The sequence below is a fragment of the Oncorhynchus kisutch genome, linkage group LG4 (genome assembly GCF_002021735.2).
Source record: "Oncorhynchus kisutch isolate 150728-3 linkage group LG4, Okis_V2, whole genome shotgun sequence".
NCBI lineage: Eukaryota > Metazoa > Chordata > Actinopteri > Salmoniformes > Salmonidae > Oncorhynchus > Oncorhynchus kisutch.
Genome location: NC_034177.2, coordinates 15,112,089 through 15,184,177, shown reverse-complemented (window position 1 = coordinate 15,184,177; position 72,089 = coordinate 15,112,089). Strand labels below are relative to the sequence as shown.

General features: G+C 44.6%; 1 protein-coding gene across 1 annotated transcript; it reads left to right on the top strand.

The window, feature by feature from the left end:
- The first annotated feature begins 24,006 nt into the window (after positions 1-24,006).
- LOC109889096 (adenomatous polyposis coli protein 2) lies at positions 24,007-71,331 on the top strand. Its single transcript, XM_020480276.2, has 15 exons — positions 24,007-24,110; positions 43,193-43,354; positions 50,717-50,807; positions 50,975-51,266; positions 51,472-51,580; positions 52,492-52,605; positions 52,873-52,959; positions 56,230-56,316; positions 58,321-58,708; positions 58,819-58,917; positions 59,041-59,180; positions 62,518-62,595; positions 62,756-62,872; positions 63,008-63,222; positions 63,343-71,331. The coding sequence occupies exons 2-15, from the start codon at positions 43,214-43,216 to the stop codon at positions 68,891-68,893; spliced, it is 7,509 nt and encodes a 2,502-aa protein (XP_020335865.1). The 5' UTR covers positions 24,007-24,110; positions 43,193-43,213; the 3' UTR covers positions 68,894-71,331.
- Positions 71,332-72,089: the final 758 nt, after the last annotated feature.

The following is a 72,089-nucleotide window of genomic DNA, read 5'->3' as shown; positions in this document are numbered from 1 at the left end:
AGTACCTGGGTTCATTACCTACAGTACCTGGGTTCATTACCTACAGTACCTGGGTTAATTACCTACAGTACGTGGGTTCATTACCTACAGTACCTGGGTTCATTACCTACAGTACCTGGGTTAATTACCTACAGTACCTGGGTTCATTACCTACAGTACCTGGGTTCATTACCTACAGTACCTGGGTTAATTACCTACAGTACCTGGGTTCATTACCTACAGTACCTGGGTTCATTACCTACAGTACCTGGGTTAATTACCTACAGTACGTGGGTTCATTACCTACAGTACCTGGGTTCATTACCTACAGTACCTGGGTTAATTACCTACAGTACCTGGGTTCATTACCTACAGTACCTGGGTTCATTACCTACAGTACCTGGGTTCATTACCTACAGTACCTGGGTTCATTCTTTGAATTAGAACGTCCCTCCTGATGTCCAAGTGGGGGACCCTCCTGTCTGAGGTGTTCAGTGTCCCGTCGTAAAAGACACCTCACCCTCTGCCCTACTAGGTCCTCAGTCTATAGCCCCCTCGCCTGTCGCCGCAGCAGGGGACCAGCTGAGCTCTCCTGCTGCGGCCTAGCATCACAACCCGGGGCCTTTGTCTGGTCACCCTACTTTGCTCTGGTCTCCTGATGCGAGGCCTTCACCTGGTTCCTCAGCCTGGGTCTGGCCTGTCCGGTGGCCACCGCCTGTTGCTGCTCCGTGAGTCCAGCCACCCAAGTATCCAGTCTCAGACTCCTTGTTGAGCTCTGTCGCTGCGACCTTGAGGTCTCCAGTCCGACTGTCCTCAGCTGACCACATGCTGTGGGTCAAGATGACTCCTGTTCCTCCGCTGGGGGCCTCACCTGCCCTCACTGCCGAGGTCCTTCTGTTGCCTGTTTCTTGGCAGAGGTTGGCGCTCCTCTTCCACAACTGCTACACATCCTGCACTGGTATCGGCCTCATCAAACAGCCATGTTCGGTGACCTCAAACACCTACTTGCTGGGGTGGCCAGATGCACCAAAAAAACAATTCCTGCTTGACCAGATGCCTATGCTCTATGATGTTTCTGACGGGGTGGCCAGACACACTCAAGTACTGGACTTTCCCTTGTATGGCTCCTTCACAGCTCTGCCTCCCTGACCAAGTGAATGACCACACACAAGTGACCTTATGATAGAGCTTTTTGTTTAGAGTTCACATTTACACAGTACATGTGGGGGTGGCTGATAAAAAGGACAGTTCTGATTTAGCAGTTTCAGCACCACTTAACTATTAGTTAGTTGTACTTGCCCGACACCCCTTATTTTCTTATTAGTCGTACCTGCAAGTCATCCCACTTGTATTGGCCAATCACATTTCGCCTTTCCCCGTGCACCTCACTCAACCCCACTCCCGCCGTCAGAGTGAGATTCCGGTCAGAAGAGAATGGACTCGTTGGACTGTTTCCTCAAGTGTTTTTGTATTAGCCTGTGTGTTTGATTTTGTCCCTTACGTTAAATATCATGTCATAACAGTATAGAGATTGTATATACTATGTCATGATGTGTATTCTAGATAGCAGCATGTATACTGTCCTTCCACCGGCTACACTATGGGCCTGTATACACTGAGTGTACAAAACATTATGCTCTTTCCATGACATAAACTGACCAGGTGAATCCAGGAGAAAGCTAGGGTCCCTTATTGAGGTCACTTGTTAAATCCATTTCAATCAGTGTAGATGAAGGGGAGGAGACAGGTTAAATGTTTAAGCCTTGAGACAATTGAAACATAGGTTGTGTACACTACCGGTCAAAAGAACACCGACTCATTCAAGGGTTATTCTTTATTTTTACTATTTTCTACATTGTATAATAATAGTGAAGAAATCAAAACTATGAAATAACAAATATGGAAACATGTAGTAACCAAAAAAGTGTTCAACAAATCTAAATATATTTTATATTTGAGATTCTTCAAATAGCCACCCTTTCCCTTGATGACAGCTTCGCACACTCTTGGCATTCTCTCAACCAGCTTCATGAGGCAGTCACCTGGAATGCACTTCAATTAACAGGTGTGCCTTGTTAAAAGTTCATTTGTGGAATGTCTTTCCTTCTTTATGCGTTTGACCGAATCAGTTGTGTTGTGACAAGGTAAGGGGTATATAGAAGATAGCCCTATTTGGTGAAAGACCAAGTCCATATTATGGTAAGAAAAGCTCAAACAGCTCTCCTCTCCTTCCAGACTCACATTAAGCATCTCCAATCTAAAGTTAAATCGCAACAAAGCCTCCTTCACTCATGCTGCCAAACATACCCTCGTAAAACTGACCATCCTACCGATCCTCGACTTCGCCGATGTCATTTACAAAATAGCCTCCAACACTCTACTCAGCAAATTGGATGCAATCTATCACAGTGCATTCCGTTTTGTTACCAAATATACTACCCACCACTGCGACCTGTGTGCTCTTGTTGGCTGGTCCTCGCTACATATTCATCGCCAAACCCACTGGCTCCAGGTCATCTATAAGTCTTTGCTAGGTAAAGCTCCGCCTTATCTCAGCTCACTGGTCACCATAGCAACACCCACCCATAGCACGCACTCCAGCAGGTATTTCTCACTGGCCATCCCCAAAGCCAACACCTTCTTTGGCCGCCTTTCCTTCCAGTTCTCTGCTGCCAATGACTGGAACGAATTGCAAAAATCGCTGAAGTTGGAGACTTATATCTCCCTCACTAACTTAAAGCGTCAGCTGTCAGAGCAGCTTACCGATCTCTGCAGCTGTGCACAGCCCATCTGAAAATAGCCCATTCAACCAACTACCTACCTCATCCCCATATTGTTTTTGTATTTCTACTTGCACATTCTCATCTGCACATATATCACTCCAGTGTAAATTGCTCAATTGTAATTACTTCTATTGTGTTATTGACTGTATGTTTGTTTATCCCATGTGTAACTCTGTGGTGTTGTTTTTGTTGCACTGCTTTGCTTTATCTTGGCCAGGTCGCAGTTGTAAATGAGAACTTGATCTCAACTGGCCTACCTGGTTAAATAAAGGTTAAATAAAATAAAATAAAAAATAAGCAAAGAGAAATGACAGTCCATCATTACTTCAAGCACTTTGAAAGTTTCTTCAAGTGCAGTCGCAAAAACCATCAAGCAGTATAATGAAACTGGCTCTCATGAGGACAGCCTTATAAATTGCAGCCCAAATAAATGCTTCACAGAGTTCATGCAATAGACACATCTGTGTGAATCAGGCTATCATGGTCGAATTGCTGCAAAGAAACCACTCCTAAAGGACACCAATAAGAAGAAGAGACTTGCTTGGGGCAAGAAACACAAGCAGTGGACATTAGATAGGTGGAAATTTGTCCAAATTTGAGATTTTTGGTTCCAACCACGGTGTTTTTTTGAAACGTGGAGTGGGTGAACGGATGATCTCTGCATGTGTATTTCCCACCGTAAAGCATGGAGGAGAAGGTGTTATGGGGTGGGGGTGCTTTGCTGGTGACACTGTCTGTGATTTATTTATAATTCTTCAAGGCACAATTAACCAGTATGACTACCACAGTATTCTGCAGCGATACGCCATCCCATCTGGTTTGGGCTTAGTGGGACTATCATTTGTTTTTCAGCAGGACAATAACCGTAAAAATCAAATCAAACAAGTATTTAAAGAGCAGCAGTAGAAAAACAATAGCGAGACGATATACAGGGGGGTACAGAGTCAATGGGCAGGGGCACCGGTTAGTTGAGGTAATATGTACATGTAGGTAGAGTTATTAAAGTGACTATGCATAGATGGTAACAAAAGAGAGTAGCAGCGGTGTAAAGGGGGGGAGCAAATAGTCTGGGTAGCCATTTGATTAGATGTTCAGGAGTCTTATGGCTTGGGGGGTAGAAGCTGTTTAGAAGCCTCTTGGACCTAAACTATGTGCTCCGGTACCGCTAGCCGTGCAGTAGCAGAGAGAACACTCTATGACTAGAGTGGCTGAAGTTTTTGACAATTTTTAGAGCCTTCCTCTGACACCTCCTGGTATATAGGTCCTGGATGGCAGGAAGCTTGGCACCAGTGATGTACTGGGACGTTCGCACTACCCTCTGTAGTGCCTTGCGGTCGGAGGCTGAGCAGTTGCCATACCAGGCAGTGATGCAACCCGTCAGGATGCTCTCGATGGTGCAGCTATAGAACCTTTTGATGATCTGAGGACTGATGCCAAATCTTTTCAGTCTATTGAGGAGGAATAGGTTTTGTCGTGCCCTCTTCACAACTATCTTGGTGTGCTTGGACCATGTTAGTTTGTTGGTGATGTGGACACCAAGAAACTTGAAGCTCTAAATCTACTCCACTGCAGCCCCGTCAATGAGGGAGAGGTTGTTGTCCTGGAACCACACGGCCAGGTCTCTGACCTCCTCCCTATAGGCAGTCTCGTTGTCTCACTGTTGTGTCATCTGCAAACTTAATGATGGTGTTGGAGTTGTGCCTGGCCGTGCAGTCATGAGTGAACAGGGAGTACAGGAGGGGACTGAGCAGGCACCCCTGAGGGGCCCGTGTTGAGGATCAGTGTGGCAGAAGTGTTGTTACCTACCCTTACCACCTGGGGACGGCCCATCAGGAAGTCCAGGATCCAGTTGCAGAGGGAGGTGTTTGGTCCCAGGGTCCTTAGCTGATTGATGAGCTTTGAGGGCACTATGGTGTTGAACGCTGAGCTGTAGTCAATGAATAGCATTCTCACATAGGTGTTCCTTTTGTCCAGGTGGGAAAGGGCAGTGTGAAGCGCAATATAGGTTGCATTATCTGTGGATCTGTTTGGGTGGTATGCAAATTGGAGTGGGTCTAGTGTTTCTGGAATAATGGTGTTGATGTGAGCCATGACCTCCTTTCAAAGCACTTCATGGCTACAGACGTGAGTTCCAAGGGTCGGTAGTCATTTAGGCTGGTTACCTTAGTGTTCTTGGGCACAAGGACTATGGTGGTCTGCTTAAAACATGTTGGTATTACAGACTTGGACAGGGAGAGGTTGTAAATGTCAGTGAAGACACTTGCCATTTGGTCAGCGCATTCTAGCAGTACACATCCTGATAATCCGTCTGGCCCCACGGCCTTGTGAATGTTGACCTGTTTAAAGGTCTTACGCACATCGGCTGCGGAAAGCGTGATCACACAGTCATTCAGAACAGCTGGTGCTCTCATGAATGTTTCAGAGTTATTTGCCTCTGAGTTTTTCATTCTCAACAATTTCCTGTGTGTATCAAGAGCGGTCCATCACCCAAAGGAAATCCAGCCAACTGGACAGAACTGTGGGAAGCAATGGAGTCAACATCGGCGAGCATCCGTGTCGACACCTTCTAGAGTCCATGCATTGAAAAAAATGAGGCTGTTCTGAGGGCAAAAGGGGGTGCAATATTAGGAAGGTGTTCTTAATGTTTGGTATACTCAGTGTGTATTGAATGTAAGTCAGTACTCATGTTTATCCCTTTCTATTCTTTCTACATGGAACCTCTTCTTATAGACTTTCACGTCGGTGAGCTGTCAAAACAGAGGACTGTGTGGTGTGGTTGAACCCAATATCTAATAAACCTGTTCGGACAGACCTGTGGTGACAGACCTGTGGTGACAGACCTGTTCGGACAGACCTGTGGTGACTGAAATCTATCCATTGGCACCTAATAGCTGTCTACTAGTTAGTGCCCATTCTACAAGCCCCCCCCCCCCCCCCCCCCCCCCCCCCCCAGATTGGACCTTTAGTATCCAAGGGGTGTCAAATTCAATCAGGGCACGGGACAAACAGCTTATTATGTTTGTTTTTCAACAACAGAAAATAAGGGAATAAAACTGGCCCAAACTGGCAATTGTTTTATTAGAAAAGATTGGGACCTTTATAATATCTTATGTACATAGGATGCTGTATTAAAACAAAATAAGATATTTGTCCAGCCTTTGCTGCTATGCTTGCAGATGTGCATAATATGCTGTGACCCTAATCAAAAAAGTATTGAATTACTCCAAATAACAAAAACGTACCTATAGGTTGTTGTGACATTTAAAACATTTTTTTCACTCTCCCTCCACTGAGTGCTGTCGGGACACATGAAAGCAGCGCAATTGAAGTTGAATTCACGAATGCGAGCACATTAGGCTGTAATTTCATAAATTAGAATCCTCAACTGTTGACTCATTTATGCTCGCTTGTTTGTCCTATTGCCCAGGAGTAGTAATTTATACCCGCGTGTGAATCCTTTATCTTGTAACTTTTTGACAACCAAGATGACATTTTATGTAGGCTACAGCAATGACCAGTTGGAACTGCAACTTGGCATGGCCATTTCGTCTACAACTTTAGTTCGGGTAAAAGACTGATGATTTGATACAGAGCGCAGGCTGGCTCGTGTGTTGGTGGGTGTGAGGCAATGCCGTTTGGCTTGCAGCACTTTTTGACAGTGCTTGCTGTGACTTGTAGTGCAGCGCGTTGCGGACTGCATGGAAGTGGGCCAAAATGAATTGACAACCCAAATAATTGCGCAGGCCAGATAGAAATGTATCACTGGCTGGATTCGGCCCGCGGGCCTTGTGTTTGACGCGTGACCTAAACACCATAGAAAATGTATGACATAATTGCAACCACGCGTCTTGGATAATCATCTAGGTATTTGACTTAACGGGCCAAACTACTGATTTAACGACACTAAATCCAAGCATCAATCACTCATTCATGGCATAATGTTTGGCGGCTACCTCCACATTGTGGGTTGAATGTACGATACGTTGATGGCCCTCCATCACACGCTGTTATGCTACACAAACACACACTCCGCATTGTAGCACATTCCATATGCATGTCCATATGATATTATTGCAGCTACGATAGCCCTATAAAACAGTGAATCCTATGGTAAACTATGGGAAGTCAGAAATGAGATATAAATCCAAATCATATTAAGCTTATATTTGCAAAGTTTATTGTGGGGTTAACTTTGATAGAGAAATGTAGGGTTTCGAGCCCTGCATAACACAAACTTATTTGAACACAACGGTGGTTGTCGGTCCGTCAGACGCATCTGATTTCATTCATAAACTTATCTTGAAAACGCCGCGACAGTGTCTCATCCTATGACCAGATATCATTATCACACGGCAAAACAAAGGATTGGCCTCATGATACCGCTGTAACATGTAGCCAAACGCAAATTAAAAATGTCCACCAGATACTGAACAATGGAAATTAGAATGTTGAATGAGTCATTAGGCTAGATTAGTGGGGGAATGGAGAGTGAGTGAATGAATGGATGGACGTACGTGTTGAGTTGAAATTAATCGAACTTACCTTAAGCTAACTTCCCCAGATCCGTTGTGATTTTGCAGATTTACATATGCCTGCATGTAACACTTGTAAAAAAATACATTGATGCTAGAGTCCTTGTATAGTGGGCTAATAGCATTTTACAGTATGCGTGATGTGCTGTTTAGCCAGGTCCTCCTCTTTTTACTGCATCTCTCTCTCGCTCTTTCTGATTTAAACCCACTGATGCCAAAGATAGGAGGTGCTTTACTTTCTATTTCGTCTCTCATCGAATACTGACGCAAGCGAATGGGCAGATCAATTCCAGCAATCTTGCGCTCTTGACACTGCTTCCTGCTTTTGCTGAAGATGTAAGCTCCATCTTTCAGCTCAGCGTCTGAGATCTGTCTCTCATTCCACTCTGTCTTTGTCTTTCTTCTTTTCAATACCTAATATGGTTGCCTGATTCAATCTTTGTAATTATTTTTAGGTTATAGACTATTATTGGTGAATCCTCAATTGGTTTATTGTTTAGAGAAGCTGGAATAGTATCATGTCAATCTGACATCAATATACACTACATGACCAAAAGTATGTGGACACCTGCTCCTCGAACATCTCATTCCAAAATCATGGGCATTAATATGGAGTTGGTCCCCCCTTTGCTGTTATAACAGCCTCCATCCACTCTTCTGGGAAGGCTTTCCATTAGATGCCGGAACATTGCTGCAGGGACTTGCTTCCATTCAGCCACAAGAGCATTAGTGAGGTTGGGCAGTCAGTGTTCATTCATCCCAAAGGTGTTCGATGGGGTTGAGGTCAGGGATCTGTGCAGGCCAGTCAAGTTCTTCCTCGCTGATCTCGACAAACCATTTCTGTATGGACCTTGCTTTGTGCACGGGCCTTCCCCAAACTGCACAGAATCGTCTAGAATGTCATTGTATGCTGAAGTGTTAAGTTTATCCCTTCAAATCAAATGTTATTGGTCACATACACATGGTTAGCAGATGTTAATGTGAGTGTAGCTGTAGTGAAATGCTTGTGCTTCTAGTTCCAACAGTGCAGTAATATCTAACAAGTAACCTAACAATCCCACAACAAATACCTAATACACACAAATCTAAGTGAAGGGATGGAATAAGAATATGTACATATAAATATATGGATGAGTGATGACCGAGCAGCATAGGCAAGATGCAATAGATGGTATAGAACACAATATATACATATGAGATCATGGTGGCGCCGGAGGAGATGGCCACCGTTTTACAGTCTCCTAACCAATTGTGCTATTATGTTTTTTTTTCACGATATTTGTAAATTATTTTGTACATAATGTTTCTGCAACCGTATCTTTCGGCAGAAAAAAGCTTTTGGATATCAGGACAGCGATCATTCACCTCGGATTAGACAAAGAGTTCTTCAACAACAACAACAACAACAACAGCAGCAAGCAGGGGCCTGTTGCACAAAAGTAGAATTAAGACATCCGGGATAAATGACTCAGCTGAGCTCAATGAAGCCAAAACATGTGCGTCCAGGCTTAATTGGTTGCACAAAGACCAAGCCAGGATGAGCAGACACGGATTCATTAAGCCAGGTGAAACCAATCCTGGATAGGTGCGCGCTCACGGCTCACTCAAATAGACCCCGCCACAGATCACAGATGAACTGATTTACCATGGCAACTAGAGCCGCGTACTTTTCCCCGTCGGAAGCACAAATCCTCATGGAGGCATATGAGGAGGTAAAAGATATCATTAAGAAGAAAGGCAACACCGCCACAGTGATAAAGCAAAGAGAAAAAGCGTGGCAAAGTATTGCAGACCGCCTGAATGCGTAAGTAGTGCACAATTACACACTCACCGCTCCGCTGAAACATCACAATTACAATTCAAATATTTAATTCACATCTCCAAAAATGCAGTTGTACTGTAATTATGAAACGGTAATTTTTTTTATTGAAATGCACTGCAGATATGAGTGAAATTGTGTAAAGTAACTCCATCACACTGTATAAAGCTATGATAAATTTTTTGATATTTTTACTGAAAACAAGACAAAAATACCAAGTAATTTTTTGCAGTGTGACTCCATTGTGTGTGTGTGTGTGTGTGTGTGTGTGTGTGTGTGTGTGTGTGTGTAGATTAAACATGAACGGGCCAAAACGGACATGGCAGCAGGTCAAAATCAAATACAAGAACATTCTGCAGAATGGTATGGTCCCTGACTAATATTTAACAAAGCACAAGCATATATTGTACCCAGAAGGTGCCTGCTCACACATTGTCTGTACTGTTTTAGCAGTGAAAAAGAATACCCACAGACAAGGCACGGGTGGTGGGTCACCAAAGGCTGACCTTACCCCAGCAGAGGACATGGCCTTGGAGCTAAATAAAGGCAGGCCCGTCTTAGAGGGGATCCCTGGGGGGAAAGAGACGAGCATAGGTTCCTCCCAAGATGCCACCCGCTTCATTCAAGGTATGTCCTTCCATCTCTACATGGGATACAACCACATTCATATTGAATCAATTTGGACTGTCTGACTTTGGTTTACCTATTGCCTTGCAGTGTCTGGCAGCACTGTGTTCCTGTTAGAGCCACCAGCACAAGCACCAGACGATGCTGATCCAGTGAGTACTCCATCAAAGGCATACTGTAGGCCTGGCATGTCTTGTCTACTAGCTTCAATATGAATCTGATTAAATGTGATAGGGTGAAGGCCCCAGTGCAGCAGCAACAGCACATGATGGAGACGATGATGAGGAGGAGACCATCTCTCTGGATTCCAGAAGGCATGAGGTATCATGTTAAGACTGTGAAAGTACTATTTACTCTACAATGGTGAGGAGTCCTCATCAAAATCAAAAAATCTAATTTCTTTTACAGGACCCAGATGCTATACAGTGGGAAAAACAGCCTGGCAACATAGTGCGTATTAATAAAAGGACACCACATCCTGCCAAATTCCAGCTGCGCTAATTGTATTGTGTTCACAGAGCTCACAAGCTATCAGAAAGTTGTATGGCAACCACCTCCGGCGCCAAATAGAACTGGCAGACATAGACATTCAGTACAAGAAGAAAAAGATGGAAAATCTTGCACTGGAGTTCGAAATAAAAAAGAGGACAATTAGGAAACTGGACCTTGAAATAAAAAAACTTGAGAGGGAGGTGAGATATGCCTTCAATGTACACTGTATGCTAACTGTAACACATGTATTAATCATAATTTTTCTTTCCTCCCCCAGCTCCAAGAAGATGACACAGCTCAAAATAAAAATTAGGTATATTCTCGTAAAGTCAAGTGAGCCATGACATATGAGCTCTTATTGTGAGCACACAGGACGGTGGCATCTTTCTAAGGTTTTTTTTATTTTCCCAGCAATCAGTACAACCAAGTCATCGTTATAAGGCATCGCCCTCTTTTGCCCACCCCCCCAGCACCAGGTGTGGCCACTAGCCTATATGAAGGCCCAAAATTGTGTGTTCCTTTCTGCTCTGACAATGGCATGCCCATTCGTGCGAGATGTGGTGGATGAAGAAGCACTTGTGCTGAGGAGAGCCTTCAGGCGAGAAAGGGTCTTCAGGGACCGGTTGGACCCACTGGCCTTCCCTGATGACCATCTATATGAAAGATACAGGTTTTCTGCAGATGGCATCAGGTATCTATGCAGACTACTGGGTCCCAGGATTAAGCACCGCACTGCACGGAGCCATGCACTGAGTGTGGAGCAAATGGTTTGTGTGGCCTTGCGCTTTTTTGCTAGTGGAGCCTTCCTGTACTCAGTGGGGGATGCAGAACAGCTGAACAAGGCCACAATTTGCCGCACAATAAGGAGTGTGTGTCTGGCTATCAAAGCATTAGCAGATGTCTTCATCTCCTTCCCTGGCCACAGAAGACTCTGTGACATCAAAGAGGAGTTCTATAGGATTGCAGGTAAGAGGATCTACAAATTACAGGACAACTGTTAACACATAGTAGGATACTCATTACTTTGTGTGACAGGTTTCCCCAATGTCATTGGTGCAGTGGACTGCACACACATAAGGATAAAAGCCCCCTCAGGTGCCCATGAGGCCGATTTTTGTGAATAGGAAATCCTTTCACAGCATTAATGTTCAGGTGAACATAACTTTTTGATATTGTCCATTGACGAACACTGCATTGCCAGTGATGTGCATTGATTGGTGTAATATTCCTCATCTTATGATTTCAGATGGTCTGTAATGCTGACTGTGTGATCAGCAATGTTGTGGCAAAATGGCCTGGCTCAGTCCATGACTCCAGAATCTTTCGGGCCTCTGAAATCTATCAGTGCCTATCACAAGGTAAGCCACACAACCCCTATTTATAACCATCATGGCTGTGTCAAGAATATCACTGTGTTTATGAGGTAGTAATGATGAGATTTTGTGTTGACAGGTGAATTCTCTGGTGTGTTGCTGGGAGACAGGGGGTATGGCTGCCAGCCTTTTCTCCTGACACCTTTCACAGACCCCCAGGAAGCACAGCAGGCCTACAACCATGCCCATGCCAGGACCAGGGCCAGAGTTGAAATGACCTTAGGCCTCCTGAAGGCACTTCACAAATTAAGGGTCAGCCCTGTTAGGGCATGTGATATTACTGTGGCTTGTGCTGTCCTCCACAATGTGGCCTGCCTGAGGAAGGAGAGGGCCCCCAGAGTGCCACCAGCCATGGACTGGGACAATCCGGCAATCTTCCCTGATGACGACAGTGGTCGGCTGCTGAGGGACCAATATGTGTTGAATTATTTTAGTTAGTATGTGTGCTTTCAATTTTGGTTAAATATGTCCTGCGGTGGCAGAGGAATTTGATTTTTTTTGGGTTCGTTTTTTGACGAATTTGGCCTCTTATGATGTTTGTGCGGTATACTGTGTGTAATACAAGGCTGCAGGGAGGCTACTGCATCCATTCATTTGTCTGTTCAGTTGATGTGTATGGATTTGTCCTGCATTTATTTTAGTGTGCAGACATGCAGGGTGTGTTATATACAGACCTTTGAATGTGTATGTATCATTTTGTATAATATGCTTGGATTCTGTGCTTTCCATCTTGTAGAGTCACTGTGACTTCAGTTTCGAAAGGAGCTGATGGTTTACCTGCTTTGTTTTGTCCTTATTCAATAAAGGAACATAATGTTACACATTGTTTTTATATTCATATGGAATGTGTATTTGTTTATATGACAGAGTACTAGGGCCACACTGAAGAAAAAGGATAAAGTCATAAATTTATGAGGCTGGTTCTTTCTGCAGTAAAGCTACATATTGTTTTTACAGTTTTGATACTTATGACAATGTGATACTTAATATTCTGGCACATCAGCATGTCTTTGTTTATGAAACCATACTGAAGTACAATTTCACGAAATGCCCCACATCTGTCATTTTAACAACTGTCCTCCTTTAAAACAACTGGTTACAATATTATGACTTGTGTTTTTTTTCCCCTCTGTGGCCCTAATATTTTATATATAGCCTTATAGTCTATGGGAAACTGTAAATTATCTAATGATAGCAACATCATCTAAAAATCATTTTTTATCCAAAATCATTGAAATTAATGATCACAAACGTTTAAATAATAACAGTGGGTCTAGTTATATGTGATAACAATGTATAGTGAGCAGTGAAATAACTATTGGTTTCCATTTGTGGTGACTGCTGACTGACATTAGGGATGAGATTAAATAGATCCTGGAATTTAGCCTGGTCTGGAGCAGGCTAGCTCCACAGAATAAATCTCCATGGTAATTTATACCATAACATATCCTCCTGCCCCCTATCCATCTTTAGTGCAACCGGATTACGGATCAATTGAGCCAGGATCACCAAGATATCCTGGCTTAATCCCTTATCCTAGTTTTGTGCAACAGGCCCCCGGACTCACACAATATTCTCCAAACAACCCACAGGGCAGACATCCCAATTATTCGCAAAAGGAAGCGACGCAGAGGACGAAGAGGCAGATGCCTCATCCGGACCCGCAGAAGACAACTAGGAAAGCTGCCGTTACCGTCAATATTACTCACCAATGTGCAATCATTGGACAATAAACTAGACGAGGTAAGATCACGAACATCCTACCAACGGGACATAAAAAACTGTAATATCCTATGCTTCACGGAATCTTGGCTGAATGACGACATGGATATCCAGCTAGCGGGATATACGCTGCACCGGCAGGATAGAACAGCACACTCCGGTAAGACGAGAGGTGGTCTGTGAATATTTGTAAACAACAGTTGGTGCACGAAATCTAAGGAAGTCTCTAGATTTTGCTCGCCTGAAGTAGGCTGGAGGCTGAAGAAATTCGGCTTGTCACCAAAAGCACTCACAAACTTCTACAGATGCACAATCGAGAGCATCCTGGCGGGCTGTATCACCGCCTGGTATGGCAACTGCACCGCCCTCAACCGTAAGGCTCTCCAGAGGGTAGTGAGGTCTGCACAACGCATCACCGGGGGCAAACTACCTGCCCTCCAGGACACCTACACCACCCGATGCTACAGGAAGGCCATAAAGATCATCAAGGACATCAACCACCCGAGCCACTGCCTGTTCACCCCGCTGTCATCCAGAAGGCGAGGTCAGTACAGGTGCATCAAAGCTGGGACTGAGAGACTGAAAAACAGCTTCTATCTCAAGGCCATCAGACTGTTAAACAGCCACCACTAACATTGAGTGGCTACTGCCAAAACACTGTCAATGCCACTGACTCTACTCCAGCCACTTAATCATGGGAATTGATGGGAAATGATGTAAATATATCACTAGCCACTTTAAACAATGCTACCTTATATAATGTTACTTACCCTACATTATTCATCTCATATGCATACGTAGATACTGTACTCTATATCATCGACTGCATCCTTATGTAATACATGTATCACTAGCCACTTTAACTATGCCACTTGGTTTACATACTCATCTCATATGTATATACTGTACTCGATATCATCTACTGTATCTTGCCTATGCTGCTCTGTACCATCACTCATTCATATATCCTTATGTACATATTCTTTATCCCCTTACATTGTGTATAAGACAGTAGTTTTTTTTGGAATTTTTAGTTAGATTACTTGTTCGTTATTACTGCATTGTCGGAACTAGAAGCACAAGCATTTCGCTACACTCGCATTAACATCTGCTAACCATGTGTATGTGACAAATACATTTGATTTGATTTGATATATTGTGATAAACTGCAGGCCACACTACTTGCCTAGAGAGTTCTCAGCTATACTTTTCGTGGCTGTTTATTTACCACCACAGACAAATGCTGGCACTAAGACCGCACTCAGTCAGCTGTATAAGGAAATAAGCAAACAGGAAACCACTCACCCAGAGTCGGCGCTCCTAGTGGCCAGAGACTTTAATGCAGGGAAACTTAAATCAGTTCTACCAAATCTCTATCAACATGCTAAATGTGCAGCCAGAGGAAAATAATTCTAGATCACCTGTACTCCACACACAGAGACGCGTACAAAGCTCTTCCTCGCCCTCCATTTGGTACATCCGACCACAACTCTATCCTCCTGATTCCTGCGTACAAGCAAAAATTAAAGCAGGAAGCACCAGTGACTCGGTCTATAAAAAAAATGGTCAGATGAAGCAGATGCTAAACTACAGGACTGCTTTGCTATCACAGACTGGAACATGTTCCGGGATTCTTCCGATGAGATTGAGGAATACACCACATCAGTCACTGGCTTTATCAATAAGGTCATTGAGGACGTCCCCCCCACAGTGACTGTACGTACATACCCCAACCAGAAGCCATGGATTACAGGCAACATTTGCACTGAGCTAAAGGGTAGAGCTGCTACTTTCAAGGTGCAGGACCCGGAAGCTTATAAGAAATCCTGCTATGCCCTGCGACGAACCATCAAACAGGCAAAGCGTAAATACAGGGCTAATCATACTACACCAGCTCCGATGCTCGTCGGATGTGGCAGGGCTTGCAAACTATTACAGACTACAAAGGGAAGCACAGCCGCGAGCTGCCCAGTGACAAGAGCCTACCAGACGAGCTAAATCACTTCTATGCTCGCTTCGATGCAAGCAACACTGAGGCATCCATGAGAGCATCAGCTGTTCCGGACGGCTGTGTGATCACACTCTCCGTAGCCGACGTGAGTAAGACCTTTAAACGGGTCAACATACACAAGGCTGCGGGGCCAGACGGATTACCAGGACGTGTGCTCCGGGCATGTGCTGACCAACTGGCAGGTGTCTTCACTGACATTTTCAACATGTCCCTGATTGAGTCTGTAACACCAACATGCTTCAAGCAGACCACCATAGTCCCTGTGCCCAAGAACACAAAGGCAGCCTGCCTAAATGACTACAGATCCATAGCACTCACAACCGTAGCCATGAAGTGCTTTGAAAGGATGGTAATGGCTCACATCAACACCATTATCCCAGAAACCCGAGACACACTACAATTTGCATACCACCCAAACAGATCCACAGATGTTGCAATCTCTATTGCACTCCACACTGCCCTTTCCCACCTGGACAAAAGGAACACCTATGTGAGGACTCTTTTCATTGACTACAGCTCAGCGTTCAACACCATAGTACCCTCAAAGCTCATCACCAAGCTAAGGATCCTGGGACTAAACACCTCCATCTGCAACTGGATCCTGGACTTCCTGACAGGCCGCCCCCAGGTGGTGAGGGTAGGTAGCAACACATCTGCCACGCTGATCCTCAACACTGGAGCTCCCCAGGGGTGCGTGCTCAGTCCCCTCCTGTACTTCCTGTTCATCCACGATGGCATGGCCAGGCACGACTCCAACACCATCATTAAGTTTGCTGACGACACAACAGTGGTAGGCCTGATCACCGATAATGACGAGACAGCCTATAGGGAGGAGGACAGAGACCTGGCCGGGTGGTGCCAGAATAACAACCTATCCCTCAATGTAACCAAGACTAAGGAGATGATTGTGGACTACAGGAAAAGGAGCACCGAGCACGTCCCCATTCTCTTCGAAGGGGATGTAGTGGAGCAGGTTGAGAGCTTCAAATTCCTTGGTGTCCACATCAACAACAAACTAGATTGGTCCAAACACACCAAGACAATCGTGAAGAGGGCACGACAAATCCTATTCCCCTAAAAAGATTTGGCATGGGTCCTGAGATCCTCAAAAGGTTCTACAGCTGCAACATCGAGAGCATCCTGACCGGTTGCATCACTACCTGGTACGTCAATTTCTCGGCCTCCGACCGCAAGGCACTTCAGAGGGTAGTGCATACGGCCCAGTACATCACTGGGGCAAAGCTGCCTGCCATCCAGGACCTCTACACCAGGTGGTGTCAGAGGAAGGCAATAAAAATGGTCAAAGACCCCAGCCACCCCAGTCATATACTGTTCTCTCATGCGGTACCGGAGTGCCAAGTCTAGGACAGAAAGGCTTCTCAACAGTTTTTACCCCCAAGCCATAAGACTCCTGAACAGGTAACCAATCGTTACCCGGACTATTTGCATTGTGTGCCCCCCCCTTTTACGCTGCTGCTACTCTCTGTTTATCTTATATGCTTAGTCACTTTAACTATACATTCATGTACATACTACCTAAATTGGCCTGACCAACCAGTGCTCCCGCACATTGGCTAACCGGGCTTTCTGCATTGTGTCCCACCACCCGCCAACCCCTCTTTTTACGCTTCTGCTACACTCTGTTCATCATATATGCATAGTCACTTTAACGATACCTACATATACATACTACCTCAATAAGCCTGACTAACAGGTGTCTGTATAAAGCCTTGCTACTCTTTTTTCAAATGTCTTTCTACTGTTGTTTTATTTCTTTACTCACCTACACACACACACACACACACACACATACCTTTTTTTGGCACCATTGGTTAGAGCCTGTAAGTAAGCATTTCACTCTAAGGTTTACACCTGTTGTATTCGGCGCATGTGACAAATAAACTTTGATTTGATTTGATTTGATAAACTTTGATTTGATTTGAGATTAGTCATGCAAGATATGTAAACATTATTAAAGTGGCATTATTAAAGTGGCTAATGATCCATTTATTAAAGTGGCCAATGATTTTGAGTCTGTATGTAGGCAGCAGCCTTTCCGTGTCAGTGGTGACTGTTTAACAGTCTGATGGCCTTTCGATAGAAGCTGTTTTTCAGTCTCTCGGTCCCAGCTTTGATGCACCTGTACTGACCTCGCCTTCTGGATGATAGGGGGGTGAACAGGCAGTGGCTCAGGTGGTAGTTGTCCTTGATGATCTTTGTTGGCCTTCCTGTGACATCGGGTGCTGTAGGTTTCCTGGAGGCCAGGTAGAGTGCCCCCGGTGATGTGTTGTGCAGACCGCACCACCCTCTGGAGAGCCTTGCGGTTGTTGGCAGTGCAGTTGCCGTATGATACAGGCGGTGATACAGCCCGACAGGATGCTCTCAATTGTGCATCTGTAAAAGTTTTAGGGTTTTAGGTGACAAGCAAAATTTCTTCAGCATCCTGAGGTTGAAGAGGCGTTATTGCGCCTTCTTCAACACACTGTCTGTGTGGGTGGACGATTTTAGTTTGTCCGTGATGTGTACGTCGAGGAACTTAAAACTTTCCACCTTCTCCACTGCTGTCCCGTCGATGTAGACAGGGGGGTGCTCCCTCTGCTGTTTCCTGAAGTCCACAATCATCTCCTTTTTTTGTTGACGTTGAGTGAGAGGTTGTTAGCCTGACACCACACTCCGAGTGCACTCACCTCCACCCTGTAGGCTGTCTCGTTGTTTTTGGTAATGAAGTCCACTACTGTTGTGTCATCTGCAAACTTGATGATTGAGTTGGAGGCGTGCATGGCCATGCAGTCATGGGTGAACAGGGAGTACAGGAGGGGGCTGAGCACGCACCTTTATGGGGCCCCAGATGTTGTTTCCTACCTTCACCACCTGGGGCGGCCCGTCAGAAAATCCAGGATCCAATTGCACAGGGTGGGATTGAGACCCAGGGCCTCAAGCTTAATGATGAGCTTGGAGGGTACTATGGTGTTGAATGCTGAGCTGTAGTCAATGAACAGAATTCTGACATAGGTATTCCTCTTGTCCAGATGGGATAGGGCAGTGTGGCGATTGCATCGTCTGTGGACCTATTGAGGCGGTATGTAAATTTGAGTGGGTCTAGGGTGGCAGGTAAGGTGAAGGTGAATAGATCCTTGACTAGTCTCTCAAGGCACTTCATGATGACAGAAGTGATTGCTATGGGGCGATAGTAATTTAGTTCAGTTATTTTTGCCTTATTGGGTACAGGAACAATGGTGGCCCTCTTGAAGCATGTGGGAACAGCAGACTGGGATAGGGAGAGATTGAATATGTCCGTAAACACACCAGCCAGCTGGTCTGAGCATGCTCTGAGGACGCGACTAGGGATGCCTTCTAGGCTGGCAGCCTTGCGAGGGTTAACACGTTTAAATGTCTTACTCACATCGGCCACGGAGAAGGAGAGGGGGGGCCCGCAGTCCTTGGCAGCGGGCAGTGTCGGTGGATTATACTCAAAGCAGGCAAATTAGGTGTTTTGTTTGTCTGGAAGCAAGACGTCGGTGTCCGTGACATGGCTGGTTTTCTTTTTGTAGTCCGTAATTGCCTGTAGACCCTGCCACATACACCTCATGTCTGAGCCATTCAATTGGACTCCCCTTTGTCCCTAAACCGACATTTCGCTTGTTTGACTGCCTTGCGAAAGGAATAACTACACTGTTTATATTTGGCCATATTCCCAGTCATCTTCCCATGATTAAATGCAATGGTTTGCGCTTTCAGTTTTGCGCGAATGCTGCCATCCATCCATGGTTTCTGGTTAGGGTAGGTTTTAATAGTCACAGTAGGTACAACATCTCCAATGCACTTCCTTATAAACTCACTCACCGAATCAGCATATAAATCAATGTTATTCTCTGAGGCTGCCCGGAAAATTTCCCAGTCCGCGTGAACAAAACATTCCTGAAGCGTGGATTACGATTGGTCAGACCAGCGTTGAGTAGTTCTAGTCACGGGTACATCTTGTTTGAGGTTCTGCCTATAGGACTGGAACTAAGAGGCCTAGCCCGAACCACGAAAAACAGCCCCAGTGTCACGTTCTGGCCATAGTTATTTTGTGTTTTCTTTGTTTTAGTGTGGTCAGGACGGGAGCTGAGTGGGCATTCTATGTTTGGTGTTTCTATGTTGGGTTTGTTGTTTGGCCTGATATGGTTCTCAATCAGAGGCAGGTGTTTGTCATTGTCTCTGATTGGGAACCATATTTAGGTAGCCTGTTTTGTGTTGGGTTTTGTGGGTGGTTGTCTTCTGTCTTTGTGTCTATGCACCAGATAGGACTGTTTTCGGTTTTCACATTTGTTGTTTTGTATTTTGTAAGTGTTCTCGTTTATCATCTATATTAAACATGTTGAACACTAACCACACTGCATTTTGGTCCTCCTCTCCTTCAACGGAAGAAAACCGTTACAGAACCACCCACCACAATAGGACCAAGTGGCGTGGTAACAGGCAGCAGCAGGAGAGGCAGCAGCAGCAGCAGCAGCAGGAGAGGCAGCACTATTTAGAGAAATGGACATGGGAGGAGATCCTAGACGGGAAAGGACCCTGGGCACAGCCAGGAGATTATCGCCGCCCCAAAGAAGAGCTGGAGGCAGCGAAGGCGGAGAGGCGCGGGTATGAGGAGGCAGCACGGCGGCGCGGATGGAAGCCTGCGAGACAGCCCCAAATATGTATTGTCAGCCAGGATCTGCCACAGCCGCCAGTCAGCCAGGATCTGCCAGAGCCGCCATTCAGCCAGGATCTGCCAGAGCCGCCATTCAGCCAGGATCTGCCAGTGCCGCCATTCAGCCAGGATCTGCCAGAGCCGTCAGTCAGCCAGAAGCTTCCAGAGCTACCCCTCAGTCCTGAGCTACCCCTCGGTCCTGAGCTGCCCCTCAGTCCTGAGCTGCCCCTCAGTCCTGAGCTGCCCTTCAGTCCTGAGCTACCCCTCAGTCCAGAGCTGCCCCTCAGTCCGGAGGAGTTTGTTTTCGTCCAGTGGGGCCCTTTAGTAGGGTTGCCAGTCCAAGGTCGGTGGCGAGGGTCGCCGTTCCTAGGAGGACACTAAAGCGGACAAAGACTAGGGTGGGGGGTACTGTCACGTTCTGACCATAGTTATTTTGTGTTTTCTTTGTTTTAGTGTTGGTCAGGACGTGAGCTGAGTGGGCATTCTATGTTTTGTGTTTTGTGTTTCTATGTTGGGTTTGTTGTTTGGCCTGATATAGTTCAACGGAAGAAAACCGTTACACCCAGATCATCATTCCTCCTCCACCAAACTTTACAGTTGGCACTATGCATTGGGGCACGTAGCGTTCTCCTGGCATCCGCCAAACCCAGAGTCCAATGGCGATGACCTTTACACCACTCCAGCCGACGCTTGGCATTGCGCATGGTGATCTTAGGCTTGTGTGCGGCTGCTCGGTCATGGAAACCCTGTTGTGGAAATTCACCACTACGGACTCAAAGTCAAACTAAATTAAGTAATGTTTATTAACGCACAGAGAGGTTTCACACAAACTCAATACAAGACTGATGAAACTCTGAAAAGGGGCGTTCGTGAAACTGAGACATTTTATAACTCTTCTAGTCCCAAGATAATGTTTTCCAAATACTGCCAAATTGCTTATTAGTGATAGTGTGGTTTACTTCTTTGTGCAGTAAATCTGTCACTCGCATGAACCCAACCAAGACAGGTTATTACAAAACAGCATTGTGCTAAACATATGATCTGATACACACAGAGACAATTTCCATTACAAACCATTCCATGAAGCTCCTGACAAACAGTTCTTGTTCTGACGTTGCTTCCAGAAGCAAGCAGTTTGGAACTCAGTATGTAGCGTTGAAACTGAGGAGAGATTATTTTTAGGCACTACTCGCTTCAGCACTCGGTGGTCCCATTCTGTGAGCTTGTGTTTCCACTTCAAAACAGAACTTACTTTTGAAGCTCTAGCAGGGCAGACATTTGACAAACGGACTTGTTGAAAAGGTGGTATCCTATGACGGTGCCACATTGAAAATCACTGAGCTCTTCAGTAAGGCCATTCTACTGCCAATGTTTGTCTATGGAGAATGCATGGCTGTGTGCTCGATTTTATACACCTGTCAGCAACAGGTGTGGCTGAAATAGCCATATCCACTAATTTGAAGGGTTGTCCACATACATTTGTGTATCTAGTGTATGATTATCTTTGATTCGATGGGGTTCTTTAAGTCAGTCAGTTTAATGTAGTGTAGCCCAACATGCGGTGCTTTAGGCTGCCACATAATTTGTGTCAGTGAGTGGATGCCGTTTGCTGCCTGTTAAATAGCATAGTGGCTCCAGAGTGGCGCAGAATGGTGCAGAAGGAACAGCTCCCAGGTTCTCTCTCTCTCTCGCTGGCTCTCTCTCTCTTTCTCTCTCTATTGGTGGGAGTGGACATGAAGCTAGGCTTCAGGCCTCAATCCTAACAATACAATGAACGATTAATTTGCCCCTCCCCCACTAAATGGCAGAAAGGTAGGCCTCACTGACCTAGAATTCATGTGCTTTTGAGTGACATCGACAGTGTCTCCTGACCCCTCCTGTCTCAGCCTCCAGTATTTATGCTGCAGTAGTTTATGTGTCGGGGGGCTAGGGTCAGTTTGTTATATCTGGAGTACTTCTCCTGTCCTATTCGGTGTCCTGTGTGAATCTAAGTGTGCGTTCTCTAATTCTCTCCTTCTCTCTTTCTTTCTCTCTCTCGGAGGACCTGGGCCCTAGGACCATGCCCCAGGACTACCTGACATGATGACTCCTTGCTGTCCCCAGTCCACCTGGCCGTGCTGCTGCTCCAGTTTCAACTGTTCTGCCTTCTTATTATTCGAACATGCTGGTCATTTATGAACATTTGAACATCTTGGCCATGTTCTGTTATAATCTCCACCCGGCACAGCCAGAAGAGGACTGGCCACCCCACATAGCCTGGTTCCTCTCTAGGTTTCTTCCTAGGTTTTGGCCTTTCTAGGGAGTTTTTCCTAGCCACCGTGCTTCTACACCTGCATTGCTTGCTGTTTGGGGTTTTAGGCTGGGTTTCTGTACAGCACTTTGAGATATCAGCTGATGTACGAAGGGCTATATGAATACATTTGATTTGATTTGATGGGATCACGCATGGGATCGTTCAACAGATGCTTCCAATGAACGCAATCCAGCATCTGACCATGTGAAATGAACTCTTCACAGTGAAAACTTGGTCCCACAGAGAGCGGGAGGAGAGAGGGAGTCATTAGACAGACAGAGGTGTGAAAGAAGAGGGTGAGAGAGTAGGAGAGAGATAGAAGGAGAGAGAATGGAGGGGCGAAAGGGAGAGAGAAAAGGGGAAGAGAGAGGGAGAGGGTGAAGGAGGGATGGGAGAGAGAGGAGAGAGAGATTAGAGAAGGGGAAGGATGGAAAGAAGGAGGGAGAGAGAATGAAGGAGGAGGGAGGGAGGGAGGGAGGGAGGGAGGGAGGGAGGGAGGGAGGGAGGGAGGGAGGGAGGGAGGGAGGGAGGGAGGGGAGAGAGAGTCAGTCAACAGACAGACAGAGGTAGGAGAGAGGAGGGCGAGAGACGATGGAGAGGGAGAGAGAGACGAGAGGAGGGGGAGGCAGGGAAAGAAGGAGGGAGAGAGAATGGAGGGGGAGGAGGGAGAGAGAAAGGGGAGATTGAGGGAAGGGGAGAGGGAGGGAGAGGGTGAAGGAGGGATGGGAGAGAGAGGAAGGAGGAGGGAGAGAGAGAAAATGGGAGAGTGAGGGAGGGGTAGAGAGGGGAGAGAGAGACAGAGAAGGTGGGGGTGGGGTGAAAGAAGGGGGAGGAGAGAGAAGAAAAGGAGTGGAAATAAAAAGGTGGAGAGAGAGAGATGAACAAGAAAAACGTTAACCCTGTGACACTCATATTTTCCCATTGACTGCGATATACTGAGAAAACATCGCTGATGTGAGGGGGATGGCGCCACTGTCTGTACATTTTCCCAGACAGCCTTTCTTGGTGCAGTTGACACTAAAGATTAGCTGTTGTCTCCCTCCAGTGGTAAATTGAGAAATTACAAGAATAAGAGGCAACGCCCACCTCCAAAACAATGACGCATGGTTAACCAATTATCAACGGGGTCATGTGCCTTTCTTCATTATTTATCAACGAGTTGGGTCAGGTGACTGAATAACTAAATAATACCTGGATAGGCAAAGTACTCAGGGGTTCTGTCCGTTCAGCACCCCACTGCCCTGGTCAGGAACCTCTGTCAAGGCAGCGGCACCATTCACCTGTTCAGGCCCATGGACAGCAACCCCTGGCAAGGCAGCGGCGCCATTCACCTGTTCAGCACCATGGACAGCAACCCCTGGCAAGCTTTGAACAGAACATGTCAAAACTAAGCCTTGATACGACCAAAATGTGCACAGTATTATGATTCACAGATGCACACATTATAGGTGGGAACCAAATCTGACATCTGTGTGCTTTCCCGCACTTCCATATACACGTTTAAAGTTCAAGTTAAAAGTTTAGGCTTAGATTTTGCTAACCAGTCTTTACGCCGAACGTATGAAGCACATTATAATACTTTCTATATTCAAAATTGCCTACCAAGAAAAATAAATAGCGTTTTTAGTGAAATTGAGAGACAGCGAGAGAGAGAGCGAGAGAGAGGGAGAGAGGTTGTGGTGTGTGACAGACTAGCATCACAACAGTAACACGCATCTGCTAGTAGCGAATTCAGTATCACTCCCACAGAATCCCGAGGTCTCATTCCACACCCCATTGAAATCAACACAGCTCGGGAAATGAGGTAAGAATAAAGCACAATTGTATGTCTTATAATTATTTTACATGCCAGCAACGAATGCATCATCAAGCGTAGATTTTAAAGCTACGAATTGTTTGTTTTATCGGTTTCTTACGATGCTGCATGAAAATGGAGGTCGGGTTGGTTATGTTGCGAGCTGAGCAGAGGGAGAATAGTCCTGATGCGAATAGAATGTTAAACAGGCGGATGCATGGAAGTGTTTGTTTTTTCAAGATACACATGACGCTTTTAGCCTTGAATGCATTTTATGTTCAATCATCACTGCAAAAATGTATTTGTAGCCCAGATTGTCCAATGTATAGGCAGGTACTGAAAATGTATTGCAAGGTCGATTGAAATAGGTGGGCTTGTCCAGGTGACCTAATGTGATGGTTTCGAAACGGTACATGTGCAGGCTATTTCTCTAACTGATCATCTCTCCACTCGACGTCAATAAATCATGGACATATTTTGCATTGAAATCGATTCGTGTATTTTCATAGCTACGTGGTGGCCTTTTTGACGACGCCATTGGAAGAAAACAGTAGACCATCGCTGTTGTGTAATTGATGGACTCCTATTTGCAGTTGTTTTTATTAAGTTGTTTGGCTGAGCAATGTAAGGCCAAATGGATATGCACAATGTTTAACAACAATGCATGCTGTTTTAAGCAGTTACATTTTTATTAGGCCTATATGATAAATTCCAGAGATATAAGGCCTACACTTGATTATTGAGAATGGTGGATAGACATTTAGAGGTGTACTGGCTGATGCGCAGGAGGCTGCGTGTGTGTCTGTCCTTATTTTGTAGCCTGTGGATTACAAAATGTATCGAATTTACATTAGAATGCATGCACACACAAAAAGTTAATAAAATTAGGTTATTTTTGTCAGTTTGAATCAATCACCGGAACCTCATCAGTGTAAAATATATTTTTTGTGACATTTGTGTAAAATTACATCACACCTCATTAGAAAAATAGATATTGTATGCAAAGGAAATTAGTAGCCACATACAGCACAATACTACATGAATTATAATGTGTAAACCCAGAAGCAGAGAAGACATTTTAATATCTATTTTTTTAAATCATTGCTCTCACTGTAGACACAATGGTAATCAGTACAGATCCTACTCTAATGAGTCTCTTAGGGACTGGCCACCCACTGTGGCCATGGCTTTGATTATCCTGTGAGTGGCTTCTATCATACAACTAGGGTGTGGCTGTGCCCTATTTGTTCTGTTGCCATCTGTGTATGTGTAACAGTATTGCTTCCATCCCTGTCCTTGCCCCAACCCGGGCTTCAACCATGGACCCTCTGCACATATCAACAACTGCCTCCCATGAAGGGTTGTTACCTATCGCTCCACAAAAGCAAGGGAAACAACTACTTCAAGGTCTCAGAGCGAGTGACGTCACCGATTGAAATGCCACTAGTGTGCACCGCTAACTAGCCAGCCATTTCAGACCGGTTACATATGTCTCATATCAAGCATTCACAACAACATCCAGGAATCCAATGCTATTTTCTCAGTTTTCACTTCCCCACTGCAGTTGGTTAACTAGCGGCGAAACTGTATGTCATGATGTTCTGAGCTGTCTGGACACTGTCTGGACAAAACTGCCCAATGGAACTGAACTTGACCACCGAGAGAACTGCCAGGTTAAACAGACCATCGATTCATAGCCCCTGTAGGCCTGGAAACTAAGCATCGCCAGGCTTTAAAAGGCCTCAACATAGAAGGCGCTTACATAATGTTATATAGTGTGATGATTATTTAGGGAAGGGATGGGCTACTACACTACATGACCACTTGCTCGTCTCATTCCACCATTATGAGCATTAATATGGAGTTTTTCTCTCCCCTTTGCTGCTATAGCAGCCTCCACTCTTCTGGGAAGGCTTCCTACTAGATGTTGGAACACTTATGTGGGGACTTGCTTCCATTCAGCCACAAGAGCATTAGTGAGGTCGGACACTGATGTTGAGCGATTAGGCCTGGCTCGCAGTCGGCATTCCATTTCATCCCAAAGGAGTTTGACGGGGTTGATGTCAGGGCTCTATGCAGGCCAGTCAAGTTCTTCCACACTGATCTCAACAAACCATTTCTGTTTGGACCTTGCTTTGTGCACGGGGGCATTGCCATGCTGAAAGAGAAAAGGGCCTTCCCCAAACTGTTGCCACAAAGTTGGAAGCACAGAATCGTCTAGAATGTCACTGTGTGCTGTAGCATTAAGATTTCTCTTCACTGGAATTAAGGGGCCTAGCATGAACCATGAAAAACAGCCCCTGACCATTATTCCTCCTCCACCAAACTTTACAGTTAGCTGTAACGTCTTTCTTCTGGTGGAGGAGAGGAGGACCAAGGTACAGCGTGGTAAGTGTCCATAATGTTTTTAATAAAGACAAATGAACACTCGAACAAAAACAATAAACGATGACGTGAAAATATACAAAACCGAAACAGTACCGTGTGGCGACAAACACTCACACGGAAACAAACACCCACAAACCAACAGTGAAACCCAGGCTACCTAAGTATTATTCTCAGACAATTAACTACACCTGCCTCTGATTGAGAACCATAGTAGGCGGAACACAAAAACCAACATAGGAAAACAAACATAGACTGCCCACCCCAACTCACTGACCATACTAAAACAAAGAATAAAATAACAGAACTATGGTCAGAACGTGACATTAGCACTATGCATTGGAGCAGATCGGGTTTTCCTGGCATCCACTAAACCCAAATTTGTCTGTCGGACTGCCAGATGATGAAGCGTGATTCATTACTCCAGAGACCGTGTTTCCACTGCTTCAGAGTCGAATGGATGTGAGCTTTACACCACTCCGGCCAATGTTTGGCATTGCGCATGGTGATCTTAGGCTTGTGTGCGGCTGCTCGGCCATGGAAACCCATTTCATTAAGCTCCCGATGAACAGTTTTTGTGCTGACATTGCTTCCGGAGGCAGTTTGGAGTGTTGCAACCGAGAAAAGGTGATTTTTACGCTCTTAAGGACTCGGCGGTCCCTTTTTGTGAGCTTGTATGGCCTACCACTTCGCGGCTGAGCATTAGTTGCTCCTAGACGTTTCCACTTCATGATAACAGCACGTACAGTTGACCAGGGCAGCTCGAGCAGGGCAGAAATTTGACGAACTGACTTGGAAAGGTAGCATCCTATGACGGGGCCACATTGAAAGTCACTGAGCTCTTCAGTAAGGGCATTCTACTACCAATGTTTGTCAATGAAGATTGCATGGCTGTGTGCTCGATTTTATATACCTGACAGCAATGGGTATGGCTGAAATAGCCTAATCCACTAATTTGGAGGGGTGTCCACATACTTTTGTATATACAGTGCCTTTGGAAAGTATTCAGACCCCTTGGCCTTTTCCACATTTTGTTACGTTACGTTATTATTCTAAAATTGATTAAATCATTTTCTTCCCTCATCAATCTACACACAATAACCCATAATGACAAAGCAAAGACAGGTTTTTAAATGTTTTTGTAAATCTATTAAAAATAGAAAAACCCTTTGCTATGAGACTCGAAATTGAACTCAGGTGCATCCTGTTTCCATTGATCATCCAGGAGATGTTTCTACAACTTGATTGGAGCACCTGTGCTAATTTCAATTGATTGGGCATGATTTGGAAAAGCACACACCTGTCTATATAAGGTTGATAGTCCATGTCAGAGCAAAAACCAAGCCATGAGGTCGAAGAAATTGTCCGTAGAGCTCCAAGACAGGATTGTGTCGAGGCACAGATCTGGGGAAGGGTACCACATTTTTTTTGCAGCATTGAAGGTCCCCAAGAACACAGTGGCCTCGATCATTCTTAAATTTAAGAAGTTGGGAACCACCAAGACTCTTCCTAGAGCTGGCCGCCCGGCCTAATTGAACAATCTGGGAAGAAGGGCCTTGGTCAGGGAGGTGACAAAGAACCCGATGGTCACACTGATAGAGCTCCAGAGTTCCTCTGTGGAGATGGGAGAACCTTCCAGAGAGACAACCATCTCTGCAGCACTCCACAAATCAGACGGAAGCCACTCCTCAGTAAAAGGCACGACAGCTCGCTTGGAGTTCACCAAAAGGCACCTAAAGACTTTCAGACCATGTGAAACAAGATTCTCTGGTCTGATGAAACCAAGATTGAACTCTGGCCTGAATGCCAAGCATCACGTCTAGAGGAAACTTGGCACTATCCCTACAGTGAAGCATGGTGGTGACAGCATCATGCTCTGGGTATGTTTTTCAGCGGCAGGGACTGCATGACTAAGCAGGATTGAGGGAGAGATGAATGGAGCGAAGTACAGAGAGAGATCCTTGATGAAAACCTCCTCCAGAGCGCTCAGGACCTCAGACTGGGGGTGCGAAGATTCACCTTCGCCCCAGTCAACAATCCTAAGCAGACAGCCAAGACAATGCAGGATTGGCTTCTGAATGTCCTTGAGTGACCCAAACAGAGCCCGGGCTTGACCCTGATCGAACATCTCTGGAGAGACCTGAAAATAGCTGTGCAGCAATGCTCCCCATCCATCCTGACATAGCTTGAGGGATCTGCAGAGAAGAATGGGAGAAACTCCCCAATTACAGGTGTGCCAAGCTTGTACCGTCATATCCAAGAAGACTCGATGCTGTAATCACTGCCAAATTTGCTTCAACAAAGTACTGAGTAAAGGGTTTGAATACTTATGTAAATGTGATATTTCCATTTTTTATTTGTATTAAATTTGCAAAAATGTCTAAAAACCTGTTTTTGCTTTGTCATTACAGGGTTTTGTGTGTAGATTTATGAGGTGGAAAACTATTTAATCATTTTTAGAATAAGGATGTAACATAGCAAAATGTGGAAAAAGTCAAGGGATCTGAATACTTCCTGAAGGCACTGTATAGTGTAACTGACACGCCAGATTTTGTGAAGGTAAACAACTGAACCCTGATGTGGTTGGAAAGAGGTGGACTGTTTATTCTTTGTAAGGACAACAAGAAGTCCTGAATTAAGATTCAACAAGGTTGATTAATCAATTAGGTTAGTTTCTCACCAAGAGACCATTGTCATGTCTTTGGCTATGCCGGATTAAGTGATATGACATGCTACTCTATGAAATCATTTCTCTGTAATTAATAATACCTGATTAAGCTAATCATGTAAATGTAATTAACTCGAAAGTCGGGGCACCCTGAAATAATGTTTATAGAGCTGCTATCTTCTGAATAAATTCTTAAAGACCTAGTAATCTTCACGAACCCTGGCTAAGAAGTTGAATCAGCTATACAAAATTTGGTTTAATTATTTATTTACTAAATACCTAAATAATCACACAGGATTACATATACACAGAATGTATCATTCATTGATTACAAATGATGTCATAAAGGAAAAAATCCCTAGCAGACGGAACAGATATGATGGCTGGTTACACAAAGACAGGGGGTTAGGTTTGAGTGAAAGAGCGGGAAGACTGAGGAGCAAAAAGGTTTTGTGTCTCTATTGGGCCGTAGGCAGCTATGCTATCGTAAATGCAGTATGTTATGCAGTCTAAATAACCGCCCATTTGAAAAAGGAAAATGCAATAAATATTTACTCTGAGCTGCGCTTCGGTAGATTGGTCGTAGATAGAAGGCGGGGTGGTCCAGTATGGATCTCTGGTCCTCTGAAGAATGTCTCGTGGTGAATTGGTGCATGGTAGAATGGATACGCTGTCCTTCCTCTCCTAGCCCACGTCTATAGTTGCTGCACTAACGCAACAGTTTAGGAGGTATCACTTCTTTAGTGAATAAGAGTTCAAAGTTCATACCAAGTTGCCATACTTTAATCTCATGCTATATTCTGGCTGGTATAGTCGAAATTCATCCTTTCTGCGTGTGGATTGTCATCTTCACGTTGAAATTCGATGCAAATTTTGTTAGGTTCTTGTCGTTCAACCAGAGCTCACGCTGAGGTTGGCTTAGTTCTGTAGGTGACCTTGTCCTTTTTAACGCAAGTCCTGACGTCCTTGGAACAGGAAGTTGAATTTTCGTCAACGGGTTTATATAGTGGTGAAAGAAGGGGCGTGTTTAATAGTTTACAACCAAAGTCTGTTCACTTGGACGGGGCCTCTGAGTGAGCAGAGTTTCTCTATGACAAACCTTTCTCTCATTTAAGAAGCTAAAATTACATTTAATCTTTTCACAAATAGTTTCATTTTTAAACATTTAGATTGAACAACAATTCCATGTGAATCTGATAACTAGAATGTGTAGACTTTCCAAGATACAGTTTATGTTGTCCTATCATCAGTAATAATGTCTCAGATGCCAACTGATCTGACATCATGTTCATTAAGTACCAACGCATATTTTCAACTGGTTGGATTACCGAAATTGGGTTCCGTTTCCCACCTTTTGATGTTCCCAGACTCTCTATGTTAACAAAGGGATTTTCAATAGTCACATTGGTAGAGTAGAGAGAGGAAAAATGGGAAAGGTATTTATGGGGGTCATAAACCACCCCCAACAGGCCAATGTCATGACACCATTAATTGGCTAGTCTCCCATCATTTTACTGACTGGTCCAAATCATTTAACATCATATTTGAAGCAAATGTAGGATATAGCACATGTCTAATGACATGGTCAACCAAACCCAGAGAATTAGTATGACGAATTGGTATTATATATTTCTTTGTAAGACATGGTTCTTGAGGGAGGCATTTGTTACAGTACAGTAGCTATGATATATTCGTTTTTCCTAAGGATGTTGTGTATTTCTTGACACTCTCAAGGGAATATCCAAGTTCAGCAATGTTTTCAGATTACAAATGTATATCACCTAATCATATACATTTCTATTTTCCTAATATTTCGGCAGTTGGTTGCTGAACCTCAGCTCAGATGCATGTCTATTAAATTGAGAAAACAACCATCTAGACATTTGAGCAGTTTGCCAGTTTCTCTCTATATAGCCTACTGCAATTGACATTCCCAAACATTGGTAGGAAGGAACGCAAATCTCCTACAGTTAATAAGGGCCTTCCTTCCATTTTCACTGAACGCATTCTTTCCTGTAATGGACGCTGAAATGTTGCTGCTTATGATGCTGCTTCAGATACAATCTCTGAGGCAGTGCCTTTAAACTCCAAGCCAAAGTCATTGACATAATTAGCCAATGTGAACAAAGGCTTGCCTTGCTCACAGTGAATGTACGTCATTCAGAATGCAATGGAAGATCTCTTATCCATAGAGGCTATAGTGGGATATTGTTGACCTCTGTCACCTAAACTATAGGAAATGTCATCCCTTCTACCCATGGTAGCCTACCACCTCTTTCCATTGTAAATTAATCGATTGATGGTGTAATGCTAACCTCCTCTCCTCTCTTCCTTACTGTAGTAGTCGCTAGGAGACCCCCTTAGGTTACATACCATAGGGTTGGTCTATCTAGTGGCTGTACGGTGAAAGCACCACAAACGATTATGTTAGGTGAGTGTCTATTCACAGAAAAACACAGCCATTTTTCCAGCCAAAGAGAGGAGTCACAAAAAGCACAAATAGAGAAATTAATCACTAACCTTTGATGGTCTTCATCAGATGACACCCATAGGACTTCATGTTACACAATACATGTATGTTTTGTTCGATAAAGTTCATATTTATATTTAAAAAATCTCAGTATACATTGGCGCGTTATGTTCAGTAGTTCCAAAAACATCCAGTGATTTTGCAGAGAGCCACATCAATTTACAGAAATACACATCATAAATGTTGATGAAAATACAAGTGTTATAAATGGAACTTTAGATAAACTTCTCCTTAATGCAACTGCTGTGTCAGATTTAAAATAAGCTTTACCGAAAAAGCAAACCATGCAATAATCTGAGTACAGCGCTCAGAGACCAAAACAAGCCAAACAGATATCCGCCATGATGTGTAGTCAACAGAAGTCAGAAATAGCATTTAAATATTCACTTACCTTTGATGATCTTCATCAGAATGCACTCCCAGGAATACCAGTTCCACAATAAATGTTTGATTTGTTCGATAAAGTTCATTATTTATGTCCAAATACCTCCTTGGTTTAGCCTGTTTGGTAAACAAATCCAAGTCCAGCGGAAAGTACGGACGAAAAGTCCAAAAAGTTATATTACAGGTCGTAGAAACATGTCAAACAATCAATCTTTAGGATGTTTTTAACATAAATCTTCAATAATTTTCCAACTGCAGAATTCCTTTGTCTGTAGAAATGCAATGGAACAGAGCTCGCTCTCACATGAGCGCGCGAGACTATGCTTGTGGCTCTCTGCCAGACCTCTGACTCATTCCCCTCTCATTCGCCCCCACCTCACAGTAGAAGCATCAAACAAGGTTCTAAAGGCTGTTGACATTTAGTGGAAGCCTTAGGAAGTGCAATATGACCAATATCCCACTGTATCCTCAATATGGAATGAGTTGAAAAACTACAAACCTAAGATTTCCCACTTCCTGGTTGGATTTTTTTCTCAGGTGTTTGCCGGCCATGCGAGTTCTGTTATACTCACAGACATCATTCAAACAGTTTTAGAAACTTCAGAGTGTTTTCTATCCAAATATACTAATAATATGCATATCTTAGCTTCTGGGACTGAGTAGAAGGCAGTTTACTCTGGGCACCTCTGGGCACCTTATTCATCCAAGCTACTCAATTCTGCCCCCAGCCATAAGAAGTTAAGGGCTTGTAGTAAGTAAGCATTTCCCCTGTTGTATTCGGCGAGTGTGACAAATAACATTTGATGTGATTTGATCATATGTCTGTCATTGGGACCCATGTATGGTTTTAGAATCTGTAGAGACAGCTATAGCTAGCAAAAGCCTTTCCCTTCTTGTTGTAGGCTTGTATAAACAAAAGGCCCAAGGCGTGTCACTAAGATTATGCGATCTTATTTAGTGGTTTTTACCATGCGTATATCTCCCTTTACATCTGACATGTAATACATCCATGTAATTGATGAAAACAAAATGTTGCGGTCACTTTTGAAGGACGTGTCCCCAGACAGATAGATCATTTTGCATCTGGGTCTTTTAAGAACTTGTGCACAGAGTCAAAGGCTGTCGCTGAGAGGATTTTTGGCAAGTGAATTCCAATCACCTCTGATGATAACACCGTATTGATTCTTCACATAGTGAGCATGTACAGAATAGTCAATCCCAGCTGTGACAAACTGATAGAATCAGACTAGCTTTTACAGTCCATTCCCTAAGCTGGGATGGCCAGTCAGTTCCAGGCTAGCAAAGATCTGTGCTGTTAGCATTAGCTGTAACGTTAGCAATGTTCTAGCTAAGAAGGCCTACTAACTATGTTGTGCTAGCTATTGTATGTGCTGACAATGCTGTGTAAGCTATGTGCTAGCTCAATCAAAAAAAAAACACTCTGCTCTATGATATTTCCCCATGCGAGGACAATCCTTCTGTAAGCTTAGCATGTGTCCACTTGTCATGACAGTCACCATTTTGAAAGAAGAAAAACATCTGTGTTTGGAAACCACACATAACTTTACCATTAGAGAATAAGCATTTGATCAGTGCACTTCTTCCCCCGTTTACAATATCTGAATAATTAATGTTCTGGGTTTCATTTTGGATGAAATTGTAAATGCTCCTCCTACTTGGGTCAATCAAAGTGTTTTGGAATGACAGTATATTACCTGGCCTTTTGACCCCAAAAGCTCCATCTCTGTCAGTATGGGCTGGTCTGACCCCATGCTCAATCCATGGAAGTGGGTTCCTCCATTATTGGAAAATGGGGCTGTGGTGATGCATTTCATGTAAGATGGAAAATGTCCCTTATACTGCTTCATACGTATAAGAACTAGTTTTCATTAAACACCTGTGTTTGACTATATGTTTTGGATCAAATTGACCATAATAATAGTTAGGTTCCAGCAACCTGAGCAAGGCCTCATTGTTAATCCGTACCCTATGGCTATTATTCTATTGCATTTTATACTAGCAAAATACTTAATAGTGGTTTAGACAATCATCAACACCTTGAACGCGCCCATGGTACTGCCCTACTGTAAGAGCCATGTTGATTCTTAACCTACACCTACAGTATGATAAGATTGATTCTATTCAATTGGGCACAAGGACAAGACAGCCTGGTTGAGGAGAGAGATTCTCAGGCTCGACATCTTCACTGGCAGGTGCCGTTGTCGTGGTAACCAGACAGTCTTGGAGTGACAGGGTGATGTAGGAAGAAATGCAGCAGTGGTGGGCGGGCGTGTTGGTTGGGGGAGAATCCTATTATGTATGCTACTCCTTTTCTTTGTTCCGGCTCACATTCATGGCCTTCGTTTACTGTATCGATGACTCACACTGTAAAAAATGTAATAATAACAGTGATAGCGTAATAAAAGTAAACCTATAGCTATGATAATCATGATAATGCAAATCTACTACTAATCTTTTTTAAGACTGAAATACATGCAGAAGTTCAGTAATGATAGAACATAGTAGTAGCCTATTTCTATTATAAATAATTACGAGTTTTTATTAATCATTACTAATAACAATATTGTTACTACAGTTTAAGTTGTGGTAAGAATGTTTTTACGGATTCGACTAGGGAATGAATTATTTTGTACAAGCTTCCATTGACAGACAACAAACCTGCTATTAGTAGCTAATTACTTAAACAAATTATCATAATTAGGAAAAACAAGATGGGAGAGGCAACAAACAGCCTGTTTGGCTCCGACTAACACCCATGGACCCCTGGACTTGAGCCCTTGACTGCTTAACCACAACAGACAATACTCAGAAACCAAGTCTGCTTGTTCTTTCAAACTCAGATCCCCATTGATGTCCATGCAGCGTTTAAGTCATCGCCTGTCAGGAGAAAGTGGTCTTGATTAGCCTCTGTTTCACCTGACTTGGTTCGCTGGCTACACAAGTGGCAGTTGCATCCAGTGGATGTGGCTCAGAACTTTGGCTCCTATTGTGTTTGCATGACTGGAGATAGAAAGAGCCGGCTGTACAGAGCTTACTAGCTAATCACAGCACTGCTCGGCCCTAGCCCACTGCTGCTGTGGGGCATCTATGCTCTAGCATGGTTGATGTTCAGCCTGACCTTATAGGCGTGGAATGAGGCTCGGTTTTACGCTTTGTTTGTTTAGATTGTCTGAACATGGTTATTACAAAGTCCTAAACTGGCCATAAGTCCATTCGGGTTCATCTTGCTACACTGCTCCATAGAGAGTTGCTGTGTATTGTGTTACTCACAGTAGGTGAGATAGTAGTGCCAGCTGAAGGCTGACTTCTTCCAGGTCATGGTTTGTGTAAGCTCTGGCTACTGCATATATTAGTCACTCACTGATCAAAATAAACAGTCATTTAATGTCAGATTGCGGTTCTGAATGGAAACTGCACAGACCAGTTGTGAAGTAGACAGCACATCATGTCAGTGGCATTCGTTTAGCTGGTATCAATAGCCTTACACTATATGAGATGCCCACTTAACCACGTACAGCAGGGGTGTGATGTCCAACATGGTTGCAGGACAGAGTATATGAGTATATGATATGGCGTTGTTTTGCTCTATGACATCGATTACCCTCCTAAAACCCCTTCTGCTTAGTTTGCCTTTATTCATCTCATCCTCTCTTTTACCACCTTTTCTGAGCGTTGCCATAGAAACTGTCTCGAACTGTAGCACACCATTGGCAGGCTCGCTAACACTCGCACGGCTCCGTCTGAATTATATTCCTCTTGGGGACGATTTCCTCCTCCAGATTATCCAGCATGCATTGCGGCCCCACCAGCAGCAAATAGGACACAACATAAAGAGCCATGTTGGGGGGAAGAAAGAGAAAGGGAGGGAAAAATCACCAGAGAAATAGACATCACCTGACAAATGTCACTGCAATTAATGCTTTTGCCACCGGGGCAATTAAGATGGAAGAAGGTCGCGATAACATTGGCCCGCAAGCCAGCTCATGAATATATTGCTTTGATGGAAGAAACCTAATGGGCAAAATCAACCGACTGTATTGAATTCCCTTAGGACCACCATTCAGCACGCCCCCTCTCAGTCTCTACTCACTATCAGTGGCTGGCCTTCAGTAACACACTGCCACACTGCCTTCAAAGCTGTCCAGCAGAATAATAAATGTGTTTCATGTCTCCCACTTAGAAATGATAAAGAGAGTGGTGTGTTCAAGGCATGGCCAATGATGTCTCTCCATATGTCCACAGCCATTAGCTCGACGTGCTGAGGCTGCTTTGTGCAGGCCGGATGCATATATTATCTTACACCTGCCTATTTTCAGTACATATTGCCTTGCTTATCTCTATATGTGGATACAGATAAATGTGTAAAGAAATGCGACTCACTAATGGAAAAAAGTAGGAAAAATACCACCTCTCTCATTGCTCCAACCCTCTGGGTTTATGGTAGAGTGGCCAGACGGAAGCTACTCCTCAGTAAAGGCTCATGACAGCTCCTAAAGGAATCTCAGACCATAAGAAACCAGATGGCCTGAATGCCAAGTGTCACGTCTGGTGGAAACCTTGCACCATCCCTACGGTGAAGCTTGGCCATATACCACAACCCCCTCGGAACTTATTGCTTAAATATAAAACATTTAAACATGTACAATACTACATCATCCTGATCTCTATTTTGTTCCACTGTGAATTCCCTAAGTGGTGACAGACACGCGGTAATGAAATGCAACGCTGTTCCAGGGGAGGGTTTTCCGCACTGACATTGCCTGCCTGCCCGAAAGCAGTGGTCCATAGCCTGACCTTTGTGACCCGCCAAAGGCGTAGATGCCCTCCCCAGTAATATAGAAGGGGCCTGAATTGTGCTGGTGTGTGCAGAAATACCTCTCATGTCTGGAAAGCACCTCCCCCCTCATCAACACTGCCGCTGCGGGGAGGAAATCTCATCACTCAGGCTGACAAAGAACTGGCCGAGGTCCTTTAGCAATTCAGATGGCTACACTGTGCAGGAATGAACGTCTGTTCAAATGAAATGATGTGTCGTCAAAATCCATTGAATAAGACCCCTTTTTTGTGTGTATCTGTGTGTATTCATAGGAGTAATTGTTAAACAAATTCTCCAGATAATATTTACAAAAATGAATGCTGCGTTAACTTGAATTTCTTTGTTAAAAATAGCAATCATTGTAATTCCATAATTAAAGAAAATGACTAGGGTGGACTGTATAAGGAGGCTAGGTAAGGAGTGATGTTGCCACTATGGTGCATCATTGTTGGAGACAAGGTTTCCAGTTCAGGGTATTTATTAACTAACAATTAAGCCCAGCACAAGGACACAAGAAGTAGGATGGAGATTTGATGGCTTCTAAAGCAGGTAGGTTAGTTTGTGATACAAGTTATGGGCTTGTGGTAGTGGCTGGAGCGGAATCAGTGGAATGGTATCAAAATACATTCCAGCCATTATTTTGAGCCGTCCTCCCCTCAGTAGCCTCCACTGAGAGGTAGATACAACACATTAACATAGAAGACAAAGTGCCATAACTAAGGAGAAATGTAAAAGTATAACAAACATGCTAACCAAACAAAGTTGGCAGGAGAGGGGGCATGTCCAGAGGGTAATTAGGGAATAGGTGGGCTGGCATGATCCTTCAGAACAATAGTAGGGCAGACGGTTGCACTTGCTCTGTCTGAAAAGCCAACTATGTTTACATTTTTAAACTACTTGCCATGCAAGCTTTATGCTTGAAAATGATGTGTGAAATTACAGGCCCAGGAGAATCACTGTCGCAGGTGCTGTTATCACCAGTCATGAAGAGCAGGAAGGCGTTAATAATGCACACCTGTCACTGTCGTCTGAGTCTCCATAAAACGCAGAGTGATTGACTGCTTCAGGCATTATGCACAAATGCGTACTGGCTTCATTTGTTTTCATTGATGTCAAGGTGACTAGGGGGTGAATATGATTTGTTTCTATATAATTGCATTAAAGCCACCAGAAGTGAGTCATATTCGATTTTTTGCATGCGTCATATATTTATGATACACTTTCAAATCCTTGAAATCTCATTAGCAAAGCAGCAATGGCTCCCTGCACACAGTCATTTATCAAAATGGCTGCGCTGTATTCCCTCACTGACAGCATTTCTGATGTTGTAAAAAGAGGTCCAAATCATCAAAGAACATAGCCCAGACAAAATCTATGAATTTGATGCATACATAATTGATGGGCACAGAGGTTTTAAAATCATGAGTAACTATAATAAGTATGCTGTAATGTCAATTTGATATGGTTTGGTATTCAACTGATGTAACCAGCAAGGCTCCCGGGTGCCACAGCGGTCTAAGGCACTACATCTCAGTGCAAGAGGTGTCACTATAGTACCTGGTTTGAATCCAGGTTGTATCACATCTGGCTGGGAGTCCCATTGGGCGGTGCACAAATGGCCCAGCGTTGTCCGGTTTTGGCCGGAGTAGGCTGTCACTGTAAATAAGAATTTGTTCTGAACTGACTTGCCTAGTATACCATAATAACATCCAATATCTGTACCAATAACAGTTTCTTAACAAGATTAACAAGATGCTTAAACAAAACACAGAGCATCTGTGTTACCATGTCATGAGGCTTGAAAACGGGATAGACGCTCACTGCCTTTTAGTCCTGTGTCTGTGTGTTTTGTAGCATATTGAATGGCCACACACAAAGTGAATACAGGCTCGGCCAAGCGCAAACATTGATCAAAACGGAGCTAAACTTGATTTGACAGATGATACGTTTCTCTGTGTACCATCTGCTACCAACCATACACTGCAGAGAGGACAGATGTGGCCGTTGTTTATATGTATGGAAGAGCACCAAGCATTGCTCTTTCTATGTATGTTGTTTATACAGTGTATTTAGAAAGTATTCACACCCCTTGACTTTTTCCACATTTTGTTGTATTACAGCCTGAATTGAAAATGGATTCAAAGTGGAATTATGTACACAAAATATTCAATGACGTAAAAGTGGAAATGTGTGTATTAAAAATGTATTAAAAACTAAAAACTGAAATGTCTTGAGTCAATAAGCATTCAACCCCTTTGTTATGGCAAGCCTAAATAAGTTCAGGAATAAAAATGTGTTTAACAAGTCATATAATTTGCATAGACTCACTCTGTGTGCAATAATAGTGCTTAACATTATTTTTGAATGACTACCTCATCTCTGTATCCAACACAATTATCTGTAAGATCCCTCAGTCGAGCAGTGAATTTCAAACACAGATTCAACCACAAATACCAGGGAGGTATTCCAATGCCTCACAAAGAATGGCACCTATTTGTAGATGGGTACACATTTTAAAAAGCAGTCATTGAGTAATCCCTTTGAGCATGGTGAAGTTATTAATTACACTTTGGATGGTGTATCAATACACCCAGTCACTACAAAGATACAGGCGCCCTTCCTAACCCAGAGAGGAAGGAAACCGTTCAGGGATTTCACCATGAGGCCAATGATGACTTTGATGGTGTAGCAATGCAGACGTTGTTTGTTGTTCTCCCGTGTACATTTTGTATTTTTGTATATAATTCAATATATTTTCAATCGCTTTTTCCATTTTTTAAATTAAATATACCTTCCAGCAACCCACCTCACCCAATGTGATACGGATCTGCTATTTTTAGACCTTATAGCCAGAACCTCCATCAGAAGCTATCCATCAGAAGCTAACCAGCTAATTATCTACTAGCTATTTAGTCATTGTTAGCCACTGCTAGTGGCCTTTACCTTTAGCACAGACACCAGCCGCTTTTAGCCTGGATAATACTTGCCAGCCTGCCAGTCTGCCAGACAGTTTTTCTCCACTACAACACCGGATTCCTGCCGTAAGCCCTGGACCATTACTCCAGATCATCTCAGCTAGCTAGTTGCCACCGAGTGGCCCAGCCCCGAAGCTAGCCTTGAGCCAGGCCCATCTCCCGGCCTGCTCAGTGGACCCTATAATAAGTTGGCTACATAGCTGATGCCTCCCGAACTCTTCACTAACACGACTAGAATCCACTACACCACCGGATTCCTGCCGTAAGCTCTGGACCTTTGCATCAGATCATTGCTGCTAGCTAGCTGCTACCGAGTGGCTATAGTGGCTAACACTATAACACTATAACACTCGAAGCTAGCATTAGTTAGCCGCGAGCCAGGCGCATCTCCTGGCTAGAAAACGAAATTACTCCAGCTACAATACCTCTTTTGCCAACTGGCCTGGACCCTTTGTCGACACGGAGCCCCGCCGCTCCATCACGACTTGTCTGCCGACATAATTCCATCCATTGTGCCCCCAATCGGCCTTTGCCGGACATCAGAGCAGACGCTTCTACTAGCCCCGGAATGCTAACTTTTTTTGAATGCCGTGTCTCTCGCTTGCTAGCGTAGGAACGACTACCTAGCGGCTTCCCTGTTTCATCTATTGCTGGACCCTATGATCACTTGGCTATATAGCTGATGCCTGCTGGACTGTTCATTAATCATGGTACTCCATTTTGTTTATTTTGTTTATCTGTCGGCCCCAGCCTCGAACTCAGGCCTTGTGTAGTTAACTGACCCTCTCTGCCCAATCATCGCCATTTTACCTGTTGTTGTTGTCTTAGTTGATTATCTGTTGTTGTCTTAGCTAGCTCTCCCAATCAACACCTGTGATCGCTTTATGTCTCGCTTTATGACTCTCACTAATGTCAAAAATGCCTTGTATACTTTTGTTTAGGATTGTTATCATGGTTTTGGTTCACTGCGGAGCCCCTAGTCCCACTCAACATGCCTCAGATACCTCCTTTGTCCCACCTCCCACACATGCGGTGACCTCACCCAGCATAACTAGTGCGTCCAGAGATGCAACCTCTCTTATCGTCACTCAATGCCTAGGTTTACCTCCACTGTACCCGCACCCAACCATACCCCTGTCTGTACATTATGCCCTGAATCTATCCTACCACGCCTAGAAATCTGCTCCTTTTATTCTCTGTCCCCAATGCACTAGACGACCAGTTTTGATAGCCTTTAGCCGTACCCTCATCCTACTCCTCCTCTGTTCCTCGGATGATGTGGAGGTTATCAGAGGCCATGCATGTCCCCAGGCGTTCTCATTTGTTGACTTCTGTAACCGTAAAAGCCTTGGTTTCATGCACATTAACATTAGAAGCCTCCTCCCTAAGTTTGTTTTACTCACTGCTTTAGCACACTCCGCCAACCCTGATGTCCTTGCCGTGTCTGAATCCTGGCTTAGGAAGGCCACCAAAAATTCTGAGATTTCCATCCCCAACTACAACATTTTCCGTCAAGATAGAACTGCCAAAAGGGGAGGCTTTGCAATCTACTGTAAAGATAGCCTGCAAAGTTCTGTCATACTTTCCAGGTCTATTCCCAAACAGCTTCTAATTTAAAAAATTAATCTCTCCAGAAATAAGTCTCTCACTGTTGCCGCCTGATATAGACCCCCCTCAGCTCCCAGCTGTGCCCTGGACACCATATGTGAATTGACTGCCCCCATCTATCTTCAGAGTTCGTTCTGTTAGGTGAACTAAATTGGGATATGCTTAACACCCCGACAGTCCTACAATCTAAGCTAGATTCCCTCAATCTCACACAAATTATCAAGGAACCCACCAGGTACAACCACAAATCCATAAACATGGGCACCCTCATAGATATTATCCTGACCAACTTGCCCTCCAAATACACCTCTGCTGTTTTCAATCAGGATCTGAGCGATCATTGCCTCATTGCCTGAATCCGCTATGGATCCGCGGTCAAATGACCATCCCTCATCACTGTCAAATGCTCCCTAAAACACTTCTGCGAGCAGGCCTTTCTAATCGACCTGGAAGGATATTGATCTCATCCAGTCAGTAGAGGATGCCTGGTCGTTCTTTAAAAGTAATTTCCTCACCATCTTAAATAAGCATGCCCCTTTTGTAGAACTAAGAACAGATATAGCCCTTGGGTCACTCCCGACCTGACTACCCTCGACCAGCACAAAAACATCCTGTGGCAGATTGCACTAGCATCGAATAGTCCCCGCGATATGCAACTGTTCAGGGAAGTCAGGAACCAATAGACACAGTCAGTTAGGAAAGCAAAGGCTAGCTTTTTCAAACAGAAATTTGCATCCTGTAGCTTAACTCCAAAAGGTTCTAGGCCACTGTAAAGTCCATGGAGAATAAGAGCACCTCCTTCCAGCTGCCCACTGCACTGAGGCTAGGAAACCCTGCCACCACCGATAAATCCATGATAATCGAGAATTTCTCTACGGCTGGCCATGCTTTCCTCCTGGCTACCCCAACCCTGGCCAACAGCTCTGCACCCCCCGCAGCTACTTGCCACAGCCTCCACAGCTTCTCCAACCAAATCCAGATAGCAGATGTTCTGAAAGAGCTGCAAAACCTGGACCTGTACAAATCAGCTGGGCTAGACTATCTGGACCCTCTAAAACTATCCACCGCCATTGTTGCAACCCCGATTACCAGTCTGTTCAACCTTTCTTTCGTATCGAGATCCCTAAAGATTGGAAAGCTGCCGCGGTCATTCCCCTCTTCAAAGGGGGTAACACTCTAGACCCAAACTGTTATAGACCTATATCCATCCTGCCCTGCCTTTCTAAAGTCTTCGAAAGCCAAGTTCACAAACAGATCACTGACCATTTCGAATCCCACCGTACCTTCTCCTCTGTGCAATCCGGTTTCCGATGCTGGTCATGGGTGCACCTCAGCCACGCCCAAGGTACTAAACAATATCATAACCGCCATCAATAAAAGACAGTACTGTGCAGCCGTCTTCATCAACCATCAAACTGAAAAAAACAACATTAAAATCTGTTTTTGCTTTGTCATTATGGGGTATTGTGTGTAGATTGATGAGGACCATTTTAGAATAAGGCTGTAATTTAACAAAATGTGTAAACAGTCTGAATACTTCCCTAATGCACTGTATTAGGAAATAAACTGCCTGTTTTCCTATAACTGTTGTTACAAAGACACAATGGATTTATAATAAGCAATGCATAATGTGCTGGAGTTAGCCATGAAACTCATCTCCAACGCTCATTAACCTCCGGCCCCACTTGTTCTTCTGCCTTGCAGGAACCACAACATTGTCTGAAGATGGCAAACTCCACGGCTTCCTATGACCAGCTGGTCTACCAGGTGGAAGCTCTCCGCCAGGAGAATTCCCATCTGCGGAGAGAGCTGGAGGACAACTCCAACCACCTGTCCAAGCTGGAGAACGAGACCACCGACATGAAGGTGAGAGAGGTTAGAGGGACGACCCCAGGGCTAAGGGAGAAATAAGAATAGGAGGCTAACATTGGGCTGTTGATTTGATGATTGGTTAGAAAAGTGGATTTTCAACCATTTCCAGATTTCCTTGACCTCTTCATTTGTTGTTTGTTATTTCTATGCATCTGGAATTAAGATTTTTTTTTAAATATGAAGACACAGATGAGAATATGTTGCTTTGATGATAGCTCATAATAATTGCAGCAATTGTCATTTGTTTTTTAAAAGGACACATTTTTCATTTGGGATTTTCTCTATGCCTACATTCCCTCCATTTTGTCAAGCCATGGCTAATAGTATGATTTAGATAGAGATAGGACATTTCCCCATTCAAAATCCACTCAGTTTTGCCTCAGATGGATAGAGTTCATCCCCAATTCTGAAGGATGCTGTAGACTTCATGTAACTCCTTCGCTAGAGACCCGGTTTCTCTCCTGAGTGACTGAAGACACTAATGCTTCATGGCTAGAATTCCTGGCCTGGATAGACGAGGCACTGAGCTACCCTTAAAATCATTCCTCTTTCTGCACTGATCTAACCAGTTGTCCTCGTTACAGTAATGATACCACCAGGGATTGAGACAAGCTGCAGAGGAAGAAGGAAACCATTAGACCACATAGCCCGCTAAGACATTTTCTCATTATCGATTATTTTGCTGCTTGAAATCCTAGCTTGTCTGACAGGATATTTCTTCTTTGATATAGTCATTTTTTTCTCTGTGGCTAAACCTGCTTCAAATTTCTGTACACTGCAATTAGGGTTTACTGTTAGGTCTGTGTGATAACATGCGTCTTCGTGAGAGGTGTAGGAGTCAGGCGCAGGAGAGCAGGGATGTCTGAGAAGCGTGTTTTAATAATATAGTCCACCAATACAAACGGCACAGAAAAAAATCCCAAAACTACGCTCTCGAATACTCACGGAGGAACAAACACAGTTCCGACACTTTACCTACACGTGCGTAATAGCGAAAAAACAACAAACATCAAATACACTCCAGCGCAATACACACAAGTCTAATCCTGCACGAATTACGGCAGGTAACAGGTGCCCTATATACCAACAGAAATCAAAGCAATTGAAAACCAGGTGTGAAAAGGAACACAGACAAAACAACCAGAAAAATAAAAAGGGATCGGTAGCGGCTAGTAGACCGGCGACGCCGAGCGCCGCCCGAACAGGGAGAGGAGTTACCTTCGGTAGAAGTCGTGACAGTACCCCCCCCCTGACGCGCGGCTCCCGCAGCGCGACGACGCCGGCCTCGAGGACGACCCGGAGGACGAGGCGCAGGGCGATCCGGATGGAGACGGTGAAACTCCCTTAGCATAGGTGGATCCAGTACGTCCTCCACCGGCACCCAGCATCTCTCCTCCGGACCGTACCCCTCCCAGTCCACGAGGTACTGAAGACCCCCCACCCGACGCCTCGAGTCCAGTATGGACCGAACTGCATACGCCGGCGCCCCCCCGATGTCCAGGGGGGGCGGAGGGACCTCCCGCACCTCATCTTCTTGAAGCGGACCAGCCACCACCGGCCTGAGGAGAGACACATGAAACGAGGGGTTAATACGGTAATACGGGGGGAGCTGTAACCTATAACACACCTCGTTTATTCTCCTCAGGACTTTGAATGGCCCCACAAACCACGGACCCAGCTTCCGGCAGGGCAGGTGGAGGGGCAGGTTTCGGGTCGAGAGCCAGACCCGGTCCCCCGGTGTGTACACCGGGGCCTCGTTGCGATGGCGGTCGGCACTGGCCTTCTGCCGCCCTTCGGCCCGTTTAAGGTACCCGTGGGCGGCCTCCCAGGTTTCCCTTGAGCGTTTCACCCAATCGTCCACCGCAGGAGCCTCGGTCTGGCTCTGATGCCATGGTACCAGGACCGGCTGATAGCCCAACACACATTGGAAGGGCGACAGGCTCGTAGAGGAGTGGGGGAGTGAGTTCTGGGCCATCTCCGCCCAGGGGATGTACTTCGCCCACTCCCCTGGCCGGTCCTGGCAATACGACCGCAGAAACCTACCCACATCCTGGTTCACTCTTTCCACCTGCCCATTACTCTCGGGGTGAAACCCAGAGGTCAGGCTGACCGAGACCCCCAAACGTTCCATGAACGCCTTCCACACCCTGGACGTGAACTGGGGACCCCAATCAGAAACAATATCCTCAGGCACCCCGTAGTGCCGGAAGACCGGGCAAAGGGAGGAGACGACAGGACTTAGAAAACCGATCCACAACGACCAGGATCGTGGTGTTGCCCTGTGACGGTGGCAGATCGGTCAAGAAGTCAACCGACAGGTGTGACCAAGGCCGCTGTGGAACGGGAAGGGGTTGTAACTTCCCTCTGGGCAGGTGCCTAGGAGCCTTGCACTGAGCGCACACTGAGCAGGAGGACACTGAGCCCTAGGACCATGCCCCAGGACTACCTGACATGATGACTCCTTGCTGTCCCCAGTCCACCTGGCCATGCTGCTGTTCCAGTTTCAACTGACCTGAGCCCTAGGACCATGCCCCAGGACTACCTGACATGATGACTCCTTGCTGTCCCCAGTCCACCTGGCCATGCTGCTGCTCCAGTTTCAACTTCCACCTGACTGTGCTGCTGCTCTAGTTTCAACTGTTCTGCCTTATTATTATTCGACCATGCTGGTCATTTATGAACATTTGAACATCTTGGCCATGTTCTGTTATAATCTCCACCCGGCACAGCCAGAAGAGGACTGGCCACCCCACATAGCCTGGTTCCTCTCTAGGTTTCTTCCTAGGTATTGGCCTTTCTAGGGAGTTTTTCCTAGCCACCGTGCTTCTACACCTGCATTGCTTGCTGTTTGGGGTTTTAGGCTGGGTTTCTGTACAGCACTTTGAGATATCAGCTGATGTACGAAGGGCTATATAAAATAAATTTGATTTGATTTGATAAACCCTCACGTCCTTGGCTAAAGTGGGCCACCAGTACTTCCCACTAAGACATCGCACCGTCCTCCCAATCCCCGGGTGACCAGAGGAGGGGGATGTGTGAGCCCACCAAATTAACCTGTCTCTAACCTCCAGCGGAACATACACCCGTCCCGCTGGACACTGTGGAGGAGTGGGCTCAACACGCGATGCTCGCTCAATGTCTGCGTCCACCTCCCACCTAACAGGTGCCACTAGACAAGAAGCCGGGAGGATGGGCGCAGGGTCAATGGCCCGCTCCTCTGTATCATATAGTCGGGACAGTGCGTCTGCCTTAGTGTTCTGGGAGCCTGGTCTATAGGAGATGGTAAACCTAAATCGGGTGAAAAACATGGCCCACCTTGCCTGACGAGGGTTCAGTCTCCTCGCTGCCCGAATGTACTCTAGATTACGGTGGTCAGTCCAGATGAGGAAAGGGTGCTGGGCCCCCTCAAGCCAATGTCTCCACACCTTCAGGGCTCTGACAACAGCTAGCAACTCCCGATCCCCCACGTCATAGTTTCGCTCCGCCGGGCTGAGCTTCCGAGAAAAGAAAGCACAGGGGCGGAGCTTCGGTGGCGCACCCGAGCGCTGGTAGAGCACGACTCCAACCCCAGCCTCGGATGCGTCCACCTCCACTATAAATGCCAAAGAGGGGTCCGGATGCGCTAGCACGGGAGCAGAGGTAAAAAGAGCCTTCAGGCGACCAAAAGCCCTGTCCGCCTCAGCCGACCACCCCAGACGCGTCGGCCCCCCCTTCAGCAGTGACGTAATGGGCGCTGCCACCTGCCCAAAACCCCGGATAAACCTCCGGTAGTAGTTGGCAAACCCTAAGAACCGCTGCACCTCCTTTACCGTGGTTGGAGTCGGCCAATTACTCACGGCTGCAATGCGGTCATCCTCCATCACCAACCCCGATGTGGAAATGCGATATCCAAGGAAGGAGACGGCCTGTTGGAAGAACGAGCATTTCTCAGCCTTGACGTACAGGTCATGCTCCAACAGTCGCCCAAGTACCCTGCGCACCAGAGACACATGCGCGGCCCGTGTAGCGGAATAGACCAGAATATCATCGATGTAAACCACCACACCCTGACCGTGCAGATCCCTGAGAATCTCATCCACAAAAGATTGGAAGACTGCTGGAGCATTCTTCAACCCGTACGGCATGACGAGGTACTCATAATGGCCGGATGTGGTACTAAACGCCGTCTTCCACTCATCTCCCTTCCGGATACGCACCAAGTTATATGCACTCCTGAGATCCAGTTTTGTGAAAAACCGTGCTCCGTGAAATGACTCAATCGCCGTGGCAATGAGAGGTAGCGGGTAACTATACCCCACCGTGATGGAATTTAGACCTCTATAGTCAATGCACGGACGCAGACCACCCTCCTTCTTCTTCACAAAAAAGAAACTCGAGGAGGCAGGTGAGATGGAGGGCTGAATGAACCCCTGCCCCAGAGATTCCGATATGTATGTCTCCATAGCCACCGTCTCCTCCTGTGACAGGGGATACACGTGACTCCTGGGAAGTGCAGCGCCTACCAGGAGATTTATCGCACAATCCCCTCGTCGATGAGGTGGTAATTGGGTCGCCTTCTTTTTACAGAAGGCGATAGCCAAATCGGCATATTCTGAGGGAATGTGCACGGTGGAGACTTGGTCTGGACTCTCCACCGTTGTAGCACCGATGGAAACTCCTACACACCTGCCTGAGCACTCCTCCGACCACCCCTGTAGAGCCCTCTGTTGCCACGAAATCCTGGGGTTGTGACGGGCCAACCAGGGGATCCCCAACACCACCGGAAACGCAGGAGAATCAATGAGGAAGAGACTAATTCTCTCCTCATGACCCTCCTGCGTAACCATACCCAGTGGAGCCGTGGCCTCCCTGACTAGCCCTGACCCTAATGGTCGGCTATCTAAGGCGTGCACTGGGAAGGGTTTGTCCAGCTGAACAAGGGGAATCCCTAACCTGTTCGCTAAACCGCGGTCAATAAAATTCCCCGCCGCGCCTGAATCTACTAGCGCCTTATGCCGGGACAGAGCGGAAAATTCAGGAAAAACAATCCATACATACGTGACCAACAGGGGGCTCTGGGTGAGCCTGGTGCCGACTCACCTGAGGTGTCCGGGCAGTGCTCGGCCTGGCGTCTCGACTCCCGGGGGGACCCCCCCAGCACCGGTCAGCAGTGTGCCCTCTGCGACCACAGCTGGCACAGGAAAGGCCCCCTCCTCCGGTCGCCCTTGCTGAAGCACCTCCTAGCTCCATGGGTGTTGGAGTGGTGGAGCTGGGAGATGGAACTGACAGAGCCCGATCTGGACGTCCGCGGGTCGCCAGCAAGTTGTCCAACCGAATGGACATGTCGATCAATTGGTCCAAGGACAAGGTGGTGTCTCTACAGGCCAGCTCCCTACGGACGTCCTCACGCAAACTACACCTATAGTGATCGATCAAGGCCCTGTCGTTCCATCCCGCGCCAGCGGCCAAGGTCCGGAACTCTAGAGCAAAGTCCTGAGCACTCCTCCTCTCCTGCCTCAGATGGAACAGCCGTTCACCCGCCGCTCGACCCTCAGGTGGGTGATCAAACACGGCCCGAAAGCGGCGGGTGAACTCTGGGTAGTGGTCCCTCGCTGAGTCAGGATCGTTCCATACCGCGTTGGCCCACTCCAGGGCTTTACCTGCGAGGCAGGAGACGAGGGCGTTCACGCTCTCACCCCCCGAAGGAGCCGGACGAACAGTCGCCAGGTATAGGTCCATCTGGAGTAAGAAGCCCTGGCACCCGGCCGTCGTCCCATCATACTCCCTCGGGAGGGCGAGTCGAATTCCACTGTGCTCAGGCAATGAAGGAGAGGGTAGTGGTGCTGGTTGGGGTGTAGCTGATAACGGTGTGGGAAGGCCACCTCTCTCCCATCTCTCCATCGTCGCCATCACCTGATCCATGGCGGTCCCCAGTCGGTGTAACACTGCCGTGTGGTGTTGAACTCGCTCCTCCACGGACCCTGGAAGTGCGTCCGCTCCTGCTGACTCCATAATTATATTGGTGCAGGATTCTGTGATAACATGCGTCTTGGTGAGAGGTGTAGGAGTCAGGCGCAGGAGAGCAGGGATGTCTGAGAAGCGTGTTTTAATAATATAGTCCACCAATACAAACGGCACAGAAAAAAATCCCAAAACTACGCTCTCGAATACTCACGGAGGAACAAACACAGTTCCGACACTTTACCTACACGTGCGTAATAGCGAAAAAACAACAAACATCAAATACACTCCAGCGCAATACACACAAGTCTAATCCTGCACGAATTACGGCAGGTAACAGGTGCCCTATATACCAACAGAAATCAAAGCAATTGAAAACCAGGTGTGAAAAGGAACACAGACAAAACAACCAGAAAAATAAAAAGGGATCGGTAGCGGCTAGTAGACCGGCGACGCCGAGCGCCGCCCGAACAGGGAGAGGAGTTACCTTCGGTAGAAGTCGTGACAGTCTGTTTGTCAACAAAACGTTTGGTTTTTATAGACATGCTGCCAGACTGTCATAATAGGATATCTGTGTCAGAGTCTGTGGGGATATTATAGCCTAGGTCACAGTTTTGTGCCAGGCTAGCTTTAAACGTTGCCAGAATCCCAGTTTGTGGGGAGTTTGGATTACTGGCAGAATTAGGGACCATCCCAAGAGGGGTGGAATCAGGGTTTCCAATGTGCTTTAGTGTGGCTTTAGCCTAAATGCTGTGTACTGTGGACTACCACTGAAACACTGGTTACCTGATTCTGAGGCATGAGCAGAAAGGTCAAAACATATATCATAATCTGGTTATTGAAAATGTCCCACTCGTCCTTCTTTCATAACAAGTGAACAACAAAACATACCAAAACAATTTATCCATTCCAGCCAGCAACATCAATCATATAATAGTCTGGATAGGTCACCATTTTAAGATTTAATTGTAGGTGCCATCCCCAGGTCATGCTGGTACGCCCTATCACTCCTCTGGCACACAGCTGGATTATCCCCAGCTAAAGCCTTTATATTCCTGAGGGAAGCTTGAGCTATCAGCAGACAACCAGGACGCTCTGTAGGGAGCTCACAAAGCCAGACACTGGTGGCAAATAGACCTAACCTTCCATCCTCAAAACAACCCCTTGGAGAATATTGATTTGAGGAAAAGGCTTGGATTTTACATGGACTTGGCTGTGATTTCAGGCGGCCTACTGAGGAAAAAGAAATGACAGGAATAGGAGGCATACAGTAGTTGCTTTGCTTTTTTCATCTCTAGGAGGACATTGTAATTCCAACAGGTTGTGACTCATTTTTGGATTCACTGTGACCACAATAATTTCAATTGACTGCGATTCTCGTTGGACACAGATAGTGAATTGCTTTCTCTTCCCTAGGGGGTTCTGAAGGGGCTGCAAAGCAAACTGGAGCTGGAAGCTGGCACTTTGGCCTCTTCCGGGAGGACTGATGTGCTGGACCAGCTCAAAGGTATGTGTGCCTTAACCCTGTGCTTTTCTGTCTATTTTCCCACTATTTAATGTCTGTTTAGACTGATATTGTGCAGAACTCATTAATTAATTCAATATCAGCTATTCCAATCATTCATTTTTAGAAAATAAAATCATATTCAAATATGAATGACATTTCTCTCTCAGAGTTGCACATGGACTTGACCAACTACTATGAGCTGAAGTACCAGCCGCAAAACATGCGCGTTCTCCCAGACAGTCTAGCCAGTCTGGCAGCTCAGTCGGGTGACATGGACGATTGTCTGGCCTGCTTGCCTCCCTCCTCCTCCAGAGCCAGGAGCCCCCTGCGGCCTTCATCCCGCCAGAGCTCCTCTCTGTCTGGGGAGGGCACGGCTGTGAACCCTGGAGCCCTGACCAAAGTCATGCTGGGAGACAGACGCATCACGGCCCAGCATCTGGAAGACCTCTACAAAGAGAGGTTAGCACTTTACCATAGTTCAATCAGATGTATGTATTACTAGTCATACTAAATCAAACATCTTTAAAATAATACCTTAAAAATAATAATTCACTATAAATCAGTAGTCCCTTCAACAACAACAAAAAAGTGAGGTACTATGAATCCCCAGTGATGTTGTGGTGGATGGTAGTCAAAGTGTTAAATGTAGCTGGGTGTGTTCCAGAACGATGTTGCTAAGTGAGATAGACAAGGAGGAGCGGGAGCGTCACTGGTACTACAGCCAGCTCCAGGGACTGTCTCAGCGGCTGAACCAACTACCACGCATCGACACGGTGAGAGCACTTTAACACCACTGAGTCTCCAGAATATTCTCTCCTGCACAGTGCTCAGACACAGTGGACCATAACGTACAGTACAAAGTATACTTGTACTCAGCACTCAGTTGCAGGAAATGTAAACTGTCGCCCCCTCGTATTTCATTGTGTGCTTGTTGTTTGAAAATGACTCTTTGGAAACAGTTTAGAGTATGAGTATTACTTTATTATTTCATAGACAGACACAACATGTCTTATTGCTCATTGCTTTCTTGCATGTTCATTGTCATGAAATCAACTCATTATTGTTTTAACAGGCGCACAGGTGAGAGTTAAACCATCAAGTAGAACAATGAGCCAGATATTTCACAGGATGTATAAATGTGAAGCATCCACTTGGTATTTCCACTCACTACCAAATATGGTGATGAGAGGAAGCCCAGCGGCTGGCAGTGTGAGAAGATGGAGCGAGATGGATTTTGGCAGACATTCTGCAGATTTTTTCGTCAATGAAGCATTTGGTCTCCATGCAGTTCTCTTTCCAAAACTATAATCTGTAACAAACAGAGTGGACTGCTTCTTAAAGACTTTACCCTTTGCCAAAGTTTCACATTTTTTGTTGTTGTTTAGAAGGAGTGCAAGGGCGAATTCAGTTATTGCACAGGCGCACTTCACAGAGTAGGTCGTTCCATAACAGAAATATGCAAATAAATGCTAGATTGCACCAGTAGGATCTCTCTAGCTCATGCTTGGTTCTGCCCACTATGATTCATTTGGTCCCATTGGAAACAACAGGCTCTGGTCTATCTTGGGTTAAATCTTTGGTTAAACTCTTTGGCAGAGAAGCTAGCGTCCATTTTGTTTCATTATGCCCCAAAATGGAGGCTTGTGTTGTGCGGAAACTAATCTCTTTTTCCTTATCTTAACAGTTCTCCATACAGATTGACCTCATTCGCCAGCAGCTAGAGTTCGAGGCACAGCAGTTGCGTTCTGTCATGGAGGAACGCTTCGGAACCAGCGATGAAATGGTCCAGAGGACACAGGTAAGGAGAATCACTCTCTGCCATGTCTGTCTCTGTCATGGCAACATACACAGTAACATTTGGCAACTGTTCTCAATATCTTCACTTACATTATTGCGTGTGGAACTTCTTTCTGAAACATGTTTTGGATGCAACCCACACATTTGACATGAAAAACCAAGAAATTAAAACTGCTCTCAGAGGGTGTTGTACAATGTTTGGACAATGTTTGTCGTGCCACAAAATGACTGTGGCGACTAAAGACTCTCTCTCTGTCTCCCCTCACAGATCCGTGTGGCTCGTCTGGAACAGCTGGAGAAAGAACTACAGGAGGCCCAGGAGTCCAAAGGCACCCAGGAGAAGAGCCTGTGTGAGGTGAGAACACAGTTCGGACATATAAAGTTGGTATTTGAAAACTATTTCTAGATGCATATTTTCTGTTTTTCCCGAACCCACTTCAGTCGCGTAAAAGAAGTAAGCTTGCGCTGCTCTTGCTGGCACATGTGCAGATCAAATACAACACAGTAAGTATGATTAAGAAGTTTACATGAAAGATCGCTCATAAAACCAGGTGTTTTAATCGACGTATGCTTACTTCGATTATGACCTAACGCCGATTTAAGATAAGCAGAGTAAGGTTTTTACATGACTAATGCCATACTTGGCTCACTGCCATACTCAGTTTAATATCAAATTATTAGTCTGCATGTGAACATACTGTATTCAGTTTTCACAAAATGATTTTGTACTGTAAAAATGAAAGATGACAAGGATTATTTTCTTTATATAGCCACGCTACTGTTGTTTTTATTTCTTTGCATACCTATTGTTCACTTTTCTTTTTTTTTTGCACTATTGGTTAGAGCCTGTAAGTGCCTCCTTGCAGCATGCCTAAGGCATGAGCAGGGACCCTGGGCATCTTTCTTTTGGTGTTTTTCAAAGTCAGTAGAAAGGCCTCTTTAGTGTCCTAAGTTTTCATAACTGTGACCTTAATTGCCCACCGTCTGTAAGCTGTTAGTGTCTTAACGACCGTTCCACAGGTGCATGTTCATTAATTGTTTATGGTTCATTGAACAAGCATGGGAAACAGTGTTTCAACCCTTTACAATGAAGATCTGTAAAGTTATTTGAATTTCTACGAATTATCTTTGAAAGACAGGGAACTGAAAAAGGGACGTTTCTTTTTTTGCTTAGTTTATAATACTGTAGATTGTGGAATGTTGTGTTATCCTGTAATATACAGTTAATCCACTTCTCTCTCTCTCTCTCTCTCTCTCTCTCTCTCTCTCTCTCTCTTTCTCTCTCTATCCCCCTCTATCTCTTTCTCTCTAACCCCTCCCTCTCTTGCTCTCTCTCTCCATCCCCCTCCGTCTCTCTCTGTCCCTCTCCGTATCTCTCTCTCTCTCTCGCTTTCTCTAACCCCCTCCATCTCCCCACTCTCTCTCTCTCTCCATCCCACTTACCTTGCTCTCTATCGGTGCCGTGCTGCTATGCAGAACACAGGCTTTGCCCCTCTTTAGCTTGGCTCCAATTGGTAGCTCCTCCCAAAGAGTATAGTGTTGCTTGGGCACTGCAAGCTTGGCACAGCAGGAGTGGGTGTTTCGGTTGAGTGGGTCTCAGACCGGCCCGTTTAGGTGTCTGTGTATCTATCCTCTGGGGCTCTGTAGGAGAATAGCAAAGAGTTCTCTAGTACCAGGATGCAGGAAGAATGTGAATTAAAAGGGACAACAATAGACACATTGTTCCATGTTTTTCTGGGCTATTGTCAACCATCTTGCATCACACAGCAGGTTCCTATGCAATCCATTGTGAGCATTTGATTATTTATTTGAACTGCGTGGCTACGACAATTAAAGGGGTAAAATCCACGGCAGATTCAATCCATCAAAACACAGACACATTTAGCATGTTTATCTTGTTATCGGCGAGATCATACTTTATTACTTACAACATGGTGGAGCTATTCAGACTAGCATATGTCTAATAGCCCTTCCCCTTTGTCTGAAAGCTTGTCTTCGGTGTGATCAGGCACAAGCCTGGTTACCATGGTGATCGACTGGGGGAATGAAAGAGTTGATAGATGACTCTCTGAAGATTTGTGATGGAGCCAATCGGTTTGTTGAATCCAAATGGAGTGTGTCTGTATGCTGGGAGTGTGCAACTCATACTTTATGAGAAAAGACATGAATGTCTGTCTGCACGGCCAATATTAAGATGCAGGAGGTGAAATTAATTGTATTGATATCGGTTAGTTGACTACTGACAATAACATCTCACTCTGGTGTTCACTTCAGGAGATACTGATGCTGATTACTAAATAATTTTTTTAATGTTTGGACAGCAAATTTAGGTCATTTATTTTTTTCCTATTATCTACTAATGCCAGAGGCTGGATACATTTGTTATTTATTCTGGCCTATTTATCGGGTATAATTATATTTGCACGATAATTTTTAATGGAATATTAACAAACATTATTTTAAATTAGATGTTCATAATCTTTCTATTCAGATGTAATTATTTCAAAATAAGTTTGTTAAACCCAATAAACTTAACCAACTCCAATTGTGTACATTCAGTATTGAATATAATTATAGAATATAATTTATCTACAAAGATATTAGTCTATTTTAGATAATCTATTCTATTTTAAATAATCAATAAGATTGTAATTTAGACTGAAATTAATAACAAAAGACATGTTTTCAAGGGAACTTGAAGACTAGTCTTGAGTTGTTTTGGATGATATTATATCAGTACACAGACTCCAAGTATCGATTTTGATTTTTTTTTGTAATATATACAGTAAATCAAATCAAATGTATTTATATAGCCCTTCTTACATCAGCTGATATCTCAAAGTGCTGTACAGAAACCCAGCCTAAAACCCCAAACAGCAAGCAATGCAGGTGTAGAAGCACAGTCAAAGGTTTGGACACACCTAGTCATTCCAGTTTTTATTATTTTTGCTATTTTCTACATTTTCTACATTGTAACACATATGGAATCATGTAGTAACCAAAAAAAGTGTTAAACAAATAAAAATATATTTTAGATTCTTAAAAATAGCCACCCTTTCCCTTGATGACAGCTTTGCACACTCTTGGCATTCTCTCTGTGATGTCTTCACTTTTATTCTACAATGTAGAAAATAGTAAAAATGAAGAAAAACTCTGGAATGAGTAACTTTTGACTGGTACTGTATATATATATTTATTATCATTTTTGTCTAGGTAGTATTAGCTAGCGCTGGTCGGCTGTAACTCCACAAAACTCTGGTATTTTTCATCCTGTTCTTCTTTTGTTTTTCTCATCTTCTATAAAAAAAAATTCTGCACTTTTATTTCCATGACTGATCAACATTTTTCTCATGCTCTCTCGTCTCTCTGCAGCCGACATATAGTGAGCAATATGCTGAGGAAATTGCAATAGAATCACAGTATAGAATCGCAATACATATACAGTAGAATTGTGATAATCGCAATACATACCGTATCAGCAGCGATGTATTGTGATAATATCGTATTGTGAGGCAATTCCCAGCCCTAATAGAAAGTTCAAAGCAAACCGCCTGCAATTGACTTTAATGCTACAAAATGAGAAATTTGAAACCATGTCATTTAAGATCCCTCTCTTTCTTTGCAGATCTCAAGCTGTGAAAAGCAGCCTATTCCCGAAACTGAACATGCGTTGACTGCTTCTGCTCTGGATGCACAAGGAGATGGAAGCAAAGTAAGGCCATCATCACATCTTTAGTAATAATGAATGGAGTTTGCATTAGTGGCTCTGCATTTTTTTGATTACTATTTGTGTGTGGACAATAATCAGATCCCATCGAGCCATGTGTAGTGAAAGTAGATCTTACATGCTTATGATAATATTCAACCACCATTTTCCGACGGGGTATTTCGATGGTTTTACATATGTAACCCTCTCACCAGGCTCGAATTTGACTCTTACAATATTACCTTACTTAGATTTCTGAACGAGATGGGATATTAGGTGAGAAGGACATAAGAATCCCTATTGTAAACTCGCCAGGGTGATTACAAACTAGGGTAATAACTTCAGATAAAATAAAAAATTGTAGGTTTCTTCCTAGGTTCTGGCCTTTCTATGGAGTTTTTCCTAGCCACCGGTGCTTCTACATTTGCATTGCTTGCTGTTTGGGGTTTTAGGCTGGGTTTCTGTACAGCACTTTGTGACATCGGCTGATGTAAAAAGGGCTTTACAAACGAAGCATCGGGGAGTGCTGGCTTTCCGGTTGGTGACGTCGTGTCCGGGGGCCGCCACCGATAGAACCGGGGGTGCCTAAGCCAGCTCGTCAGGCTGTCACGCCTTAGCTGGCTCGAGAGGTTTTTTGCCCCGGTTGTCTCGGAAGGCGGCCATCCCACGTCAAGCCTCAGCCAGATCGTCAGGTTTTTACGCCCAGCCGGCTCGTCAGTCTGCTACGCCTCCGACGGATCATCTGACTCCCACACCTCAGCGGGATTGACAGGCCTTCATGCCTCAGCTGGATCGTCAAACTCCTATGCCTCAGCCGGCTCGCCAGGCTCTCACACCTCTGCCGGTTCGTCGGAGGTACTGTCACGCCTGCTCCCGCTCTTTCCCCCTGGTGCTCGAGGGCGCCAGGCTCCCCAGCATTACGCACTCCTTCCACCATCATTACGCCAAACTCACGCGCATCAGCGATTATTGGACTCACCTGGACTCAATCACCTCTGTCATTACCTCCCCTATATCTGTCTGTTCCCCCGCTCTGTTCCCCGCTTCAGCATTGATTGTCATATGTCCTTGTAATACCCGTGTGCTGACTCTGTTCCTGTCTTGTTTCATGTCTGTTCCTAATTAAATGTTTGACTCACCATACCTGTTTCTCTACTCTAGCGTTGGTCCTTACAGTTACTGACTACTCGTAGATATTTCCTCAGCACCGTATAGCAGTTTGGTGCAGGTGAGGTGTCCTCACAAGATCCACAGCAAACACAATTTTCAATGCAGCCAGTACTCTGTAGCAGCAACCGATATCCCGTGGAAACCACAATTCGCAGATCGTCCACAAGTAATTCTCTCCAGACCTTGCAAGATGCTAGGCTAGCCTTGAGGATGTTGAATGTATCCACAATGCGAAGGCAGCTCCAGTCTCCAATAGGTCTTTCTTAACAATATAATAATACTCTCTTGTAAAAAATAAAGTCAGTATTTCCCTTCAAAACTCTGTAGGTATGTCTTTGTTCCCTCCTTATAGTCTTCTTTAGTCATTTTTCTTCACCAACACTGATAACGTCTCTCCTCTTTCTTTTTTCAACGTCCCCCTCTCTCTTTTGTTCAACCCAGGCCTCCTGTTAACCAGGTCAACTCTCCCATTGGCCACATCATAACAAGCTACTTCATTAGTCACAACTTAACCAGATACATGGGAAACTTAAACTTAACAGTAAACCAACCTATTCACTTGTACATTAAAGAAACATTGCTTCAAAAGAAATGCATTAACGACATAACAAATCAGGAGCAATTCAATCACCTTTTAAATATAATATCAATGAATTATAACAAATAAACTCTATGCTTGGTTTTTAACAAAGGTATTAGACATAATATGCAAGTTATGCTTATAATCATTGCTATAAAATATTGAGGCATCTCTCAGTCGACTTATCTGCCAAAATAAAGGTAAATAAATGAATGAATAAAATATGTACTCTCCACTGCCATGTATTTCACCTGGATTAGGTGGAGATGGTGTTCTGGCTGCTCTCCATGCTGGCCAACCGGGACAAGGAGGAGATGTCCCGCACTCTGCTGGCCTTGTCCAGCTCCCAAGACAGCTGCATCGCCATGCGCAAGTCCGGCTGCGTTCCCCTGCTGGTGCAGATCCTGCACGACGGCCCAGGGGGCGCCGGAGAGTCGGCCAGGAGTGTAGCATGCAGCCGGGAGGCCCAGTCCAGAGCCAGCACTGCCCTGCATAACATAGTGTACTCCCAGCCCGACGAGGGCCAGGCCCGGCGGGAGATGAGGGTGCTGCACGTGCTGGAGCAGATCCGCTCGCACTGTGACAGTGGCTGGGACTGGATTGAGAGCCATGTGCGTACTCCCTCTCCTGGAGGTACTACAACCACAGGTTAGTAGAGGAGGATTATTTTAGGAGATTTATGTGATCTCTATAGCAGACTGTGGATTATATAGTGATGTGAGAGTAATTCAAGATGTACTTGTCCGTGTTCCGTTCAGACATCCCTGAGCCAGTGGAGCCCCAGATCTGCCAGGCCATGTGTGCTGTCATGAAGCTTTCCTTCGAGGAGGAGTACCGAAGAGCCATGAATGAACTAGGTTAGTGAACAACACGTCAACGGGAAATATACAGACGATAAAGCATAACCATAAAGAAAAATATGATATGTGAATTAATCTATTATTCAGTTTGTGATGTGCTTGGCGGGTGTATCTGTTTAGGAGGGTTGCAGGTGGTTGCAGAGGTGATGCACTTGGACCAGGAGCTGTACGGCATGCAGAACGATCCCATCAATATGGCACTTCGACGCTACGCGGGAATGGCACTGACAAACCTTACTTTCGGAGATGTCGTCAACAAGGTATCATCCGAAAAGCATCGAACCACTGAAAGGGATACATACAGTGCCTTGCGAAAGTATTCGGCCCCCTTGAACTTTGCGACCTTTTGCCACATTTCAGGCTTCAAACATAAAGATATAAAACTTTATTTTTTTTGTGAAGAATCAACAACAAGTGGGACACAATCATGAAGTGGAATGACATTTATTGGATATTTCAAACTTTTTTAACAAATAAAAAAATGAAAAATTGGGTGTGCAAAATTATTCAGCCCTTTACATTCAGTGCAGCAAACTCTCTCCAGAAGTTCAGTGAGGATCTCTGAATGATCCAATGTTGACCTAAATGACTAATGATGATAAATACAATCCACCTGTGTGTAATCAAGTCTCCGTATAAATGCACCTGCACTGTGATAGTCTCAGAGGTCCGTTAAAAGCGCAGAGAGCATCATGAAGAACAAGGAACACACCAGGCAGGTCCGAGATACTTTTGTGAAGAAGTTTAAAGCCGGATTTGGATACAAAAAGATTTCCCAAGCTTTAAACATCCCAAGGAGCACTGTGCAAGCGATAATATTGAAATGGAAGGAGTATCAGACCACTGCAAATCTACCAAGACCTGGCTGTCCCTCTAAACTTTCAGCTCATACAAGGAGAAGACTGATCAGAGATGCAGCCAAGAGGCCCATGATCACTCTGGATGAACTGCAGAGATCTACAGCTGAGGTGGGAGACTCTGTCCATAGGACAACAATCAATCGTATATTGCACAAATCTGGCCTTTATGGAAGAGTGGCAAGAAGAAAGCCATTTCTTAAAGATATCCATAACAAGTGTTGTTTAAAGTTTGCCACAAGCCACCTGGGAGACACACCAAACATGTGGAAGAAGGTGCTCTGGTCAGATGAAACCAAAATTGAACTTTTTGGCAACAATGCAAAACGTTATGTTTGGCGTAAAAGCAACACAGCTCATCACCCTGACCACACCATCCCCACTGTCAAACATGGTGGTGGCAGCATCATGGTTTGGGCCTGCTTTTCTTCAGCAGGGACAGGGAAGATGGTTAAAATTGATGGGAAGATGGATGGAGCCAAATACAGGACCATTCTGGAAGAAAACCTGATGGAGTCTGCAAAAGACCTGAGACTGGGACGGAGATTTGTCTTCCAACAAGACAATGATCCAAAACATAAAGCAAAATCTACAATGGAATGGTTCAAAAATAAACATATCCAGGTGTTAGAATGGCCAAGTCAAAGTCCAGACCTGAATCCAATCGAGAATCTGTGAAAAGAACTGAAAACTGCTGTTCACAAATGCTCTCCATCCAACCTCACTGAGCTCGAGCTGTTTTGCAAGGAGGAATGGGAAAAAATGTCAGTCTCTCGATGTGCAAAACTGATAGAGACATACCCCAAGCGACTTACAGCTGTAATCGTAGCAAAAGGTGGCGCTACAAAGTATTAACTTAAGGGGGCTGAATAATTTTGCACGCCCAATTTTTCAGTTTTTGATTTGTTAAAAAAGTTTGAAATATCCAATAAATGTCGTTCCACTTCATGATTGTGTCCCACTTGTTGTTGATTCTTCACAAAAAAATACAGTTTTATATCTTTATGTTTGAAGCCTGAAATGTGGCAAAAGGTCGCAAAGTTCAAGAGGGTCGAATACTTTCGCAAGGCACTGTATTTATCTGATTTGTAAAGGCATTTTTCAATAAAGACATACACCTTAGCCAAATACATTTAAACTCAGTTTTTCACAATTCCTGACATTTAATCCTAGTAAAAATTCCCTGTCTTAGGTCAGTTAGGATCACCACTTTATTTAAAGAATGTGAAATGTCAGGATAATAGTAGAGAGAATTATTGATTTCAGCTTTTATTTCTTTCATCTCATTCCCAGTGGGTCAGAAGTTTACATACACTCAATTAGTATTTGGTAGCATTGCCTTTAAATGGTTTAACTTGAGTCAAATGTTTTGGGTAGTCTTTCACAAGCTTCCCACAATATGTTGGGTGAACTTTGGGCAGTTCCTCCTGACAGAGCTGGTGTAACTGAGTCAGGTTTGTAGGTCTCCTTGCGCGCACATACTTTTTCAGTTCTGCCCACAAATTTTCTCTAGGATTGAGGTCAGGGCTTTGTGATGGCCACTCCAATACCTTGACTGTGTTGTCCTTAAGCCATTTTGCAACAACTTTGGAAGTATGCTTGTGGTCATTGTCCATTTGGAAGACCCATTTGCAACAAAGCTTTCACCTGACTGATGTTCCTCAATATATCCACATAATTTTCCTACCTCATGATGCCATCTATTTTGTGAAGTGCATAGTCCGTCCTGCAGCAAAGCACCCCCACAACATGATGCTGACACCCCCGTGCTTCACGGTTGGGATGATGTTCTTCGGCTTGCAAGCCTCCCCCTTTTCCCACCAAACATAACGATGGTCATTATGGCCAACAGTTCTATTTTTGTTTCATCAGACCAGAGGCAATTTCTCCGAAAAGTACGATCTTTGTCCCCATGTGCAGTTGCAAACCGTAGTCTGGCTTTTTTATGGCGGTTTTGGTGAAGAAGCAGTGGCTTCTTACTTAGTGAATGGCCTTTCAGGTTATGTCGATATAGGACTTATTTTACTGTGCATATAGATAATTTTGTACCTGTTTCCTTCAGCATCTTCTCAAGGTCCTTTGCTGTTGTTCTGGGATTGATTTGCAATTTTCGAACAAAAGTCTGTTCATCTCTAGGAGACACGTCTCCTTCCTGAGCTGTATGAAGGCTGCGTGGCCCTATGGTGTTTGTACTTGCGTGCTATTGTTTGTACAGATGAACGTGGTACCTTCAGGCATTTGGAAATTGCTCCCAAGGATTAACCAGACTTGTGGAGGTCTACCAATTTTTTTCTGAGGTCTTGGCTGATTTCTTTTGATTTTCCCATTATGTCAAGCAAAGAGGCACTGAGTTTGAAGGTATGCCTTGAAATACATCCACAGGCACACCTCCAATTGACTCAAATGATGTCAATTAGCCTACTAGATGTTTCTAAAGCCATGACATCATTTTCTGGAATTTTGCAAGCTGTTTAAAGGCACAGTCAACTTAGTGTATGTCAACTTCTGAGCCACTGGAATTGTGATACAGTGAATTATTAGTGAAATAATCTGTCTGTAAACAATCGTTGGAAAATGTACTTGTGTCATGCACAAAGTAGATGTCCTAACCGACTTGCCAAAACTATAGTTTGTTAACAAGAAATTTGTGGAGTGGTTGAAAAACGAGTTTTAATGACTCCAACTTAAGTGTACATAAACTTCCGACTTCAACTATATGTCTGACCTTTATTTTACACAGGCCACTCTCTGCACAAAGAAAAGCTGCCTGCAGGCCATTGTCACCCAACTTGCATCTGATAGTGAGGAACTACATCAGGTTCGATGTTGTTACTACTATACTAAAGCTATTTCCAGAGTGTATTAATTCTGTCACCCTTTCAGGATCACTAGGCATTGCTCTTTTTAGTTTCAGTGCTTCAAATACATTTTTACAATACCACATGGCTGAAGAGGTTATGTCTATTGTTCCCTCACAGGTAGTGTCGAGTATTCTTAGAAATCTGTCATGGCGTGCAGACATCAACAGCAAGAGGGTCCTTAGAGACGTGGGGAGTGTAACAGGATTGATAACCTGTGCTCTTCAAGCTACAAAGGTAAAATCACACCTAGATTATGTGATTAATTCATGTTGGCAATTGTAACCAAAGCAATTTTCAAAGTAAATAATTGCAAAATATAATATATTTTTTAAATATCTAATGCAATGTTAATGCAAAATCTCATTTTAGGAATCCACCTTGAAGAGCCTCCTCAGCGCTCTGTGGAATCTGTCAGCACACAGTCCTGAGAACAAGGTGGCCATTTGCTCAGTAGATGGGGCTCTGGGCTTCTTGGTCAGCACCCTCACCTACAGATGTCAGACCAACTCACTGGCAATCATTGAGAGTGGAGGTGGCATCCTGCGTAATGTCTCCAGTCTTGTGGCCACCAGGGACGATTACAGGTATTTCCTTGAATGGAATTCTACATCAGTGCAACTGTTCAATGATTATTGTCATCAATTTCTGCACATTTCATTCTGACATGCTTGTATACTTAGTATGTTCTCATTCTTTCAACACAGGCAAATCCTCAGGGACCACAATTGCCTCCAAACGCTGCTACAACACCTGCGCTCCCACAGCCTGACAATTGTGAGCAACGCTTGTGGGACCCTCTGGAATCTCTCTGCCCGCAGTCCCAAGGACCAGGAACTGCTGTGGGACCTGGGAGCGGTCAGCATGCTGCGCAACCTCATCCACTCCAAGCACAAAATGATAGCCATGGGAAGTGCCGCAGCTCTACGGAACCTGCTCACGAACCGGCCCTTCAAGTATAAGGATGCCGCGGTCATATCCCCTGGTTCCTGCATGCCCTCACTCTACATGAGGAAGCAGAAAGCACTAGAGGCTGAGCTAGATGCAAAGCACCTTGCGGAGACATTTGATTCTATTGAAAAAAAAACCTGTGCCAAGCATCCAAGCATCAACAAGCCACTGTGGCACATCGAGAGCCTGGCAAAAGATTATGCATCTGACTCGGGCTGCTTTGACGATGATGAGGCCCCTAATGTCTCCAGTAGTCTGGACACAGGGAGTTTCTCCATGCTCTCCATGTTCCTGACCAACTCCAACTTTCTTCAAAACCAGCCTCGCAAGAAGGACAGTGAACCAGAGAGAGATGTGGAGCCACCACAGACAGAGGAAAAGAAGCCAGTGCCTCCAGAAGATGAGGTGTCTGTTGCAGCAGAAGAATTAGCAAAAAAGATCACCAACACTGTGGCTAAGATTGATAAGCTTGTGGAGGACATTACCATGCATACATCTTCGGAGGACAGCTTTAGCCTTAGCTCAGAGGACCGTTTTGCAGACCTGCCCTATGGATCAGATGAACTCCGTGAGGCCCGGGCCAAGTCATGCTCCCCCTGCCGCCTCTCTGATACCAGCAGCTATGCACACAGAGAACGTCTAAACAGAGCCCATGCTATCTTACGTCTCAAAACTACCCATGCAAGTTTGTCCACTGACAGTCTGAACAGTGGCAGCACCAGTGATGGCTATTGTGGTAGCAAGGACCAGATTAGGCCCTCAGCGAGACGGCCTAACAAGCTTGATCTTAAGGTGGCCCATCAAGAATACCTTAACGTCGGAGCTCATGTCCTCAATGAGGCAAGTCAGATCGACGTACCAGAGAGAGATTCTGTGGACAGCAAAAATGTGAAATTGCCTGATCATAATAGCACAGAAACAGAGAAGAGCCAAGCGTTTCCCCCTCAAACACCAGCTAGCCTATCAACTAAATTCTCTTCTGATGTCAGCATGACTTCCATAAAGCTGTCCCCTTCCTACCAACATGTCCCTCTAATTCAAAGTGTCGCTAAGTTTGGTGTTGCAAAGACTGCCATCAATGTACATGCAGCTCAAGCAATGAGGAGACAAGCCTGGGTCCCAACTGTGATGACTGGGGGGAGTTTAACCAAGTTTTCTCCAATGAGCTCTGCTAGAAGTCCTACCATTGGACCAATGGAGACACTGCAGAAGTATTCAGTGGAGAACACACCAATCTGTTTCTCACGTTGCAGTTCCCTGTCCTCCCTCTCCTCTGGTGATGAAGCTCTTGATGGGCAGAGTCAAAGTGAAAATGAGTTAGAGAGTGACTCATCACTTGAGATCATTGAAGTGGAAGATGAGGATCTGGTAAAGAGGGAGGAGGAGAATGAGACCTTGGAGGATCTTAGTGATAGCCAACTGCTAGTCACTGATTCAAAAACCTGTCAAAGCCTTGGGACTGATCCAATTGAAATTCCCTGCCCAACCAAACATGAAAAGGTGTTCCTGAGGGGTGTCTCACCAGGCATATTTGAGGACAGATCACCTTCAAGTTCGTCAGAGAACTACATCCATGAGACCCCACTTGTGATGAGTCGTTGTAGCTCTGTCAGCTCACTGGGTAGCTTTGAATCTCACTCAATTGCCAGCTCCATACTAAGTGATCCATGCAGCGAAATGATCAGTGGGACCATAAGTCCAAGTGATCTTCCTGACAGTCCAGGGCAAACTATGCCTCCCAGTCGAAGCAAAACTCCATGCTTTGCTGAATCAAATGGTACAGAAAGCCAAAAAGCCGGGACAGCAGGGCAGTGGGAAAGCAGCTTGCGCAAGTTCATGGACATTGCAGACTTTAAGGAAAGGTTCAACCTGCCTCCAGATTTAGACACCATGATCTACTTTACAGTGGAAAAGCCGACAGAGAACTTTTCATGCGCCTCTAGCTTGAGTGCTCTACCTCTTCATGAGCACTTCATTCAGAAGGATGTTGAACTGAAATTGACCCCCATACTCCAGCAAAAGGACAACAATCCAACATTCCCACAGGCTCAGGGAGAGCCAGATGACAATGAGCATCCTTCCTTTATGGACCAAGGGGAAAGATATAGTGAGGGCAATTCAGATGATGATATAGAAATTCTCAAAGAATGCATCAATTCAGCAATGCCCTCCAAGTTCAGGAAAGTAAGGCCCTCCCTGATCTCCACCTTACCCACCCATGTTCTAAACTCACAAACCCGAAAACCTATACCTGTTTATATGATGGTTCCTAACAATGGCAATCAAATGTGCTCAGGGAGAAGGATTGTGATGCAACAAAAGGACTTATATCTTGATGATTCCTCATACACTGATTCTGCCGAGGGCACTCCCGTAAACTTTTCCAGCACGACATCGTTAAGTGACGAAACACTTCAGTACCCAGTGAGGGACAAGGGGGCAAAAGATTGGAGGGTTAGAAGTATGAACAAACGGGAATTGTTGGATCAAGAGGCAAAGAGAATTGAAGACCTTCGGGTTTTCTCGCACTTCCACAAGAACACTAAAATGACCAGTCAGCCTGACGTACCAGTCAATCAAATGAACAGGTCAATCAAACATGTCATTCCCACTCAAAGAGTACTGATGCAGAGCAAAGAGGTGGCTGATAGAGTGGCTAACCAGAGAAAGCATGATCAATCACCCATTCAACAAAGACAAAAGCAGGGACAGGTCCTGACAAGGAAACTGGATCTGCCTATCATAAAGTCAAACACAGAGGGGAACCAAAATCAGAGAGCACTCCAGGGGAACAAGGCTTTTCAGTCCATCCGCTGTCCCACAGAGGAAGCCATTTACTGCTTATACAATGAACAGACAGACAAAGAGGAGGGAGTGATTAAAAGGGCAGGGAAAAAACAGATGAGAGAGTCCAGCAAGAACACTCTCTCCCGAAGTATGACTAATATTGGTCGCATTGACAATTCCCAGACAAGACCCAAAGGTTTTAATAGGATCAAGCACAAACTAATAATGGACGAAACACCCCCATGTTATTCTCTTAGTGGATCTCTTAGCTCTTTGATTGATGCAGAATTTGAGGAACACCAATCAAAAGCCCAGCAAATATGGGTGAAAAACAAACACAACAAGATATCTAACCATGTCCAACAAAAAAGACCAATGCACATCCACAATCAGTATGAGGAACAAAGCTCACCAAGCTCAGTCAGTATGGATTCAGAGGATGATCTTCTGCAAAAATGCATAACATCTGCAATGCCCAAGCAGAGGAAGAAGCTTTCTGCAAGAAAGAAAGCAGAGAAGAAGCAGAAACAAAGAAACGTCATGCAGAATGTGGCCAGTGGATGGAACAAAGAACAAGAATTTGACAGTGAGGATATGGCTTCGGATAAAGACTCAGACCTCAACAGTGTTGAATGGAGAGAAATACAAGAAGGCGCTAATTCTGTTGTCACACGCTTACAAGCATCAAAATCTCAAGAACCGTCCTCTGAAGAGACCGAATCTGTCCTCTCTTTTATGTCTGGATCTAGTTTTACTCCTAAAGAAAAGAAGATCTTTAAGGACAAAAAAGCTAACAAACCTCTGGACTTTAACCAACGTAAGCCAGTTCCAAATCTGCCAGTGGTCTTCAGAGGTAGAACAGTGACATACACCCCTAAGAAAGAGATAAATCTCTCACAAATACCTCCTCCTAACAAAATGTCACCCAAGACAGATGCTCCAAAGAATCCAAACCTTGCTCAACAGAGGTCAAGGAGTCTCCACCGTTTGGGACAACCCCATGACTCCACACAGTGGTGTTTGCCGAAAAGAAGCTCAACCCCACCTCCGAGGATACCAAAGAGCTCATCATCTGGATCATCTCAAAGCTCTACTCCATCGAGACAGTCACCGAAGAAAATAACTTTCCCCTCACAAACTAGTCAATCTGTTTCCAAAAAAGATACCACACCAGCAAGTAGTCCACCTGAAAGGAATGGACGTTCCACTGTTCCTTCAAATCCGACCCCAAAATCTCCAGCACACAAAACACAGAAGTCACCCGTCCGAATACCCTTCATGAAGAATGCAGCAAGACAGTCCAGAACTCTATCACCATTGGTAACCAACCAACCCACAAGTATCAGCAGGCAAAACAGTCACGTGGCAGGAAAAAGAATACCTCCAGCCAATCGCATGACATCTGTCCATTCAAGCTGCAGCGAATCTGACCGCAATGGGTTCCTGAGGCAATTGACCTTCATCAAGGAATCAAAGACTATGATGAGACGTGATGGTCCGTCCTCACGCTCTGTTCCTACCTCGCAGCATGCATCGCCCAGAAAAGCAATCCCAGGTGCTCCTGCAGTCTTCCTCTGCTCATCTCGATGTCAAGAGCTAAAGGCAGTTGCTCAGGGACCAAGAAGGATGCAAGAAAGGGGGCCAGGGCAAAGGCAAGAGTCAAGGCAGGGGCTACAAAGGCAGACTGTGACTCTGTCCAGAGCCTGCTCTAGTGACCGAGACCTCTCAACCAGGCATCCAGCCAGGAGAACCAGCTCAGAGAGTCCCTGCAGGTTGCCTCAGAGGAACATCTCTGCAACCAAGCAGCAGGAAAGAGACACAATCAAGCGCCATTCCTCATCGCCCAGCATTAACATACTGAGCAGAGTAACCAGCCGTTCCTCCCTCCGCTCCTCGTCCTCTGACTCAAGTGGGCGAGCCAAGAGTGAGGACGATACAAATAAGAAGCAGCAGAGAACTGGATCACGTCTCAATGACAGAGTCACCTGGAGGAGAATTCGGGATGAGGATGTTCCTCAAATCTTGAAGAGCACTCTGCCATCTACTGCACTGCCTCTGTTGCCTGTTCCTGAAGGGCCAAAACCTAATCCACCGGCACTGCCAGGGAAACTGCCGACCATTTTACTTAATTCAAGAAAGACGAGCGACGCCACAGTCCAAACAGAGGATTTCTCGTCCAAGACCAACTCAAGCACCTCTCCAACTGTTGAGACAGCTCCAGTCATCTCAGAGGAGGCAGCGAGACTAGCCCTCCTTAGAAAGATCAGCATTGGCTCCGGCCAAGATGGAGGCTCTGATGGATCCCTAAAGAGCTACAGCACAGCCTCTACTGGAAATTCACACTCTGTGGAAACTCACACAGGTGGCGTCGGTCATTTCCGTCAGAGCTCCCCCAGCATGGCAGTTAGGGTTACCCCATTCAACTACATACCCAGCCCCATGGCTTGCTGCCTGCAAGACACACAGAGCCAAGAAACAACAATCAATGAGAAGTCATGTGATAAATCTGAAGCGCAGTAGCTACTACGTAGTACCGTATGTACTTCTGTACATTTGAGATGAATAAAATCCTACTGTGTTCCTGATTGATACTAACACTCAGATGGCTTAGTTGTGAATATCAATCATTTTACCTCGGGTATTGAACCTTTTTTTTTCTCACTGCATCAGAAATATGTCTTCAAAAAAGAACACTTGTCATGTCAAATCATCTGATCCCACATGCCATTCATACAAGTTGGATGTATGCATAAGACAAGACTTCAATGGATAGACTAACACTATCCTTTAGAGAGGAGTTACGGGGAATAGCCTGTTCTCTTACAAAATAAACATTTTGTACTTTTTGTATTTGTATATAAATCATTGCCTGTTAGAAAAGTAGTGTAGACATGACAACATACAAAAAAAGAAAATTGTATGTGGATTCCAAGACATACAGTACCATCATCAAAATGAAGGAAGTACCATTCATGAAAAACAATATGCAAATTATTGAGTGAAAACCCGGCTGGAAGAGTTTGTGTTTTTGGAAAGGTACTACTGTGTCTCCAAACCAGTTTGAGAAAGACCATTGAAATACATCAAAATAAGGACATAATCTCATGTACAGTATTTCTTATGTACTCACATGTCACTGCTTCGCCTTCACCACACTACTCACTACTGAGGATACAACACTGTTAGCATTCACTTTTGAACCACTGCAGGAATTATTATTGCTAATAGTTAACCTTAAACAATCAGCACTGCTGGAACTCTGTGTTATCTGTATTCTGTCTTTAAAGTAGTATTTAAATGCGTGCAGGCATACGGTAGAACTATAAGCTTCCCAGTGAGCAAAAACAACTCTGTGTTGCTCCTTACAGCATGTTAAATACACCTGTATTACACCTCTTAATATTGTGGATGTTGGACTAAAATCAACTTCTCAGTGGTATTCTTCATTATTTAAAAAGTTCAACAAAAAAGAACCAGTAAACATGCATTTCTAGTCCATCTGCAATCTGGATCAAGTGGCAATGAAGTAACGTCATGCTCATTGATGCTCGTTGTACATGAACAGGCTAAATGACTTGACTGTATTTCAAATTAATAGCTGTAAATGCCTTTGTCTATTGAATGCTATAACATATTTGTGTTTGCCTCTAGAATCAGTTATACTTAAAGTAATCACAGGCAGGTAAAAGATGGTGTTAAGGTGGCTGATGGTCACTAAGAGAGAAACAACTGTTGGGTTTTACAGACGTGTACTCTTACAGAAATTATTCTGTATAACTATTTACAGAAATGTGTTAATATTTGCTTAAACGTCTTGCTGCCAGTAGTGATAGGTCAAAGAACTCAAGCATTAGAAATTAAAATTAATATTCTCTGTAGTTGTAACATCACCTGTTCATATGTTCTCTGGTCATATGTTCTCTGAGAGATGTAACCAAGACAAAAGTGCTTGACAAAAATGAATCTAATCTGGCTTGATCTCCATGACATTTAAGGGCTGTTTATTCTCATTAAATGTGCAGTGTTGAATTGTGTCAACAAGTAACATGTCCATGTTTTACTCGTGTTTTCAGTAATGCAATGAACCAAGTCTCTTTGTCACACAAACATTGTCACATAATGGCCATTGATAATGTATAAGCAGCCCTTAAAGACATATAGTGAGTGTGCAGTATGTAGGAAAGTTTTGTCAAAGACGAAGACATTATCTTTGAAAGTTTTGTCAAGATCCTTACAACTGAAGTGTTGTATATGCTATGTTACGATTAAAATGTCCAAGGTCGTCCACCATGAATGTCATATGCTTTGTTTACACCTGGCATTACATTACTTCAAGTTATATTCAGTGCTTGGAAGCGCCAGAATGATTTGCAAACTGGTTGTGAACGAGTCTAATGAAATCACCTCCAAAGATGGAACATAAAAGCTGATTTGCATCGGCCATGACTTGGAACTGGACTACTGTAGCAGTTTCTTGTGAAGATAACTGTCATTTTGATATTACCCACTTTGCTACAACTAGAATACATGAAGTTGGACAACTGGGTGAAGGGAAGGAGGATTATAACAGATCAGATATCAAGACATCTCATGCCAGGTGTGAACAGAGCCATAGGCAGCAAATGGTACAATGTGATATAGGCCAAGGAAATGGTACAATGTGATAGAGGCCAAGGAAATGGTACAATGTGATATGGGCCAAGGAAATGGTACAATGTGATATAGGCCAAGGAAATGGTACAATGTGATATAGGCCAAGGAAATGGTACAATGTGATATAGGCCAAGGAAATGGTACAATGTGATATAGGCCAAGGAAATGGTACAATGTGATATAGGCCAAGGAAATGGTACAGTGTGATATAGGCCAAGGAAATGGTACAATGTGATATAGGCCAAGGAATGAAAGTCATCATAATAAATGTTCTCATCAAATAAATTGTGGACACATTTCATTAACCTGGCTGACTAAAACCTTCATTTGAATTTTTCTTGAATTTGTCAAAACAATAAAATGGGCTTTCAATTATATTGACTTAGCATGCACTCATGCCAATGAAATGTGGACATACTGACAGTTTTATGAGCTAATCGGGATATCAACAAATGCACTTCTACACTGACATTTCATCCTGGCATTAATTTCATAATGACCTTTAAGTTTTAAAAAAAATATCACATGGCTAGATGTTATCACATGGCTAGATATTATCACATGGCTAGATGTTATCACATGGCTAGATGTTATCACATGGCTAGATATTATCACATGGCTAGATGTTATCACATGGCTAGATGTTATCACATGGCTAGATGTTATCACATGGCTAGATGTTATCACATGGCTAGATATTATCACATGGCTAGATGTTATCACATGGCTAGATGTTATCACATGGCTAGATATTATCACATGGCTAGATGTTATCACATGGCTAGATGTTATCACATGGCTAGATGTTATCACATGGCTAGATATTATCACATGGCTAGATATTATCACATGGCTAGATATTATCACATGGCTAGATGTTATCACATGGCTAGATGTTATCACATGGCTAGATATTATCACATGGCTAGATATTCATATGACCCATGTAGCTTAATTAACTCCTGCCTGACACTCGATCCATGCACATAAAGTCAGTGTGGTTGAACATTAAAACCATGTTATATTTATTCACAAATTAATATTTTATTCATATTCATTATAT

What these genes read in the sequence shown, in the direction of transcription:
- LOC109889096 (XM_020480276.2), top strand. Translation starts at nt 43,214, where the DNA reads ATGGCAAACTCCACGGCTTCCTATGACCAGCTGGTCTACCAGGTGGAA. An exon ending in TGGAGGTACTACAACCACAG is followed by an intron (nt 58,709 to 58,818) that starts GTTAGTAGAGGA and finishes TGTTCCGTTCAG; the next exon opens with ACATCCCTGAGCCAGTGGAG. An exon ending in ATAGTGAGGAACTACATCAG is followed by an intron (nt 62,596 to 62,755) that starts GTTCGATGTTGT and finishes GTTCCCTCACAG; the next exon opens with GTAGTGTCGAGTATTCTTAG.